At 43.2% G+C, this 72089-nt stretch overlaps 1 protein-coding gene and 1 pseudogene across 1 annotated transcript; one reads left to right on the forward strand and one right to left on the reverse strand.

Moving 5' to 3' along the window:
- Nucleotides 1–9809: 9809 nt before the first annotated feature.
- On the forward strand, nt 9810–10305 carry LOC101520498 (dynein light chain roadblock-type 1-like; annotated as a pseudogene).
- Nucleotides 10306–12054: 1749 nt separating this feature from the next.
- BEST3 (bestrophin 3) lies at nt 12055–50819 on the reverse strand. The gene is made up of 9 exons (XM_004583238.2): nt 50659–50819; nt 47454–47548; nt 46779–47012; nt 34307–34461; nt 32879–32956; nt 32633–32785; nt 29910–29990; nt 27881–28032; nt 12055–12976 (listed from the first exon to the last, which is right to left on the reverse strand). The coding sequence occupies exons 1-9, from the start codon at nt 50808–50810 to the stop codon at nt 12055–12057; spliced, it is 2022 nt and encodes a 673-aa protein (XP_004583295.2). The 5' UTR covers nt 50811–50819.
- Between the last annotated feature and the right edge of the window lie 21270 nt (nt 50820–72089).

Here is a 72089-nt window from a genome sequence, read left to right on the forward strand (position 1 = left end):
ATACAAACCCACCTGTGCCCTACAGAATCTGCCTCCCAGATCTGGTTCTTTGTATTCTGGTGGATGCTGTGGGCCAGTCTGATATGGCCTATCCCCTGCTCTGGCACTTGTGGGCAGGTACTGTGGCCTAGCCCAGACAGGCATGTCCCTCAGCCCCAGCTTTTGTGTGTACCAGAAGGCTGCAGATGATGCTATTTAGCCCAGTCCAGGACTCCCATGTGGGCAGGTACCTTGGCCTGACCCAGACATGTCCTCCAGTTTCCCTCTTCTAAACCACTCCATCTTAGTTCCCTCACCTACCTGTGAGTGCAGTGGCCCAGTCTGTGGAAGACCCCAGAAGTCATTCTTCCCCTCTCACACATACCCACAGCTGCTCCCACTCCAATATGTCCCCACACCCTCTTCCTCATTCATCTGCAGTGAAGATTCCTGCTGACCAGCTCTTGGGAAGGAGCCATGTGGGAAAGTATGAAGTGTGCCTCTCAGAGAGTGCATACTTGGATGCTAAAATGTGGTGGAGAATTTTCAGTTGAGCAGCAGCTGACATGGGCACCATGTTGTTGAGAACTGCTGGTGTTTGTTAGCCTCAGAACTGCTTGTAGCAGCACATGAACCAAGGCTGCCTGGGATCTGTGTCTTTGCTCTCCCGCTCTCCCCAAAGCCTGTGTTCCCAGGGAAGGGGGTGGTGGGTGAGTGTGTGCTCTGGTCTTTGTGCATCTACCCAAGCATCTCCCTCTCCTTTGCCAGGTTCCCAGAGTTAAATCCACATAAATGTCCACATATTCAATGTGATTTTAGTGTTCTGAAGGATGCTTCCAGTGTGAAAAGCCTCACAGGTGTACTAAGAAGAAGGAATTGGTAGCCTCGTAAGAGATCCACTGACTTGCTTCTAGCACCCAAACCATCTCTAGCTAGAGATAAAGAACCATCCTTCCTTATGCCAAAGAGCTTAAATTGTTGCTGATGAAGAAAGGGAGAGTGAGAACAGGTACAACTGCAGTGACACCATTTATAGGGAGATAAAGTATGGAGTTGGCTGTCCTTCAGGGCAATGCCATATTTATATTTTCCTGTTTCTGAATCTCAGCCTTGCTGATAAACAGCCCTGCGGCCTGGAGGCCCTAAGTCACCTCTCTGAATGTTAGTTAATCTGTAAAATGGGCACAGCTCGTTATGACACCTCCCTGTGCTGAAGAGTAGCCAACACTGATTGTAACACCCAGGGCAAAGTGGTTACTCAGTAAATACTTGCTTCCCTAAGTTCTGGGCCAGCTCTCAAAAGGTAAGCAAGTGGAGGTGGGTGAGTGACTATGGCACCTGACCATACTCGGCTGTGTTCTACAGATGTCGTTTCTGTCTTATCCTAGTTAACTGGCTTTTGGATGCAGTGTAGAACAGGAGAATCTGGAGGGAGCCTAAGAGATTTTGAATCATACATTCAGGTTGTAATTTTAGTTGTTTAACCACCTTAGCAAGGTGCTTAACTTCTCTGTTCCCCCACTCCCCTTAGAAAAGAGATAGCTGTACTCGGTTGAGGTTGTGAGCATTAGTTGGTGTGATATATGTATAACACCTGACATATACTCAGTACCCAAAAGGGGTTAATTTTCCCATTCCTGCCCTCACTCCTCTCTTGGTTTCTTTTTTGCCCTTTGGGTACATTTTCTCAACATTAGTTCTAGCTGTGTATCTCTTCTGCTGTAGATAGTATCTATGGGATCTCACTGGAATCAACATTTCAGCAAAGGTCTCGAGTCACCACTGATTTCAGAGATGAGCAAGATGAAATTCAAAGAGTTCAGGTAACTTACCTGAGACCATACAGTTAAGTTTGTGATCACATTTGAATGAGCTGCCCTGGTCTCCCGACTTTAGATTTAGATCTAATTTGATTTTATTTATAGATGTTCTTTCCTTCAAGCATATTTTTGCCTAAGTCAGATGTTTGCCTGTGTTCCAAGATTCATAGTTGTGAAAGTAATCAAGATCCATTTCACAGGGGGGTGGGGGTGCAGGAAGGCTTGATGCTTTATTCAAAAGTGCTTTCTGGTCTTAAAGAGTGCTTCCCATTAGCATTTGTAGGGTCCAGTGACCAGGTGGGTGAATAATGAGTTTATTGATACTACTGCAGAAAGTCTTATTCCTTGGGGAATGAAGTTGAAATGAGATTAGTTCTTTTCTGAAGTGGCTTGCAGTAGCAGCAGCAGTCAACACCTAACATTCACCCATCTTCTAGAAGGGTAGACTAGGGGAAAACCCCAGAGGCTGGGGCCAGAGCTCAGCCAGCAAGACCAAGCTGTGCTGGCTGCCTGGTATAACGCCTCACCGCTGCTGCCGCCCCAGGGACCTAAATGTAGACTGGCCATGGGCCCTGTCTCTTTGGACTCAGTCTGGCCTTGGCCAAGTCGGGGAGGATCCTGGACTTGGCTTGGGACACCGTCTCTGTTTTTTCTTTAGCAACAGCTGCTTAAGTATCAGGCTTCTCTCTTGCCGGGTAGTCTCAGGCTGATAAAAAGCAAGGGCCTGTTTTTAGCCAGCTCTTGTGCAGATGAGAGTTCACGGAATTTTGCACCTCAGGCCTGGCAAGGGGAGAAGTCAGCCATCTGCATCCAGCAGAGAGGGTGCATTTCAGAGGAGGCCTGTATTTCATGCGGAGGGGCTACAGCCCCCTCTTTCTTTTTCTCATTCACACCATCCGATCTTCCACGCCTCTCATGTGCTTCAGGCTAGTGTATCTGATCTGACTGAAATATGTGGAACTTATGAACTTGGTCATTTGGTAGGAGGTGTTGGCTAGGGGAGGGGAGTGAATGGCTTATTCTATGGAGAAGAAGAAAAACAAATCTCATCCTAATGCTGTGATTGTATTAGGGTAAGAAATTGTGGGAGAGTATCAAGACATAGGGATGGGGGACTATTTCTGCTCTTGATCTTAGCTAAAAGGCCAAGAAACGATGGGAGACGATTTCTAATTTATGATCTCAAAGGCAAGAAACCAAAAAAATTTATCAAACTGGATTATATCAAAGTAAGGATCTCTTCTGCACAAGCAACACCATGGGCAGTTTTAACAAACACACAAAGAATTGGACAAGACTGTTGCAATGTCTGAAGCCAACAAGCGTCTAACAGCATTCTAATAAATGGAAGGAGTTCCTGAAAAAATCAACAAGAAAAAATATAGAAACCCCATGATAAGAGTTAAGACTTGGCCAAGACAGTCTTCTTGGAATAGAAATCTGAAAAGAATAAACGAGCATGTGGAGAGAGGCTCAGTGGCATTTGGTAATCAGGTAAATGCCAGTTAAATAGCAAGCGGGTTCTTTAGGAATGGAGGTGATGCCAAGCTTGAGCAAGCAGGAGGGGGTAATAACAATGCAAGAACACCTTTGTGCTTTGAGGGGAGGCCAACCTGCTCTGGCTCTGCATGCCAAGAAAAACTTCCCTGGCTCCACAAAAAGGTTTCATAAGGATGCTTAGTGTGGAAGGAGGTGCAGGCTTCTTGGAAGGCAGATATATGAAATATAAGACATCTCAGAGTTAGTGGCAGTTAAAGTAATGGATTAGATGGACACAAGGGAATTTGGAAGAATCTAAAAAACCAGTACTGTGTGTAAAACAGGCAAACAAAGAAACATATGTAATTTACAATACATTAACATTTACCTAAGTTAAAGACCATTGCTCAGAATATAATGATACATCTTTTGGAAGAATGTTTGACACCAAAAAAACGCTTCATATTAAACTAAGATAGTTGGGAAGGGGAAGAGAGTGAGGAATAAGAGGGAGACGAAGCACAGAAGCAGCAAGGCAGAGCAGGTGTTTCGCCTAGAAGTTAAGATGCCCGCATTCCATGCTGGAGTGCCTGGGTTCGGATCCTGTCTGGTTTTCTGCCAACAGGTTGGATGCAGTGGGAAATGGCTCAAGTGATGATGTTTCTACCACTCTCGTGGTAGACTCAGGTTGAATTCCCTACTCCAAGCTTCAGACCCAGCCCAATTCCAGCCATTGCAAGAATTTGAGAGCATGCACCAGTAGATAGGAACCTTCTTCCAACTTTCTCAAATCAAAATTACAAGAAATAAAGAAAAAAAAAAAGAAAAGAAAGAAAGATAGTTCTGAAAGTGCTGGGGAATCCCTGTGGCAGAGATCAATGAGTTAGCTTGGCCCATGGAGGGAGGCAACCTGCAGCCATTATCTATTGAAAAAAATTATTTCTGTGAAAAAGTGCAAAGTTATATGTCTAGAAGACATAGTGGACTTGGTTGGCCCTGTGTAAGACATACACAAAAGCTGAAGTTTTCTATCTATGGTCTTGCAGTTTATTGGCATGAATTATTAATTATTTGCTATGTTATACTGTTGTCACCTTTTAAATAAGCTATGGTTTTGGAAACTTGATCATGCCAGAGCCCACAGTATTCCCTTTGAACAAATACCAGAGTCTAAATCCAGTGTTCCTGAATTGGGAAGGTCATATCCTTTAGCCTCAAGGGAGAAAAGATGATGATTTCATGGCATGTACATAAAATATGAATTTAGTCAGTTGCTAGTTTTTGTTCCAGTGCTCTAGCTCATCTTCCATTATTGATCTTTTGGATTGCTGTCTTGTGTTTACCTTTACTTTGGCCCAAATCAGGTCTTTCCACCTCAGTATTTTGGGCCAGGAAGCAGTGGCAATGGAGGTTTAGCAGCATTCTTGGCCTCTTGCACTGGATTCCAGGAACACTCCCTAGTGTGACAAACATGTCTCCAGATGTTGACAATGCAGAATCATCTCTGCTAGAGGAAAGATGGTGGAACAAATTGGTCTACTACCCCAGCCAAGCACTGACAACAAATTTCTGGGCAAATGGAGACTCTAAGGTTGACTATGTCAGACAATTGACCTTGAAAGGATTTCCTCATCGTTGGATTGGTGAGATCAACAACATTGTAGAACCAATGAAGCAGAACCCTTGGAGCATGTTCCACATCAGGAATCCTGAGATGACACTGGGTGCCCATTCCCCATCCCTGGGTACTGAGGCCAAGGAGAGGCTGGGTGCAGCTTCTTCCCTTATCCCCTCCATACCCCCAGATAATGGAAGGAGAAAAAGAAAAATTGGAAACAATGATCTCACCACTTTCCCCTAATCTTAGACTTTCCTACCCTAATCAATTACATAAACATCACCAAAAATAAAATCTAAAAAATGTTAGCTCTGCTTGAGAGCTGCTGTCCTGGCCAAAGATCCTGCGACACACCAACATTCCCACACAAGGCCTATTTTAGAAATGCTCTTGTTGTCACCATGAAGATAACATCCCCTTTGTGCCTCTGTGAGGCAAATATCTAAAATTAGATGCTCAGTGAGAGGCTTCCAGGTAACATCTGGCCAAATCTCCCTGAGGTAAAAGCAAGATTTGGTCTTTTTTTTTTTTTTAATTAATTCAGATGTAAACCAAAACACAAGGACTTAATTTCCAGCCTGAGTTAATTGAGTATTTGGACAGATGTAGCTTTAAGTTTCCCTGTTTTACAGGGCAGTTGCTTTATTTTCTGTCTGCCTCAACCAAGGATGAGCTATCTGCTGCTGAACAGGTGCAGAAGGGGAAGCTTGGAGAGAGGTGAATGTTGGTTGGGGTCATGCCTCCCCAAATTTGCCCATGGGTTGGGATTCTTCTCAGCTTTTTAAGACATGAAGCCAGAGAACAATCTTGTCTCAACTTGGTTCCTTCAAGACAATGACCATATCCGTGGAAAAAAACTGTTCTAAAAACTAGAATTCCTAGAATCAAGGAAAACAGTAAATATATAAAAGGGTTGAAGATCTACCAGGGATGGCTTAGTAAGATGCAACAAAGAAATCCTTGGTTATTTCTGTCAGGAGCCCAGTATATGAGCCAACTTTTGCTGTTGTGAGTGTAGCTAACTAGGATGAGGGAAAGGCAGGTGGGAGTGGATCCCACTTTGTTCTTGCTTAGGAGTTTCTGCTGCAGTGGTTATTATTCCTAACTGGTCTGAAGAGATGGGATGACATGGAAGAAGGTTTTCTAAATTTGAATCGAGATTCTAAATCCTGCTCATTTCTGGTGGAAATAACCAAAGCTATTGGTTTTCTCTAGTTCCATTTTGTCACTGAGGGGGTGCAGGACGGGATGGGGAGGAATGTTGGCCATGACCATGAGCCTGGGATGCTGAGGACAGCCTAGAGAGGATGGTGTGTGTGTGTGGGTGGGGGTGGGGGTGGTTGGGCTCTGGGAAGAACAAAGAAGCTGAAAGAGAAATGCTACCAAGGTCAGTGGTTGGAAGCTTAATGAGGCATTAGAAGGAAAGCTTCTTGAGTGAGAGATTAGAATCTCAGGGGGCAGGAGAGCCTGCTACATACATGATGTAAGTGGAAAAGAGATGAAACCGTGGGAGCATCACAGCCCCTGCTCAGAACCCCCAGCTTCCCAATAGTGAAATCATGCAGAGAAAAGCCCATTCCACAGATGAGATCACGAAGCTCAGAAGTACAGGAACTTGATTGATTTATAAAGCTACTTGCGTGCTGAATGTATTGTACTTATTCCTTCTTACCACATGGTCACTGGGTTCCATAGATTCTCAGGGAGTGTGTTTTGTGACCATAAGTTCTCAGAAAAATGGTAATGGTGGAATCCGTTTCTCTAGAGAAGAAGGGGGCAAGAGGGGACAACACTGAAAAAGAAACAAGTGTTGTCTTTTCTATGTGAGTGATATGTTTTATTGCTGGGGTCTGTGCAGTAGGTGTGGATGACATGATGGTATGAAGAGAACAGCTCTTCTGTTTGGCAGGGCCCAGGGGAGCTTTCAGCTGTTTGGCAGGGCCCGGCGGATTTCTCTCTGACCACCTTGATGTGGTTTCACCCCCTGTTTGCATGGACACTCAAGCACCCCACTAAGAATTCTATAATCTATTGAGTCATTGTTGTTTGTCCCAGTGAGATGGTTTTTGCAATCGATGAGAGCTTGAGAGTTAATGTTGCTGATATTGTCTTGGTGAGTGGGCCAGTTTACACACAGGAGCACAATTAAGCCCATGCCATTTCTGGACACTTTATTTGGTACTTAGCCATTGCCTCAGAATCTGGCCCAGACATGTAGCACACGTTCTGGGAAAGAGCTTGATAAATATCCTAAATATTAATGCAGGTGATGGGAGTAAGAGCTGAAACTGTTATGGCAATAAATATAGCTACTGTGATCTCAAAAGCTAGCCTGTCTTTGCAATTTCTTTGGAACATAGAAAATGTAACTATTTTAGGCACTTTTATAATTTTTAGCTAGAGAAATTAAGGATGCTCTTATTAAGCAAATATGCTTTTAATTATTGTTTCATTGTTTATGGAGTTGTAGAGCCTATAGTTATAGGGGGATTTAACATTTGAAACTTTTGTCTTGGATTTTTATGTTTTTTCCTTTGTAACCTATTTTTCCCATTAAATAATGGGTAAATTGTAGAAATAGAAATGTGGTAGGAATATATTACTGATTAGCAGGCAATCGCATGTGCCTTAGACTTGAAGTCCTGGCTGTCACTCCATGGCTACTACTGAAGAATGAATAATGGTTTGCTTTGAAGAATATGAATACAGTATTTTGCAGAATTATATTTAGGGGCACCTGCACCTAAAGCCCCCTTAGTTTTGAAGTAAAAATAGAGCAATTAGTTGTTTGTGTAGAAGCTTGTGATGTGTCTGAGTAAATAAAAAAGGACAGCTGCTTGAGCTGCTGTGAGAGGGCACCAAGTGACAGCTTCCATGTCTTTCTTTATTGCCAACTCCATGCACCCTTCCCGAGCTCCAAACTTGGCTGGAGCTGGCCTCCGGAATTTTATGTTTCTTTATTCCTTTTACAGTTGGTCTTCCTTAGCTTAGTTGTCTTCCTTGGCTTAGTTAAGCAATGTTGGAAGCAGATGTCTGAGTGTGGGGAGGTTGATGAGCTGAGAAGCAGGTGGGGCAAGGAATAGAATGGGAGACTGCAACCTTCTTAATTTTGCAGGAAGATAGACCTAGTTGGTTGCTCAAATTCTTGGACAACAGAGAAAGCTAGTGGGCTTCTACTGAACTGCAGGAGGGCAAGGTGTGATGCAACGATAGGGGTTGGCCACCCTGGCTTGTGAGTTACATTTCATGCAACAGAGGGAAGTTGAGCCTCTTCTTGGGATGGCCAAGCCCCAAAGACCAAGGCACCAACCAGGCTATGGGTCCCTTCCTTCAGGTGTGGCAGTTTCCAGAGCTCCCGAGAAAATGGGCTAGACAGGCAGTGAGAAGAAATCATTTTGTTTCAGTAACTTTGATCTGTGTTGGGTTATAAACTTCTTCCAGAACAAGCAGAGAATTTCTTCTTCTGTTCTGGGTGATTCTGACTTGAATTTCTAGCCGAGTTCAACCACACAGGCTCATTGAACAGGTCATAATTCAATTTTCAGTCCAAGAAGAAAATGCGAGGCCATTTCAGGTTGTGAAGAAATGTTGAGGAAATAAAATAATTCTTGGGGGAGAAAAGATGCACAAGGAATGGGTGGAAGCAGAGGTGAATGAGCTCTTTTCTAGCTCTCTACAGAATGTATTAGTAGGTTTGTATACAATTTATCACTTTATATTAAGGAACAAAAATGGATTATGTTTCAAAGGCAGCTAAGTAGAAACTTGAATTTGAGCACGAAATAGGTCCAGAAGAAACAGAATAAAGGGAGGTTAAGTTGAAACAATCTAGAAAATGGCATTAAGAGGCTGGGCACTGGAAGCAGGTGAGGGCTATTGCATTTTATTTTATTATTTTACATTTTCTTTTTCTCTTTTGTATTTTCTTTTGTTTCTTTTTTTAGGAGGATGGAGTGTGCTACATTTTAAAGTGTTTTACTGGGACTTGACCTTGTGGTCTGTACATAGTGCTTTGAAATCTCAGTATTTTCCCTTCTGCTTCTTTATTAGCCAATAGAGAGAACCTCCGATGAGTCTCATTACTTTTGGTACTATTTCCTTTCAGGGTCTTGAGAAAATTCAGTTTAGGTAAAAGTCCTTGCTCTGGACTCAAGGTCAAGGAGAAAATGAACTGGAGATAACACTGTCAACCAGCAGCAGTTGAAAAAGAGTAGGGAAAGTTCTGTCAGTTTTCTTCCATCAGGAAACATAAAGAGGGACATCATCTACATACACATAAGAGATGCTGGTAGAACTAAGCAAAGAGAACCCAGAGTGAATTTCAGGATGAATTTGTCACTTGGGCGTGGTTCCCTCAGGAGCATCCTGCAGAATCCTGGACCATTCACTGGCAGGTTTGGAACCTTACAGACAGCCCAGCACAGTGGGGAAGCTGCATGGTTGAGAGTGTGGTCTCTTCAGTTAGGTGATCTTGGATTTGAATCTGAATCCTACTTGCTGGCTGTGTGGCTTCCCCAAAGCCGTGGCTTTCTTCATCTTAAAAATAAAGATAGCTGTGCTCATTTCAGAATCAGCAAGATCTATGACCTTCCCATGACGTGCCGCTGCTTGGGACCCTGTGAGCACTCCAGGAATGGCAGCTGAGGGGGCCCTGCTTTATTACATCAGTCATGTGTGGTTCAGTGCATCCTAGGACATATATGAGCACAGCACTCCTAAGTCAAGGCCTGCCAGAGTTGGTCCCACAATAAACAGTCACCTTGGGAGTTCCCTGGAGCATGAATCAGCATCTTACTCTCAGTAGGTACACCCAGTTCCATATCCTACTTCGCTTCAGGCAACCCCGTGGACATAATAGCTGGTCCCATGTTGTGACACAACCGGGCATTGGTAAATATTTTCAATGAGGGACCGGGCTGTGTATCTGCGACACAGAACTCCGGGATCTGTCTGAAATGGCACAAGTGGAGGAGACACTGAAGCGACTTCAGAGCCAGAAGGGGGTGCAAGGGATCATCATGGTGAACACAGAAGGCATTCCCATCAAGTGTACCATGGACAACTCCACCACCACACAGTACACCAACCTCATGCACAACTTCATCTTGAAGGCTCCGTGTGTGAAATTGACCCACAGAACAACCTCACCTTCCTTCGAATTCGCTCCAAGAAAAATGAGATTATGTTTGCACCAGATAAAGACTATTTCCTGATTGTGATTCAGAATCCAACTGAATAAGCCTTCTCTTGGCTCTGCACCATTCCTTGATTTAATGCCCCTGTGAGTAATAGTGTTAATAGTGTCAGCCAGCTGGCCTGTAGAAATTCGCTTGGAACCCACTCACTCAAACCAGTCCATGACCAAAGGTGGGCTGCCAGCTTGGCCCCCCCCAGCCCCCAGCACTGGCCACTCCTGGAGAGGCCCTTGTGACTCACTTCCTGTTGGGAGCGAAAGCTCATGAGAATTCCAGACCCAGCTTCCTCCAGACCTTCAGATCACTCTGTCACCCTTGGAAAAGGCTGTTTTTCTTTAACTAAAAATAACTGAGATGCTTAAAAAAATATTTTCAATGAACTAGATCCAAGCCATGTTATTCTTTGATTCCATAGCAGTTGCTCATGCAAGTTTCTTATCATCTCGGTTCCAGTTTTCTCCAGTGTCACAAGATGAAAAAAACAGAAAAAATGAAAAAGTCAGGTGTCAGTGTTGTGGCACAGTAAGTTAAGACATTGCCTGTGATACTGGCATCCCATATGGGATCCAGTTTGAGTCCTGGCTGCTCTACTTCTGATCCCGCTCCCTATTTATTTATTAGATATATTTTTATTTCTTTGTAAAGCAGAGTCAGAGAGAAAGAGGTATCTTCCATCTGCTGGCTGACTCCCAAATGGCTACAATGGCTGGAGTTGGGCTGGGCTAGTCTGAAGCCAGGACTCAGGAGCTTCTTTCTGGTCTCCATATGGGTGCAGGGTCCCTTGGACCATCCTGTGCTGCTTTCCCAGGCACATTAGCAGGGAGCTAGAAGTGGAGCAGCTGGGACTTGAACTTATGCCCATATGGGAAGGTGGCACTGCAGGTGGTGGCTTTACTTGCTCTGCCATAGCATTCCATCTGCCCCCCAGGTCTCTACTAGTGTGCCTGGAAAAGCAGTGGAAGGTAGGCCATGTACTTGGACCTCTGCCACCCATGTGGGAGACTCAGATTAAGCTCCAGGTTCTTGGCTTCAGCCTGGCCATGCCTGGTTATCGAGTCCATTTGGTGAGTGAATCAGTGCATGGAAGATCTCTATCCCTCTCTCACTCTCTGCCTGTATCTATGTGTTTCAAATAAATATATATGTATTAAATGGCCAAGGCTGCTAAGGGAGAGGAAAGAGACACCAATGTTCCCACCTTCCCACTGCCAGGCTGGAAGGGTTTGCAGTTGGATGTGTTGATTATGTAGAAGGCTTTACCAATACCTCCCGTTCTGAACGTGACAGCAAGAAGTAAGCAGCAGAGTGGGTAAGAAAGAAGGCTGAAGGGAGGGGTGTAGTAGAGTTACTAGCAAAGGAGCAAGATGAGAGAAATGAAGAAAAACAGATGCAAGCACAAAGGAGGATGAGAGGAAGAATGAAGACCTGAATGAAGGTAGAAAGACCATGGAAGAGAAATGAAGTCTTCTGATGCTGATGAGGTTGAAAAACTGAGGCCAGATCATGGTCATAGGTCAGGATGAGATGGTTAGAAATGGTCAGAGAATCATAAGCAAAAAGGAGTCTGGGACGGGGTTGGGGAGGCATCATGTGATCCGTAACCTGTGTTTATAGTTAAAGCAGCAAGAAAAGAAAGGAACAGAGTCTTTTGTGTTTCAGGGATTGGATCTATCATGTGCTTTCCCAAACTACTGATATGTGAATTTGTAAGCCACACACACACACACACACACACACACACACACACGATTCCTTATTTGGCCAAGTCACTCTGGTCAGAATAACCAAGGCCACTTTGTGATGGATGACTTGAATGTGCTTGCTTTTCGCGGTTTTTGAAACATCAGGATTGTAATGCCCTTTAAAGTTCTGAGTAGCTTATATGCATGATTCTTTCTCAATAAACTGACCAGCTCTTGTGGCACGGACTGATGCTGAACTTTTGGTATGGTAGGTATCGAGGCTAGAACCAGGTGCGAGAACTTGGTGGCATTGCTCTGGGAGATCCCTCCATGGACTCCTCATTAAACTCTATGATATCTGTTTCCTGGGTGTCCAGGTTTTCCATTAAATACCGCATATCAGGAGAGACCCGCGAGTCAGCCCCAGTATTAGCTCCACGGATCTCAGAGGATGTCTCCGTATCAACCAACAGTGGGGGCTCCAGGTGTGCGGGATCAGAATTTAGGCTTCCCAGGGAGGGGAGGCTGGACTTCCGCAACTCTGGGAGGCTCCACCTTTTGGGCATCCCATCACCGTTAGGATCTTCCTCAAACTGGAGCTTTATTCTCTCGGCGATCTGGGGACTGAAGCCCCTAGGAGTCCTTCTCTGCTGTGGAGGGGACTGGGTGGGTCCCACTGGATCCTCTTGCTGCCTGGTCCTGCTTGGCTGAACCCCAGTAAACTCCAGGCTCACGATGGAGGTAGTGGAGTCGTGGTGGGGGTCATCTGATGGGGGCGCTGTTGTTTCAGCAGCTGTGACCAGCACCTCGGGGACCTGGGGTGTCCTGGTGGGGGAGGGTCTCTCACTGGACTGGGGGGTCAGGCTGTGTAAGGTGCCTGTCCGGCTGGTCTCCCGGATGGTGGACAGTTCTCCCATGCTGGAGTGCAGCTTGGGGCTGCCCTCTGGGTAATGCGATGGCTTCTGGGGTGCTGAGGTTCTGTGGGGGCTCCTGGAAGGCACATCTAGCAGATCGCGGGCTGGGCTGGGGGGCAAAAACATGGAGCTGTCGCTGGCCTGCCTTCCAAAGCTCCTCCTCCGGGGGCTGGGCGGGTGCTCGTGGGTGCTGAGGAATCGCTTGACCCGTCTGATCACCGATCGCCGATGGCCATGCTTTTCGTGGTCCCATAGCCAGTCCTCTCCGGTAAAGTGGGACCCAGACAGCCTGAAACACACAGACGGACTGAGGCAGGGTGCCCTCAGGGCATGACCTTGGGGGACAGCAGCTCTACAATAGGAATGTTTTGCATTTTCTCGTCTGTGTCAAGTGGGGCAGAAACCCTTAGCCCTGAGACTGTCTAGCACTACTTCTCACACTTTGCAGCCTCAGGAGTTACTGAGTATCCCCAAAGCTACTGGTAATTTCCTGTATTTGAAATTATAGCTAAGGAATGTAAAAAACTCAGGAGTAAAGGAGCATGCACATTTATTAGCAGTGACTCATGCAGCTCGCATCATCTGGAAAACTCATGGGAAAACATGAATGGAAAAGGCTGATCACCTCTGGTATCACGACTGACATGATTTTGACTTCAAGGACGCTCTACAACTGCTTTGCAAGTCACTGATATAGCGATTTGGACATTATGAAATGCATATGTATTCTCAGGACCCATGAAATTGAAACAACAGATTGTGGCGAAATGCATGGGAATGCAGACAGCAGCCAGGATTAATTTCATTATCACAGCATTTGTGAGAGTGCGTACTGTGATTATGAAACACCCTTTGTAGATGAAAAAGCCGAGGTCCAGAGAGGTCTGTCAGGTCTAAGTGACTAGTGAGAACCAAACCTGAGAATTGGTCTCCAGATGCTTTGTGGTTAATCAGTCTGACCTATGCCTGTTGCCTAAGTGTCAAGGCATGAGTTAGAGCCTAGGGGAGAAGGAGTACAAGGAGGTCTTTGCACAGAGGTCATTTGTAAACATTTCTGGTGGTTTCTCCACACCTCCCTCACTTCACTTAGGATGGAGAGATATGAACCTTGTAGGAAGAATATCAGATGGTCCCAGCTGGAAAGCATTGTGCTTAGTGAAGTAAGCCAGTTCCCAAAGGACAAAAATCATGTGTTCTTTCTGATATACCCAATACATAAAGTAATATGTATATACACACATATATATGTAAACAAATACACATTAATTTACATGAGCTGTACAATGGAGACTAACATACCAGAAAGTAAAGGTACTATGTAGCATGTGTCTCTAGTTCCAAATAAAATTAAGACTCCCAGGGAAACCTTTACATATACCTCTAAAACGTGATACTAGGGTCTCTACCTTTGCCTATACCTACATCCCATATTATTCCATTTTAAATAACAAAATGTTAAGCTTATAACTTGTACTAAGGTGTCAGGAGCCGTGTGCTATAGCCACACTGAAGCCATTTTGAATATAGAACTACAGGCCAGTGGAAAACCCCTGGTTGGCTAGATGCTTGGGAAAGAGGTTATGAAACTGATCACAGCCTAGTTGCAATTATTTCTAGCAACTGTTTCAGAATGTGATTTATGCTGTACCTGCCAACATATTGTTGCTTGTTACCTACACTATTGTTGATATGGTGGTTGCTCAAGAACAATCGGTCTTGAGACCATGGCTTGTGTCCCAGTTTCTCCTTCCCTCCCAGAGCCTTAGTTACTGAAGAATATAAGTGACAGCTTGATCAGACATACTGTCTTGCTGTCCTTCTTTGTGTCTCTTGTCCCCCATTCTCGCCTAGGTTGGCTGCGGCCCCCGTTGACTGTCCTGCTGGACGGGACACTAAGGGGCTATGCTACTATGATAATACGGAGAAAAACAGCAGAAGGAGGAAATAGGGAAAGAGGGAGGGTGAGGGTGAAATCCTTGTATTTGCAAAAATGTGTTGTGAAGAACAATAATTTTTTTTAAAGGACTATATTCATCTAGGTGGGGTGGATTCATTATGGTTGGGCTGCCTTGGTGATATATTTTTATGCATTTACTATGGTTAGAAATTTCCTGTGGTGTTTTTAACATTTAAAGTCATGGGTGGGCCCTAGCTGGGTGATCAACATGCCTCTTGGGACGACTGTGTCCCTTAAACTCAGGGAGAGCCCAGGCTCTGGCTTTGGCTCCTGATCCCAGCTTCCCACCCATGAGGATCTTGGGAGGCAGCTGGTGACAATTTATGTCCCTTGACTCCCTGACCCCCAGGTGAGAGACTCCTGTGGAATTCTGGGTTTCTGGCTTTGGCCACATGTACCCTCAGGCATCTGGGGAGTGAAACAACAGACACTCTGCCTCTCTGCTTTTCAAACAAATAAGAGAAATTAAAATTCTAAACAAGAAAATTTAAGGAATAATATAATTACAAATAAAGCAAACACTCCTACTTCAAGTCTTCTCTTTGAAGACTAAAACAAAATGATTAATTAAGATAACGATGAAGCTTGGCAGGTAGTAAGGGCTATGCACACCTCAGATTTCATGGTTATTTGTCTCACATCTCTGTGGACTTGAGGTCTCTATGGGGTTGAAGGATGACGTAAAGCCTTGCCCTTAAACTCTTAAGTGTTCAGCTTTGCCGCTGAAGCCACCCTAATCCAGCCATCACAGTTCAGTGTTGGCATTGACCTCCTTGGTGACAGGATGCGTTAACTATGCCAGGTGCATTTTGTGTGACATAATAGAAGAAACTGGGGGAGTCTGAAGAAAGGGCAGCATGAGCAGCCAGGGAAAGCGTTGTTGCCTATGTTGATGAATAAAGGATGGGTGAGTGAGGTGACTAACCAGCTAAGTGTCCCGCGATGGTGTTCGCTTACAGCCTCGTGCTGTTATTCTCCAGCCCAGCTCTGCCCTTGGCTACCAGATAGCCTTCCAACCTGCCCTCCACTGTGCTTGGCTCAGATTCTGTTACACCGCCTGGGAAATGCAGACTCATGCTTTGATGGCCTGGGTGACCCTGCTTGTGAGATTTCTCTCAGTCAGATCTCCAGCCATACTGCACAGGCACCTGTTGAGTGAGGGATGGCACTGGGGGAACCACAGGCACAGTGGCTCACTGGATCCCCACCTCCTGGCCATTCTCTGGGACTTGATGCCAAGCTGGTGATTGCTTTTTCTGGAGCAGGCATCTGTGCTCTGTTTGGGATCTTGACTATTCGGGATTTGATTTGCTTTATGACTTCTAAGGTACTTAACCTTAAGAGAGTAACATAGGTGTTGGGGGGGGGGGAAGGATGTTTGTATTATTATTATTCTTACTTCAAAATTTTGTAATTCAGGAAGGAAAAACTTTGAAATGATGCACTGAATGGGAGATATGTCCATTCAGCTGCAGTAAGAGGAATTGATTCTTGGGTCATAGGAGAAAAGGAGCACTGCAATAAGGAAGCTGATGAGAGCCTAGTGTCCTTGCTGCTGTTCTGCTGATTCTTGGTGCTGAGTGGACTTGCCAAGGAGAGCCTGTGGCCCTCCAGCACTGTGGTGTGGACGTAGGAGAATGATCTGATTGTCCACAGACTAACTTTATGGAGCCTCTATCAGGAACAATTTATTGTAATAGGCACCCTGAAATTTAAAAAGAGAGAAAATATATATCTACAAGTATCCACCCTGGGGACTAAGTTTGTTTATTTATTTAGTTTTTTTAAACTGGAAAGTCAGATCTACAGAAGGGAGAGACTGAGGGAGAGATCTTCCATCTGCTGGTCTACTCCCCAAGTAGCTGAGCCAGGGACCAGGAGTTTTTTCTAGGTCTCCCTCGTGGGTGCAGGGTCCCAAGGATTTGGGCCATTCTTGACTGCTTTCCCAGGCCACAAGCAGGGAGCTGAATGGGAAGTGGAGCAGCCAGGTGACACCCGCATGGAGCCTGGCGCATGCAAGGCGAGGGCTTTAGCCACCAAGTTTTTGACTTGGTCTCTGTCAATGGGAGTTAGCCAGACAAGAACAAAACATAGCAGACGGAACCAACAAGGTAGCAGGCAAGCTCAGTGTGTCTGAAGAATGGGCAGCACGTGGGTGTGCACCACAGAGGACAGTGTCACAGAGGCTGGGAGGGAAGCCTGGAATGGTGCTGTGAAGGGTCAGGTAGCAGGTGCACGCTGTCCTTGATACAGCAGACAGCTCTGGATTGCTGTGGAGAGTGCAGGGCAGCCTTGGACCTGGGTGGTTTTGAGTAGCTGTGTCCAGGCTGGGACAGTGATGTGGGAAGTCAGACTGATGGATGCTTTGGATAAGAAACAGGACTCAAAAACTCTTCAAATCTTTCACAGGAATTGGCTTTAGGAGGAGCACCTAAGGGTCTGGGCTCTAGGAGGCAATTTCACACCTCTGGTGTTCGAACCAGGGCTTGCTGTTGAGAGAGCAGCTGAGAGGCTCCCCAGCAGCAGGAGCCTATGTCCCTTCCTCTGCACACTCCCAGGAGGGAATTCATTGCCAACCAACAGTGCCCGTCCCCTCCTTCTTTGCTGGCTAGGGTTCCCTGTACAACTGTGGTACCAATGTGCAGAAACTGTGGATAAGAGCAAAATGGCTCTCAGTTTAGTGCAGACTGGAATACTGTGAAAGAGTCTTGATTTGCTAGTTGGGAGGGTTATATGTCCCTTTCAGGTCCCTTTTATGATTTCTGCTCCTCATTTGATTTGTGAGATGTCCTCCTACTATACAGTTAGTATAGTCCTGAGCCCCAAATATAATATCCCCGAAGCCATTACAGCAGAAACCTTATATGATAGAAGCTAAGCACCCTCATTATATTGCTATAAATGAGAGATGGTCAGCTGACAATGCGGGCTTTTATGTTCTGGAACTCACTTGGACTGAGGTAGGCAGGACTGAGATTAGAGTGAGGCGGGCATTCGTGCAAAGTGCCATGCAGACATTGGCTTCCAGAGATGGAATTTGAGAACTGGCTCCGGGAAAGGCCAGGTGACTTATTCTGAGGTCTCACAGGGCCAGCATTGCTGTTGCCTGAGGCTGGCACTAACTAGCTGTGTGACCTTGGAAGACTCATTCAACCTCTCTCTGATTTAGTATCATAATTGGCAAACTGTTGAATTTTTTAGAAGGCAATTCTTTGCCTGCTAACTGGTCTGGGAGTTCAAAATGGTTAACATATGAGGATACTTAAAAATGTTCCTGGAAAAATGGAATTAACAATATGTGTCTATTTTTGACCCCTACAAAGAGTTTTATATACATTTTCTGTGAACTTTTCAAATTTTTATTGTGTGGAAAAACCTTAAACAGTAGACAGTATAGGACCTGACATAATAGCCTAGTGGCTAAATCCTCACATTGCATGTGCCAGGATCCCATGTGGGCACCAGTTCCTGTCCTGGCTGCTCCACTTCCCATCTAGCTTCTTACCTGTAGCCTAGGAAAGCAGTGGAAAGTGACCTAAGGCCTTGGGACCGTGCAAATGTGTTGGAGACCTGGAAGAAGCTCCTGGTTCCTGGCTTTGGATTGCTCAGCTCTGGCCATGGCAACCACTTGGGTAGTGGAACCAGCAGACGGAAGATCTTCCTCTCTGTCTCTGCTTCTTTCTATATATCTGACTTAGCAATAAAAATAAATAAATATTTTTAAAAAGGTACTAGTCCACCAAAAACTGCCAACTAGCAACAAATATCTTGAAGAGAGACTTAGCAGCCATTAAGACTAAGATCTCAGAGACCTGGAGAGAAAGCAGAAGACCTGGAGGAAGATGGTACTGATCCCAGCATGGGAATATGGAAGACAGGACTGCCCTAAAGTTGCCCCATCAAGGTCATCTTTTGTGCCAGACATTGCCCAATCTTATAGTGTGTATTGATTGCTCGATATAAGTCATCAGTACAGAAATGCAGAAAACATGAGGGGAAATATTTTTGGGCTAGTTTTGAACAAGAGAAGAGTAGAGTATAGAGATACAGCTTGATGTTCCAGTAAGTTTTTGTTAAACCAGTTGGGCTAGCTGGTTATAGTGGAATCTGAAAGGAGGTAAAGCATGTTGTACTACTACAGGTCAAATAGGTGCTTGGGTTGGCATTTTTAAAATCTCACATGTTAACAACAACCCAACACTTTTAAATACCCACTAACCACCTACTGAACTGTCAGCCCTATGGTCTCCATTGCTGATGCTAAATATTGAAGAGCTTGAGCAGCAGAGATTTCATTAAGGATGCACTAAAAATGATTGGGTTCACTGGGGTATAGGAGCACGTGCTGCCTCCTGTTACCTTAATAAGGAAGAGACCAGAGCAGACACTGGAGTCAGCTCCCTGCCTTCCTTCCTGGGTGCATCCAGGGAGACCAAAGTAACCCCAATGACTTTGAAGATTTAATGCATTTGGTTTCAAAGTCAAGGGTTTTGCAAAGCAAACACCTTCGTGTTAGAGTGACTGGGTAAATCTAGAGCTTAAAAACAAAAACAAAATGACTGATTAAAACCAAGCAACACTTGCCTTTCCTTCTCTGTTCTGCATTTGAAGTGGTCTTTTGATAATTGAAATCTCAACAATACAACGAGCTCATTGGAACAGAACTTAGATGAGACATTAAGGAGAATGACACTGAACATGACAAGTTCTAGTTTTCTCATCAGATCTGTTTTCAGATTGCTGGTAGACTCCAAGACAGGCAGCTGATTATTTGCCTAAAAAGTTACTGAGTGGAGCTATGAGCACAGGAGCATGGATCCATTTATCCAAACCCATTAGAGGTGAATGCTGTTATTTTTAACTTTCTGCACTGCAGAATCCTCATCACAGCTATAGCTAAGGGTTAGTGCAAACATCAAGGTAACCCTTATATGACGGGGTATGGTGGGGTGCGGGAAGCAGGCATGTGCAGTGCTGAAGGCTAAGAACCGAGTGAATGCCATGATCACCTCCCAGGCTCCACTGGACTTTTTTTTTTTTTGGCAGATCCTTATAGATCATCGTGGAAGGTGGTGTTGGCCCGGGGCAGAGCTGCACTAGGGGCAGGAGGCGCCACCTCACGGCCCTGTTGCCTACTTGCTCTTTTGAGTCAAGGATTATGGGCAATCTGGTTAAGCAGTGGCCTGTGGCTCCATTAGGTAGATCTAGCTATGCCTTAGGAGTCCATGCTGATTGGCACCAAAAGAAATGGCAGGCCAAATTGGAGAGTCCCTTAAAGTCCCCCTACCCCTTTTAATAGTGTTGGATCTGTAGGAGTTTTATTAGAAAAGGAAATTCAGCCTTGTGATTTCTCTGATAGCATTTAAAGGGGAAATTGGATGGCAATACTGACCGCATGTTGGCATAACAAAGAATCACTGAGTAAGTTCTAAAATTATGAACTTAATGTATCTCCTTGGAAGGTTCTGTCTCTCCTTCCTTTCTGGTACATTAAGTCGAAAAAAATCAATGTGCTAAAAATGCACCTTTGTTAGAGTTAGTGATTCAGAATTTGAGATACTTAAGTATTTGAATATGGATGTACAAGAAAGAATTCCAGAATAAAACATCATTCTAGAAGAATAATGAAGTTTTTCCATGTTTAAATATTTATTTTGTTATATTTAAATTAACTTGAACTAATATCACTAAGCATAACCCAAGCATTTTGTGCACATTAAGCTAAACACAGATATGTATAATTTCAAAAAAGCCATTGTATTATTGCTTATAACTTTGGGAATGAAGATATGTAAGTAAAAGCCATTATTTCCAGTAAAGCAGTTATACTTTCACAGTACGAAACAACTCTTAAATGAACTCTTCATTCCTAACTCTAAGAAACTCCTAGAAAGTTTGACTGTGTCTCTGCTTTACAAAGTGGATCTTCCTTTGACTTCATGGACACCTCCCTTCATTTTAAAGGAGAGTTAAGTGCCAATATACTGTGAGAATCATGGCAGGGAAGTCCAGTAAAACAGTCTCCTTTGAGTGGGCGTACAGCCAGCAGACTGGAGTTGCTGGGCTTGTAACATGCGCTTGGATTAGTGGGGCAGGTGGGCTGGGGCTGAGGACACATGGGAGCCATCCATCCTGGCAGCAGTAGGCATGGCTCAGCCCTTGGAATGCTGAACCCTGGGGCTGCCGTGGGAGGGCGTGTTGTTGGGCTTCATCCAATGCACTTAAGGATGATTGCATCTTTACTGGCAGCTGTTTGGATGTTCAAGACAGGATTTGAGGCAGCTAGGAGACTTTGGGTTTTCACTTTGCATGTGTTCCATTCCTTATAGTCTTAAGCATTTCTGTTAATAGTCCTAAGTAATGAAAAAATAGTCAGAATTTTGCAGTGACTCATACTCGTATAATGTAAAGCCAGGCGTGGGCCTTGTTTCATGCATGTCGAAAAAATTATTTTCATCAATGTTTGACTGGAGACTAAGTATTCTGGACGAAGTTGGGATTATCAAGCATAAGTGTTTCGTTCTGCTCCTGCAGGTCCCCTTTTCATTTTAGGGTATGTTTTCTCTTTGTGCATCCTATGTACAATGCTGCCTCTGGCTGCTCAAGGAAATTTTCTTAACCTTAGTGTCTTCATGATTAAGCTAATGAAAAGAGGCTTAATTAAAACAGCATATCAGAAGGCATTCCATTTTATGTAAAAAGAATGAGTTAAACAGATCCAACTGAAATGATCTTAGATAAGATAATTGGCAAAGAGTTCAATTAATTTTTAGGCTGGCTTATTAGGTGAAGATTACTGGCAATATAATAATTACCCGTATTTATTAAATGCTCTAGACTGTGTTAGTGAGGAGAGCATTTCTATTTTGGATGCCCCATTCTGTTTTTTTTAGTTAGCTTTCTTTTTTCATCCATGTTGACTATGAAATTGATTTTAAAATGTTTTTGATTTACTCGTAACAATTGCAATTTTAAGGGGTTCAGTGCATTGTCTCAACATAGGCAAACAGCATGAGCTGATTGGATCAGGCAGTTAGTATTTCTGTTTCCTTGTTTTATGTTCAGAGCCCATGAATGCATCTCTTCTAGTTCCTCCTTTGAGCAGGAAATACACTGTGGTGACCTAGCGTCAGTCTGTGTTCCTGGACGCTGGAATTTGTCCTCTGTCCAGCTGTGTTTAGGTGCCCTTTATCCAGCCTGAAGCTGATCTTTAAGCAGTCCCCATATAGAGACTGGAAAGTAGATCTGCTGTGGAGCGGTGATTTGGCATTACAGCTTAGAACATGCAGCATTAAAGCAGTAGCTTTTTGTTAAACTTTCCTTTGCACTGAGCTATGCTGCCGCCGACTGGATGAAGTGAGGAAGTTGGCTCCTGTCCCACGACCTGCACTGGCATCTTCTCTCCATCTCCTCTCCCTACACCCAGCTTCAGCCTTCTCCCTCCACCTCTGCATGTGAGCCCTCCCTCTTTGGGGCTTCCTGGGGTCCCAGGCCATTTCTGTTCTCCACATCCTGCTTTGTTTTACAAAGGATCTGGGGTGGCTAGCAAAAATACCTATAATGCAGTTTTTATATAAAATTGGACCAATGTAGTGCAGCTAAAATAAAGAACAATAATGACACAGAATCTAGAAAGACACAGTGAAACATCTCAGCCCATAAGGAAAGGGGAGCTACAGAGATGGATTCTGCTCTCCCAGCAGTGAACATGAAAAGGAACCTCTCATCACTGATAAAATCTACTAGAAGATAACAAGTCTGAGATGGGCCCAGAAGAGGTGAGCTTTCATTTCTTCCCATGGATGTCTGAGATAATTTTCTTCCCCTGCAGGTTCTTTGATGGAAAAGGGATTTCAAGTTAGGCAATGGACAGCACTACAGTAAATACCCTCAGATGTGCTAATGGATCTGTGCAAGCAAGACCAGGGACAAGGTCAGGTTCAGATGGCTGAAGTCAGACCAAGGACAGTGGTGGGCCAGAGGGGACAAGGCCCTCTTTCCCTCTAAACTGGCACTAGTCATTCCTATCCTAAAACATTCCAAGGCAACTGAAAACAATGTCACTTTTCTCTCACAACAAAAGGCAAAAGTCTTCCCTTGGCTGCACAAGGAGTTCTTTAAAAAAAATTCATGAAAAATGAATATTATGAAAAAAAACATGCAGAGGTTTCACATTCGTTTTGCACCAATATTTCCACAAACTTTTAGGAGAGCTGTCATGTATTTCTTGGTGGATACTGCCTGGTCTGCTCTTTCCCATCAGTTTAGACTTCCCCAAACAGTGGCCGGTGAACTAGGGAATTACTGTGGCTGTTTTGAGGTTGGTTCTATGTTTTTATAATTTAGGCATGAAAGTGGTACTGAGTTTCTACTTGCTGCACAATGATCCATGGTGAGGAGGAGTGGATATGGCAGGGGGGCTTAGATAAAGCAAGACTGGCCATGGTTGGACCATGGAAGGTAGTTGATGATTCATGAAGGATTTGATGATTTGGTCACAACTTTGAAAATCTTTGAACTTACCATAATAAAATTATTTTTAAAAGTAGACATTGACAGCCTTGGTTGCCTTACTTCCCCACCACGGGGAGCCAGCTTCTGCCGTGGCACCCTCATGTATGTCCAGGGACCTGCCTTTTCAGATTTTGTGCCTCCAGCGTAGAATGCTTTCTGCGTTCTTCTGTCTGCAGTAACCATTCCCACTTTGACCACTTCTAGTCCCCTGGCCATTCTTCAATTGATGGTATTTTGCTCTGTGTGTTCCGCCTCCCTCATGGCCATGCTGCCCACTCTGAGGATCTATGTGCTGGTAGCTGGTCAGGTGAATCTCCTACCTGGCCTTGCTGTATTCCCTGCCTGAGTGCCCTCTACACATGAGCTGCCCACCAAGAAGCCAGAGATTCACTCATGTGAAAAGAAGCCACCTTTCCCTCAGAGCAACTCTCCACCTGATACTCTGTCCGTGGCTGATCACTCAGCTGGTCTTTGCTCCTATCCTTTCTTGACTTTGTCCTTCTGTCATGTCCACTGCCCATGTCCCTCCTGTAGCACCTTAGCCTCTTCTTTGCAGCTGTGCCAGTAGCCTGCTAACTGACTCCCTGGCTTTAGTCTTATCTGCTGTGATCCACCATTCAGCCAGCTGTAAACTGAAAATGCAACCATGCCATTTAACAGTACTGGCCATGAGCCAAGCCCTCTGCCTTGCCTCCTAATCTGCCCTTGCCTCCATTCCAGACTCATTCCTGCACTCTTCTGCTTTGTGTAGCAAATTGCTGCTCTGAACATACTAGTTATCATTCCTCTCTGTCTTTGCTTGTTATAGCCTGGAATGCCCTCTCTGTTTGGTCTCTCTACTCCTATTTTTGTGTTAGGTACTAACTTGTTGTTTTAAAATAATCTTACATTCGTTTATTGGAGGAGTGAGTGAGAGAGCATGGGAGAGAGAAAGGGAGGAAGAACAAGACAAAGAGTCATGCTTTTATCCACTGGTTCATTCTCCGAATGCCCGCACAAGCTAGACCTGGGCCAGCACTGAGGCTGGGACCTGGGGACGCAATCCAGCTCTGTCATGTGGATGTCAGGGACTTGGTTGCTTGAGCCATTTGTTCTGCCTCTCAGGATTTGCATTGGTGGAACGTTAGAGTCAGAAGGCAGAACCATCACTGGAATCCAAGCCCTGGAATATATGGGATGCAGGTGTCTTAGCTGCTGGCTTACACACCACATTCTGTCACTTTTTCTCTTCTGCCTCCCTCTAGCATTTTGCATAGAATATGCCACATATTAGGCCATGAACAAGACTTACCTGAACAAACAAATGAATGAGTGCCTTTCACATATAAAGGTACATGGGAAAGCTTTTTAAATTTGTACTTGGGATTAGTCAAAGAGGAGGAATCAAACTCACTTCAGTGGAGCCAGTTTTGAGCATGTTCCTTAATGTAGAGAACAACTCTTTGAGGTAGAGATGAACAGTGTGCTGGCTCTGGGAGGCACTGGCTGAGGACAAGGCAGTCATTTCTCAGTTTGCCTTTGAGGAGCACTTCTGTTTTTTTTTTTTTTTTTTTAAGGGCATTGTCTTATATTTCGCTGTTCTGAGCCTCAGCAATTGGGAATCACAAACCTTCATCTTTGTTTTGAAAAGACAAGGGGGATTTGATTTCTGAATGAAGAGATACAGTTTTAGCAGAAAAATAAAGAAAAAAAGAGTGCTGCTCCAGGAATGGACCTCATGTTCTCACCGGGCAGTGAGTCACCTGGTGAAGGGCTTGCAGCCACAGGCTCTGTACGTGGTGTCAGCGCTCAGATGTGGGGAGCTACCAGGCTCAGCCGCTGAAGCACCTGCTCATCGGTTACCCTTCCTCTCACCTTTGCTCAGTCAGACAGCCCAGGCCATCTTGGCCTTGGATTTGGAATAGGCGTTTTCTCCATACCTCCTGACTTGGGGAGTTGCCTCCTATGATCTGAGAGGCTATCTCTCACTCTGACCATCATTACCTATTGTTCTGCTGGTTATAGTTGCTGATTTTTCTGGACACTTCACAGATTTCCTGAGGCACGGGCCAGCTTTGACTGATCGATGCTATGTTTCTCTGGGGACAGTCAGTGGTTGACGAATGGATAGATTAGCCCAATGCAGCCAATCCAGTGCTGCAGATGGAAGATTTGAAATGTGATGAACTCATTCCATGGGTGTTTGCTGAGAGGGCAGGTGGTAAGGCTGGAGCCCCTGCTTGCCATCTTGCATTTGAACTTCAGGAGCAGAGTAGAATGGAGAGAGGCAGGGTGACAGTGGGTCCTAGTGACCCCAGGAGTGCCCAAAGCTAGGCTGCTCTCTGTCTGGGAATCCATCAATAACCCATTTTTCATTTACATTAGTTTGTGTCTATCTATTACAGGCAACTGGAAACATTTTGTCTAATGCTATAAACAGAGGAAAAGTGACACTAACAGACCAAAAAGGGCATTCCTGTGGGCTCATTTTCTGCTGCCCACAGTCCTACAGTGACTTTTCCTGGAGGCCGGCTCCCCTGTTTATACAGAAGTTCAGTGCAAGTGAGTTTCTGCCTGCTTCTCTGATTAGTTGGTTCTTGCTGAGTGTCATTCTGCGTCTTATTAAAAACATCTCCCCGTTGACTCGGACCCTACCTCTTAAGATGTTTTAATGCGAAAAGTTCTCTGTCTCTGAAAGCTAATTTTTTCTGCATTCTTAAGTATTGTGTTTCCTGATCTTCTCTTAGTTGTCTGATTTTTCTGATGCAAATTTCCAGGGATTAGTTTAAGATTAAAAAGTAGCTTAGATTTATCTAATCTTTCCATGCTTCAACTTGACATTCACAAACAGATTATCTGGGTAGCTGGTAATTGTCATGCTCCAGGGTGGTTTTATGTTTAAAATCTCATTTATTCTCCCCAATAAACTTTTGGGTTGTACTTCAAGATCTTGTAAATCTCTGCTTCTATTTTTATATTTAGAACTAGGAAAAACGTATTTTAACATTCTTCCAAAAACATGGACATTTATTGGGATATGTAAAATTATCATGATTAAGGATCCTGTGTAGATCAAAATCAAGATCTTGAGATCTGTGGGGGCCAGCATTTGGTCAGTAGTTAGGATGCTGCTCGGGGCGCCCACACTCGGCGAGGGCCTGGGGGTGAGCCCCAGCCCGGCTCTGCCTTTCCACTCCCTGCTGTTGTGCTCCGTGGGAGGCAGCCAGTGATGATTCAAATAGTGGGGTTTCTGCCACACACGTGGGAGCCCCGGCCTGAGCTCTGCTGGCCTGCCCGTGTAGACCTGGTCTACCCCTACTCTGTGGGCATTTGGGAAGTAAATCAGAGGATGCAAGATCTCTAGCTGCCTCTCAAAAGTATAATGCGAGCCTGCACCCAAACCACCATACACAACTAGGTACATAGCACGTAGGGTGCTTGCAGTCTGAGTGGATCCTCACAGATTTTCTGACCCTGCCAGTAGTGTTAGTCTGTGACCTTCAAGCACTTTGCACTGCCAGTGATGGGAATAGGAGACAGAATAAATCATATTTAATGCTCTAAAAAGGAACTTACAGGAACAAATCTCATCAATTTTCAGAGCTGAGGAAGTCAGCCAAGTTCAGCCTCTGCAGAGGGTGCTGCCAAGGCTGAGGAGCGCAAACAAGTGGGGCATTGATTTCATGGACCCTTGGGAGGGTGCTGGGTGGGACTGGGCTCTTGGGCCTTTAAGAAGCCAGGCTAAAGTCCTCGCCTTGAACGCCCCGGGGTCCCATGTGGGTGCCGGTCCTAGTACCAGCAGCTCCACTTCCCATCCAGCTCCCTGCTTGTGGCCTGGGAAAGCAGTAGAGGACGGCCCAATGCATTGGGACCTTGCACCCATGTGGGAGACCTGGAAGAGGTTCCAGGTTCCTGGCATCGGATCGGCGCGCACCGGCCCGTTGCGGCTCACTTGGGGAGTGAATCATCGGATGGAAGATCTTCCTCTCTGTCTCTCCTCCTCTCTGTATATCTGACTTTGTAATAATAGTAAATCTTTAAAAAAAAAAAAAAAAAGAAGAAGAAGCAGCCAGGGCTGGAGCACGCAGCCTCAGCAAGCTATGGGGAGCAGTGTTGAGTTAGCCTACTGTGGCAGCCTTCCCCGAGATATGTGTTGAGGGCAACAGGCATATCTCCTGCTCCTAAACCTTTCTCATCATTTGCTGTGATTCTGCTTTTAGTCTTCCGTTGGGTCTTCAAAGGGTCCCTCATGATTCCACTGAGAGCTGGCCTCAGTGAACCGTGAGCTACAGCCCTGCCAATGGTTGTAAGCAACATTGCACCAGTGTTTCCCTTTTCTACAGCTTAGCTTTTGGAGGTGGGGGGCATGGATTTCCTTGTGAAATGGCCATGCTCTCATCTCTAAGTCCCTTGGAAAGCATAACTTGCCTTCTGCAAGATGGGTGGACTAATGGTGGGAGCAGAGGCCGGGCACCCTACACATGCATGATCAGATTTAATAAAATTATTCTAGAACAGTCCTTGATTTTCTTGAGCCTTGACCCAGTTATCTCAAGCTCATGGTGCATGGGCTCAGACTGCAATGTGAAATCCCCTGAACACAGACTGACTGACATAAAAAGTATAGTTTGAAAAAGAACCAGAAAAAGGCAAAAGACCAGAACAGGGATTTGCGTATTTTCTTCATAGAAATTTAAAGACAAACAAACAAGCAAACAAACAAACAACAAAACCTGCACTTACTCCATTTGGATTGTGGACCCTAGAAACGAGGGTATGCAGTAGTCAGCGGCTGCCAGTGTGTAGGGTGGGCGAGCAGCAGAATCGTCCCAGTAAATGTCCTTCTTCATCTTGGGTAAGCTCATGTGCATTTCATCCACGGCTAGCAGAGAGACCTAAAACCATTGTTCCAGTGTTACAGTGATTCATTGGGAAAGGCGTGGACAGGTAGGCTTTGGACAGGGATAGGAAGCTGTGTGGATGAGAGAATGTACCACATACCTCTAGCTCCTGCTTGCTGCTGCCAGGGACAGCTATACTTGTGCACTGCTTGAGTGCATTTGGCAATGGTGGGAGGTGGAGCCACTAACTTTCCCACATGTGGGTCACCAATAACCTGCCTGCTCTTCAGGGGAACTGTGTCTCGCTTGAGGGACGAGAGATGCCCTTTTCTGCTTTGTTCTAAGCATACCCTGTTGGTAGCTCCCCTGAAACCGTCACTTAGCCCCACATGGCATAGGAATGTGAAGGCTCTCATTGTTTCATCCTGTTGACCCCAGCAGCTCAGGTTCTTCTCAGATGTGCTGATTCCTTGTTTCACTGTGGATTCACAGAAGGCAATTGACAAACTTACACTGCTTCAAGCTGTAATCATCTCTCCTCGTGATAGAATGATGCATGAATAAATTAACCTTGTTGTCTGGGATCCAATTAAAATTTTAAAAACTGTCTTTACTCATTCATTTAGTTTATTTTGAAGGTAGAGAATGAGTGTGTGTTCTCATCTGCTGGTTCACTCTTCTGTTGCCTGCAGTGGCCAGGGCTGGGCCAAGGAAAAGCAGGCAGCTGGGGACTCAAGCTGGATCTCCCAATGGGCAAGCAGAAACCTAAATGCTGAGGTTCCACCTGCTGCTTCCCAGTGAGTGCCTTAGCAAGAAGCAGGACTCAGGAGCAGAGCCAGGACTTAAACTCAGGCATTCTGATATGGGCTGTACACATTCCAAGTGGTAACCGAACCAGTCCACTAAATACCCACCCTTGAAGAATCCAATTTTGGCCCCAGCACCAAGGCTGCATTGGCTAATCCTCCCCTTACAAGCACCAGGATCCTGTATGGGCACTGGGTTTTGTCTCAGCTACTCCACTTCCCATCCAGTTTGCTGCTTGTGGCCTGAAAAAGCAATGGAGGATGGCCCAAGTCCTTAGGCTCCTACACCCACTAGGTGATCAGGAAGAAATTCCTGGATCCTGGCTTCTTTGGATTGGCTCAACTCCTGCCATTGTGGTCATCTGGGGAGTGAACCAGCGGACAGAAGATCTTTCTGTGTTTCCTTCTCTCTGGGAATCTCCCTTTCCAATAAAAATAATCTTTAAAACAAAATAATCCAATTTTAACTAAGGGCAAATGACCTAGGACTTGACAGACTAGCAACATGATCCACTGTAGAATAGTCTAGTCCCTTTAAGAGCTGAGTAAGGATTGGAGACAAATGAACAAGGTGAATGCCTTCACTCGGCATGGCCTGTGGTTCTCTTTGCTGGAGTTTTGCCCTCAAGGAAGAATTCCTCATGCTGGTTCTTCAGGAAAAGCTCACCATTCAGAGTGGTTCTTCTGGCTTAAGGCCATTTTAGGAAGGGTAGCAGACTAGGTCAATGTGACCCAGACTCTCAGTGTCTGCCCTTGAGGATCTGTGTACTCTCACCTTGGGGAATTCCCTGCAGAGTGTGGATGCCTTTGTGGATGTCCCTGATAACCTCAGACTAAGTACTGAGTCAAGGTAGTGCTCTGTGTCTGAAGCAAGAGCCTGGGGAAAGCTAATAGAGAAACTTACAAAGCAAATTGGCTTGGAATTTTGTTTAAATTTCACTGAGGCTAGGACCCAGGGCATTGGAGGCTGCAGAAGGACCTGTGACAGCACACCCAATAGACAATTCTCTGACTTGTGTCTAAGATGGGCAAATCCAGGGCCCTGCATCCAGAGTCTAATAGGAGGGGAACGTCACAGGCAATTTACCCTTTGATGTTTATAAGGGAAAGAAAGCTTGCTCTCACCTGCAGATTTCTGTCAATGCACCAGTTAGTTTCAAAATCATCATCATCTTCTCCGAAAGGGTTGATGAGCTGCTCTGCCACCTGCAGTTGAGAACATAGAATGAGTCATCATGAAGCTTGTCAGGACCCAGGGCAGAGGCTGAACAGGATTCTTGCTTTTCTCTTCCTGTGGGCACTTGGCTAACATGAAACTTAGAGGGATGGTGGTTGTTCTACAGGTGTCGATATTCATTAGCAACCGAGACTCACTTCTTAGCCCATGAAAGATGCAATTTCATGGGCAATCACTCCACATGGACCCATCTGTTCAACTGGGGTTCTATCCTGGGGAAGAGCTGCATGGTTTAGGAGCCCAGTTAAACCCTTGAATTTGGAAGAAGCACCAACTGTGTGTAAGTTACTGTGAGGAGGAGACAGTGCATGCTTTCAAGGACTTTACAAAGGCTCAGAAGATAAGACATACATGTAAGCATGGTGAAGGTTCAACGGCAAAGACTTCGATTACAGTTGAAGAAAGTACAAGGAGATTCACAACGATTGGTCACAATCGCAATGTGATGGAGTCAGAGCTGCTGTCATAAAGTAAGGACTTGACGCTCACATACTTTTATAGTAAATGGCTCACCCACATCCAGTAAGTTTTCCTTTGGGGAAAAGTTTAGCTTGCTTCTTATCACACATCTTCCATCTAAAATTCCTTGACATTAAATATTCTTACCATGCTCCTGAATTAAATAGTCCTTTTGATGAGAGTGTTCTGTGTCAAGTATGACTCACCTGTCATTCTCCTTTTTGAATAATTTCCTTTGATTTTTATTATCTGTGTGTATGTGTGTGTGAGAGAGAAAAAGGGAGGAGAGAGGGGATTTACATTTGGGTTAACATGGGGAAAAACAAGTGTGTAAGATAAAGACATTTAATTTGTAAGTTTCTAAATTCTGCGATTCCTTGGTAGAAAATCTAGCTACTTATATTTTAGGATTTATGTTAAACCACTCAGAGCACTTGGTTTTGAACTTGACAGGACATTGCTTTCATCTGGGGATTTCTTTAAAAGAAAAAAATACTGCTACCCGGGTCCCTTCCTTAGAGATTCTGACTTAACTCGTAGAAGGGTGAGTTACCAGGAGACATTAATGCATGATCAGGTTTGAACATTTCCCTTGTTCTAAGTGACCGTGATGGCCATGCCAAAGCCTTTTTTTTTTTTTTTACTTTGAATGCCAAGGGAATGATCTACCTTTTTTGCTTAAATTAAATGGATCGCTGACTGGCTCCTGAAAATACTTGTGCTGTATTCATATTTTCACTTAGATTTCATTGATATTATCCTACATATCATATATAGGCTACATGTATTATAGGTTACTACCTGCATGTTTCTAAATTGACAGTTCACAAAGATAGCCTTTTCTCTCTTGTCATCTCCATTTCTGACAATTAACTGAACAATGTACTGTTCCGAATGTGAACATGGGTTTCTTACACTTTGAAAAGATTTACAAAGCCTGAGTTGCCAAGTTAGAGCTGCTGTTTAAAAGCTGAGATAAAACTTGTTGATAGTGAAAAACTCACTTTTATTAGGCTTGTCTATCTTTACAGAGCTAAGATTATGACATTTTCTGTTTTTACCTTTAAATATGTTTTGTAAAGGAAAAAAAGGTTAACATCTAGGAGGGACCATTCAGAAGGAAAAAAAAAAAAAAGAAAAACCACCCTCTGCCCCGTGAAGGCTGGCCGTGTACCTTCCACAGATACAGAACAGAATATAAAGTTCGGGCTGACTTAACTGAGAGTACGGGGCGGGCAGAGTGAGTGTGGGCATGACTGTGATGGTTTCTGTTTATACAGGTGAAGCTGATTTTTTCCTCTCATGTGAAGTGAGCACTGTGTCTCTCTTGCTATCTCCTATTCAATGATGGGTAAAGATGATTAAGACCACTGCCATGTGGGTAAAGTGCTCTGGCCATTTGTAAAGAATGTGCCCTTACTCTGGGAAATGGAATTTGAAATGCCAACATACTTGTTTTTCTTGGTTAAGAATCAAACAAGTGAAAGCTAAGGCTTCTGCAGAGAAAATTCCTGAAGTTGAGGGCCTGGACTGTTACATGATAACATGTAGCCTTTGGGGAAGCCATGGTTTTGGCATTTTTCTTTTGTTAAGGTCATTGTTAAAGTGTCATTACCAGTTCAGCATTTCTGCTTTTGGTTTTGATGCAGTCTTTTCTGCACCTTGGTTCTGGTTTGGCAAATGGGCTGCATTTAATATAGGAATTCAGGGAATTGCACAAACTAGAGTTGAGCGGCAGCAACATTTTGCCACACTACTCATGTGTAAAGAGGACCAGCGTTCTCTTCTGATTCCATTTTGCTCGGCCTCGTTGATTATTGGGGCATAGATACCAATGCAGGGACAATGATTGCTTTAATTACGTTCCTGTAATCTTAATGGGAGAGCACAGAGCCTGAAATCAATAGCTGTACAAGAGGGGTCTGCTAATCTGTTTGTGTAACCAAGCTGCTTCAGCAACACAGCACTGGCTGCCTCCGCATCACTTTAATCCCTTTGATGGAAAAGTAAAAGCCTTGCTGATCTATTACATGTCAAATCCACCTCTGACTCACTCATGACGGATTTGCTAAGCACTTGCTAAGGGATCATCTGGGAGTTTGGAGCAGGACAGATTACAGAGTAAGCCTCAGGCTCTGAGGCTGTTTGTTACCTTGAGCCATCCTGCATAGAAGAAGAATTGTAGGAGAGTAAAAATTGGAATGTAAAGATCTAAGTCGTGGCCCGCATAGCCCTTGGTGGGATCCAAAAATTGGCGTCCAATCAGGCATGCGAAGAAGAAGGTGTAGACAGCAAGAGTGACGACCTGCAAGAGAGAGAAGCCAGGGTGAAAGGTGAGTACAGGCTGCCCATTGTGAGCTAGAGCCCCCCACCAGAGCACGTGGCAAGCAGCTGGTACCTGTGTGTAGACCAGTGGAATTCCAACCCAGTCATAACCGAAGAGGAGGCTGCACCAGGAGCGATACCGATTCATCTCCTAAGCCAAAGATGGAGAAAACAGTTGACTAAGTGATAGGTGGCATCCAGATCCTGTCTGAGGTGCAGCAAGCAAGCACATCTTTGGTGAATATGTCGAATGATGGGCCTCTTAGTTAGTTTTTAAGGCTACTCCAGAAGGGAAGTTCTGAAGATGACCAATGAGCATCACCGGACAGGATGCCAAAGGGGTGGGTCCATTTGGATGTATATTTTAAACAATTTGAAAATTCAAGCCAGGACTTTATAGAACTGTCTCCTATTGTACTAAATCCACTCTTTCCAACATGTATTGTAAAGCATGCATTAATATCTTAAACAGGTGATTTCTAGCTATTTTGATAAACAGTGCTGAGAACAAATTGTATTTTTTGTCTCTTTTTAAAAACAGACTCCAAACCTTTACTCCCACACTGGAAACTTCAGAATTCTCATATCAAATTCCTCCCCCTCCACGCCCTACCATTGTGTACCTAAGTATCTGTACTGGGAATTGGAGTTCACATTAATGTGAGAGCTATTTAAAAATCATTCATATCTTTTAGCCTGATGAAGGCTGGAGACTGTCATGGAACGAACAGTTCCAACCATTACATTAATTTTGTTCTGATGAATTCAGGATTATTTTGTCTAGTGGAGATACTGTTTTGTTTGTTGGAGCACCAGAAAAACTGTTTGCACTTTGAATCATTCCATTTTGGAAGGGAGGTTTAGGGAAGTTTACCTCAATCCAGGTTTCTGAATTGAAGTCTTGCAAATTTTCCACCTGTCCCCTTCAGAGCCCGTGGCTAAATCATGGAGGCACCTTTCTTATAGATCTGACTATAGAGCATAATTTGACATGAAACATAGCTTCCAAACCACCACTCCCAAGGCAGGAGTTAATTTTTTTAAAGGTTTATTTTACTTGAGTTACAGAGAGATCAATCCTCCATTTGCTGGCCCACTTCCCAAATGACCACAACAGCTGGAGCTGGGCTGGTTCAAAGCCAGGAGCCAAGAGCCCCCTCCAGTTCTCCCACGTGGGTGCAGGGGCCCAAGGCTTTGGACCATCCTTAATTGCTTTCCTAGACCACAAGCAGGGAACTGGATGGGAAGTGGAATAGCTGGGACACGAACCAGTGCTCCTAAGGGATGTTGGCACCATAAGTGGAGGATCAGCCTGCTATCCACCATGCTGGCCCCAAGAATTTAGACTTTTGTACTCTCTCCATCTTGCCTGTGATGGTTGATGAACCTGCACTTCCTAGGTCCTCTGTGACAAAGCAGACTCAGTCTGGCGTGACCTAGGATACCCAGGTCCCTCCCACTCTACTGGGACTCTTGTACCAGTGGGTGGTGAAGTACTCACAGTCATCAGTGACTGAAGATCGACACTGTCCCTGATTCTGCCTTCGTTCCGGGCTTTGGCAGCAAGATTTCCAAACCACATGAATGGAACCCAGTATTTTAGATGAGGAGATTTGAGGTGGTCAAATACTTTCCTTTCATCCGTTGTCATGAAACCTTTATATAAAATAAAAAAAATCTGGGTTACGCAGGCTCAGTTTAGCACTAATACATCAGCACCATATGTTAGTGTCTGCTATGTAAGCATATGACGGGGGTGGGAGACGTTAATGAAATATAAAGTGAAGGTTCCCAGTCAAATTGCTTAGACTTGTATGATAAGGAGTAGCTGTGTGCATGTGTGCACACACAGGCTATATTTCAACATATGACAGATTGCCCAGCAGCATGCCAGAATCCTTGCTGTTTATCCTTGATGGAGATAGGCTTTCCCCTAGTTTGGAAGACAGCAGCAGTATTCATAGATGTGGCCCTGCTGAGACTTTTTTGGAAGGGCAAAGTGCGTATTTGTCTTCACAGTCCCCCTAGCATCCTGCACTACATTTCCAAAGTGCTGCTTAAATTTTTTTTTGGTGTGTTTGAACAGAATGCCTAGCACATACTCAGCACTCAGGAAGTGCTTCGGTATGAAACATATCCTATGATGCTTCACTCACCCTCTGCTTCTACCTCCTGCATCCCTGCACACCACGGACAGAAGAGATTTGAGTAATAGGAATAAGAGAGCATGTTTATTTAATAAACAAGCGTATATTAAATGTTTATCATCTACCAGGGTTTGTTCACACAAAGGTATACCATGAATACTTATGGTTTCAGGTGTATTTTTTTTCTTTCAACTTTTAAAAAAATGTTAACTGAGTAATTCAAATGGTACAATTACCCTAAAAGGCCTAAGGGATATTAATGCAGGAAAGTCAGTCTCACTTTCCCAGTCACGTGTCAGCTCTTCCCAGAAGACACCATCACAGTCAGAGAAGCGCCATCCATTTTCATACAGGCTTATTATTTTTTCATCATGATTTGTTGGTTTATTTATTTGAGAGACAGAGTTCTCTCACTAATAGCTTAATTCCCAGTTGCCTGCAATGGCCAGGATTGGATAGGCCCAAAGTTTGGGGCTAGGTCTGACACATAGGTGGCAAGCCACCAGTCACTTGAATTGTCTTCACTGCCTTCCAGGGTCTGTAATCGTGGGAAGCTGAAACTGGGAGTCTGAGCAGGACATTAAACCTGGGCTCTCTAGTGTGGGTCATGAACATCTTAAGTAGTTTTTTTTTTAACCAGCAGCTCGAACACCCAGCCCTATAACTGTTACTATAGTGTGCATATATAGAACATATGCTTTTGTTTTTCAGATGTATCTTGAAGATTTTTTTTTCTTATTACAGAGACAACAGCGTCATGGTACTGTAACTGCTAATTGACATGTAGCATATTAATAGTTGTAGATAGTATTTAACTAGTTTTCCTTTGAATAGATGTCTGAGATGTTTTTGATGTTTTACTATAAAAATGATGATGCAATGTCTCTCATGATTCTTCCCTTGACTTTTTCAGTGGCTTCTAAGTATTAATTATGATGTGATAAATGGTGTTTTCTAAATCAAAGCTTATTTCCAAAACAATTTTTCTTAGTTAATTACTTTTGAATTAATTTTGTCTCAAAATTTTTTTTGCTTATGAATCACTTGCTTATGAAATTCTGATAAAGGGCTCCAGCACAGTAGCCTAGTGGCCAAAGTCCTCGCCTTGTGTGCACTGGGATCCCATATGGGTGCCAGTTCATATCCTGGCTGCTCCACTTCCCTTCCAGCTCCCTGTTTGTGAGCTGGGAAAGCAGTCGAGGACAGTCCAAATCCTGGGGACCCTGCACCCTTGAAGGAGATCTGGAAGAAGCTCCTAGCTCCTGACTTTGGATTGGCTCAGCTCCGGCCATTGCGGCCACTTGGAGAGTGAATAAGCAGATGGAAGATTTTCTCTCTGTAGATCTGACTTGCCAATAAAAATAAATAACAAATAAATATTTTTCTTTAAAAGAAATTTTGATAAAACATTCGGATGGAAAAACTACTTTTGCCCCAATGTAACACATTTTGTATCTAACCATCTATAATCAGTTCACAAATCTATACATACTGCTTAAAGTAATCCTTAGCACATAGATCCAAGTTTGACACTTGATCTTAGCCAAAAGGCTGAGAAACAATAGTGATCAAGTTGTATTTAAGAGCTATTATAAAAGATATGAGATGCATTCATTTTGAAAGTTACTGATTCATTGAGTGGATGAGTTATCTTGATCTTGGATCCAATCTAGGGCCACTGACCACGAGGTTCTGAATTGTTTGTCACACTGTTTATTACATGGGGAAGAATGGGTCCTATCCTGCCTCACTAAATCAGACTCAAGAAGGCAGGCATCCTCAACCCAGCTCTGTGCTAAGGGGTGTACTAACTCATGAGTTGTATTACAGAGATTTCTGGTTCAGTTGGTCAAAGGATGAGGTCAGGTACCAACATTCTTTTAAATCTTCTTAGATGACTTAATGAAATAACATTCAGGCAATTGAATGTTCACCAAGTAGTGTGGGAAATTCTTACATACAATAATGTTTGACAATCATTGTCCTGCTGAATGAAGGTTTTGTGTATTCAGTATTTGAGTTGAGCAGAATAGCAACTACAAAGTCAATATTTGCCACTGGGAAGACTACTTTTAGACAGTACTTAAGTTATTTATGCCATATAGAAGGGTTCTGGCCGTGCTGGGAGAGTGCTTTAATCTCACTAAAAATGAGCCTGAAGATTCTATTTTTCTTTCTCAGTGAATCTCAAAGTTGTTGGATGATCCAGATAGTCTTTTCTGTTTGTTTTTCTCTTAATACTTGGAGAGCAGTATTACATGTTTTCATAGACAAATTTGACCTGTCTTGGCTTTGTACTTTTGTTCTTTTTAACTGGGAGCTAATTCTCAGATCTTCCATATTAACTACCCAGCAGTTATATTCTTGGGATTTATAGAGCAATTTTCAAAATTGACCAACTCCATCTATATTGTGGCTGCTATCTTTGTCATTTGAACAAAGAATAATTTTGTCTCTGAGTATTTTTTATTCAGGTGCATAGATCAAATTGTGCTAGCAAGTCCTTTCTTGGCTTCTAAGCAGAAAGTAAATATGTAGAGTGAGGGTTTATTTAATGCAAACACTAAAATGAGAGTTAGATCTCTCCCTCCATGTAGGACACTTGGAAGGGAATAGGTAGAATGAGAAAGGGGTGATTTTAAAATTCTCACTGCACATTTATTGAATATGCTATTAAATGCTGTGGAAGGTGAATAACAAATCAGGCATTAATGTATCCTCTAAGAATGCACAGGGCAGGGCCCAGCACAATAGTTCAATGACTAGCTCCTAACTTTACAAGTGCCTAGATCCCGGTTTGTGTCCTGGCTGCTCCACTTTCTATCCAGCTCTCTGCTTGTGGCCTGGGAAAGCAGTAGAGGATGGCCCAAGGTCTTGGGACCCTGCACCCATGTGGAAGACCCAGAAGAATCTCCTGGCTCCTGGCTTTGGATCAGCTCAGCTTTGGCCATTGCAACCATTTGGGGAATGAACCAGGAAATGGAAGATTTCTCTGACTCTCCTTATTTCTGTAAATCTGATCTGCCTTTCCAAAATAAATAAACAAATCTTAAAAAGAAAAAGAATGCATGGGGCAGAATAATCTTTATTTCCTGTACAATCGCTCGTCTTATCCAAAGTAAGCTCATCTTGGGATATTAAGTTGTTGGTCAGTTGAAAGAGAATCTTTGGATTGTTGGCAAGGCCATTCAGAAAGCATTTGTTGTGAAATGAATGCCATCCTCATCCAATTTTGACCAGAAACTGGTGATCTTTTTCAGAGCAGCGTTTTCATCCTCACTTCCAAGGCTATCTTCATTATAGTTACTGATTGTCTGCATGTTGGCCACACTGTCATTTGGCTGGCCCTCCCGAGTGCTGTCTCTGTGCCATGCTCCCTTAAGCTTTATCCATTCCCCCGGCTGACATGACCATGTTGACCTGCTACTGTCTATGCCTAGATCCTCTCTTGCTCTTTTCCTTCTGGCTGGTTCAGTTCTGCTCAGCATTTTTTCATACTGTTTATTTCAAGGAATTCTTTATATTTCTAATCAGAGTAATGTGTCCAGATCTATTGATATACATTGGCATTTACTTGTAACTTGAGTTGTGTTTTAATGGAATCGGATCTGCTCCTTGAAAGGCAAAATTGTATTGCCCTTAAGTCAAAGGGCTAAATCAATCCAGTGAGCAATAAAATGCCAGTCATCTTAGATTCCATTTGTTTTCCTTGGCGGAAGCTGAGGGAGATGTCATTTGCCTTTAGAATAAATATTCAAGTGCGACTCTATCAGCAGAACTAAAAGTTTCACATCTCAGAACCTAAAAGCACAATGGGTTGAATGCCAGTTCTTGCTACAAGAGGAATTTGTGTGTTCAGCATCCAAACCCTTTTCAGAAGTGTTTTTTTTTTTTCTAGAAAGACTGCAAGGTGCCTGCCACATTTTTGTCTCTGTTTTCCAATGAGTGGAATGAAGACACTAACTTCAGCTCTAGCTGTCTGTCCTGTTTAATGGGGAAGATTTAGAAATCCCTGTCACGGGTCTGACGCTGTGGCCTAGTGGCTAAAGTCCTCACTTTGCACATGCCAGGATCCCATATGGGCACTGGTTCATGTCCTGGTGGCCCTGCTTCCCATCCATTTCCCTGTTCGTGACCTGGGAAGGCAGCTGAGGATGGCTCAAAGCCTTTGTGACTCTGCACCCATGTGGAAGATCTGGAAAAAGCTCTGAGCTCCTGGCTTCGGATTGGCTCAGCTCTGGCCATTGCAGTCACTTGGGGAGTGAATCAGCAAGTAGAAGATCTTCCTCTCTGTCTGTCCTCTTCTCTGTATATCTGCTTTCCAACAAAAAAATAAATCTTTAAAAAATACCATCCTAAAAAAAGAAAAAAGAAATCCCTGTCACCTGGGAAAACTCCCCTCTTGAGAAGGGAGGCAAAATGAGCTTGAGAGAAGGATGGGATCACGTCGTGCAGCATTATGTCAGGCAATATGACAACAAACTTCTACGTGGCATGACAGATGTGGTTCACGAAGCCCTTATTGGTCCTTCTATGTAATGTGCTCTGATATTTTCTGTTCTGCTCCATTCTCCACTCCATCCTAGTCAATTCAAAGTGTTGCTGGCGGGGCCAGCACAATAGCTCAATTGGTTGATCTCTGCTCTGTGGCACTGGCATCATATTTCTTGTCCCTGTTGCTCCACTTCCCTTCCAGCTTCCTGCTTATGGCCTGGGAAAGCAGTAGAGGGTGGTCCAAAGCCTTGGGCTCTGTATTCGCATGGGAGATCCAGAAGATGCGCCTGGGTTCTGATCAGGTTAGCCCCAGCCATGCTGGGCATTTGGGGAGTGGTGAATGGAAGATCTTTCTGTCTCTCCTAATCTGTAAATCTGCCTTTAAAATAAAAATGAATCAATATTTATAAAACCCCATACCTTCAAAAGTGGTATTGGCATGCAAGCTGATAAAATCGTTTAAGAAACCATAATGAGATACAATCCACAGATGGCCAAGTCTGCAGTGGCCTATGAAGAAGGACTGAGTGGAAATAGAGACAGTCCTCAACTTTCCTGATATAAACAAAGCACCTGTAAGTAGCCACATTCCTGTCCCTAATTAGTATCCCATTGGTAGTTCATTGCCTTCTACAAAGTGACACACAAACATCACACAAAAATCAGTGCTGATGACCCCCCACCTGTGCAATTGGCCCAGAGTTTATTTTTGCCTGGGTGAATTGATACAAGGCAATTTTCTATTTGCTGATAAAACCAGAGAGATGAATCGATGTGCAGTGATCCCTAAACTTTGCTGTACTTAGAATGGTCTGGGAAACTTCTTCTTCTTCTTCTTAAGATTTATTTATTTGAAACACAGGGTTAGAAAGAGCACTTCCCTCCACTGGTTCACTCCCTAAGTGGCCATCACGGTGAGGGCTGGACCAGGCTGAAGCCAGAAGCTTCTTCCGGTTTCTCACATGAATGCAGGAGTCCAAGTATTTGGTCATTTTCTGCTGCTTTCCCAGATGCATTAGCAGGGAGTTGCATCACAAGTGGAGCAGCCGGGCCTTGAACTGGTGTGCGTATGGGATGCTGGCATTGCAGGCAGTGGTTTAACTGGCTGTGCTATAGTATTGGCCTCCAAGGAGCCTTAAAATACCCTGATTCCCAGGCTGCATCATACACTTGCTGAATCATAGTGTGGAAGCCAGATGGTAATATTTGAATAAGATCCCAGGTGATTTCAACATGTAACAAAATTTGGGAACAACTGCTCTCCTGCTGCTCGCGTTAGCGTTTTCAGTGCAGGTGGAACATCCTGCAGCGTTTGTAGGGAGCTTGACTTTAATGAGGGTTCCTAGGTCACAAGTCCCAGCTTTGCAGATTGCTGAGGCTCTGTAGGATATGCAGTTTAGATAAGCTTCCTTGACAGTTCAGTGAACAGGGTCCACTTGTGCACTGAGCACACAGCCTTTCTTTCTTTCCCCAGACAGAACTGTGGGGGAAGCTTCAGACACCGCCTGAGGCGTTCCCTCCCTGGCATTTATTCAAGGAATGCAAGTTCTGCCACGCACCTTCTCCCTTGTGTAAGGGCAAGACACATAGGTGAGTCAGGTTTCACTCACAAGATGACATTCTGTCTGTTCCGGGCTCATCATGTGAGACTATAGGAGTAACTGACTCAGCCTCTGAAAGTTCAGCCAACAGAGGGAAAGCTGGCACAGTCACAAATACCATCGTCCCCTTGGCCATCTCGCCTTAAACAAACAGCCCTCAGAGGGTTCTGAGACCAAGCAGCCCCAGAGCCCCAGATGTGGGGGGGGGGAAAACCACAATGGAGCACAGGGCAGCACCGTTAAACACAGCTAGATTGATTTTACTTGGGGAGAGAAGGAAAGATCGCAAATGCAGTGAGCTAATTGTTGTTAGACTCTCACATGGCACTGGGCTTCCCGTCAGTGAATCTAAAGTTAGAACTTTTATCTCAACAGCCACTTGACAACTGGGGGGCTTGCTTGCTTGTGTTCACGTCTGTCTTTAAAAATTCTAGTGGTGTCTCACCAGACTTCTTCTGAACTTCAAGGTACAATTCTAGGCCCTTAGAAAAAGTGAAGAAGCTTTTCTTCAAAGTTTACTCTCTTTCATCCACTCTTCTGAATTACCCAGCATAGGGAAAAATAAGATATTTTAGTGAGAGAAAAAATGCAATGTAGAGATGTGAAATTTAGCCATAAGTGTTTTTATGCTTGACCCTGAAAATGACTGATATGCAAACATTATTTACAGTAATTATTACTGACCTTGAGGGCAGAGGCAGTACTCTTTCTCTTTTCTTAAAAAAATTAATTCATTTATTTATTTTATGATACAATTCTAAAGGCTCTGGGATTTCCTTTCCCCCTCCCTCTAGTGATTTGTCCTATTTTATTAAAATAATATAGTCCTTCATAATATAATATTGTCCTTCATTATAATGTAGTCCTTCATAAACATGAGTCCATCATTCTCATCATTCTGCTATTTAAGTATATCCTGACATTGTAGGTATGGAGAATGGAGAGCCTAGCATCCTATTGTCAAGATATATTTGACAGTTTCCTTGGGAGTCCATCTTTGATTTGGAAATAGAGGTGCATACTGCATTGTATCTTCACATCAAGGAACTGTATAATAGAGACTATCATATCAAGTTGTAAAGATACGATGCAATACGCATCTCTACTTAGAAATTAAAGATGGCCGTACCCTTTCTTGCTTAGAGCTCTGTGGCCAGCACCAACACAGTGCTTGACATATAGTGTGCACTCAATGCATCTTTCTTGATAGATTTAGCCTCAGAGTTGGGACTGTTTCTATATATAATTTCCTGTTGCCCATTTTAGTGTTTCTGGTGAGTAATTTTTAATAGGGTTATTTTCTTTTCCTGATTGCTATTAGGTACAATGTTTTGATTTGGTCTGATACCATAATGTAAACATTCAACAAATATCATTACCTGATTCAGCAAAGATCTGGAATTGTGCACTTGACTCAACTTGGAATAAGTGATATTTTCCAAGGCAGATGATTGGAATTACTAGGATTTTCCAGGGTATATTTTTAAGCAAGATGCAAAATAACAAAGACAGTATTGCAGCCCTTCTGGTGAATCAGTGATAACACACCAGTTCAGAGGCTTTCCAGTACAATAGACACTACTGAATTCAGTGGTTATCTTTCCATCTTAATATGAGTAGAAAGAATGATAGCTTTATCTTAAATTTGAGAAATTTAACCAATAACATCAAATCATATATATTTCCCTAGCAGCATATCTTTAGGTGTTAAATTTTATTTATTTAAAGGGCAGAGTGACAGAGATCTTTCATCCACAGGGTTACTCCCCAGATGCACACATGAGGCAAGCCTTGGCTGTACTAAACCAGGAGCCAGAAATTCCATCCTGGTCTCCCACATGGATAGCAGGAACCCACATATTTGAGCCTTTATCTGTTGCATCCCAAGTTGAAATCAACAGTATAGTGGATCAGAAGCAGAGGGTGGGCTTCCTCCTGGTTGCTTCAGTATGGGAGGTGGGCTTCCCGAGAGGCAGCTTAACTAGGTGCTAGATCTTCTTCCCTTTGCCCCCATTTAGGTCTCTTCATTTCCCAGAAAAAAAAGTACCTTGATTGTGCAACTTTGGAAACAAGGAGACCATGGTGGGCATTTGGTATAACAGTTAAGACTTCTAGCTGGATGTCTGCGTCTCAAACCTGAGTGCCTGGGCTTCAGTCTTGGCTCTGCTCGTGCTGATGTACGCCTTAGGGGGCAGCAAGTAATGGTTTAAGTCCTTGGATCTATGCTGCCTACAGGGGAGACCCTGCTGGAATTCCAGGCTGCTGACTTTGACCTGATCCAACTAGCCTGTTGTGAACTCACCTCTCAAAGAGGCAAGAAATGCATGAATTCTAGGAACTAACAGGTGACAGAGCTGGTCCAGTTGTAGTCCAGGCAGAAGCTGCTAAAACGTGTTCTCCCAGCAGCCTTCAGTCTCCTAGTTAATTCTAATTACGAATGCTAGAAACCTCCCTGTAGCAGCAGGCAGAAGAGGTTAGAAGGGAACTCCAATGAGCTTAAAGCCCCTTTCTCCTTCTTCTTTTTTAAAAGATTTATTTATTTATTTTTGGAAAGGAATATTTACAGGGAAGATCAGCTGTCCACTGATTCATTCCTTAATTGGCCACAATGGCTGGAGCTGAGCCAATTCAAAGCCAACAGCCTGGAGCATCTTCTAAGTCTCCCATTCAGGTGCAGGGTCCCAAGGCTTTGCGCCATCCTTAACTGCTTTCCCAGGCCACAAGCAGGGAGCTGGATGGGAAGCAGGACGGTCAGGATTAGATTCGGCACCTATATGGGATCCCAGCATGTGCAAAGTAAGGACTTTAGCCACTAGGCTACCACGTCCTTAAAGGCCCTTTCTTAGCGTGTGCCTAGAAACCCCCTGGTTCAGTCTCCAGGAGCTTGCTAAATATACCGATTCAGAGACCCAGCTCTAATCCTACTAAATTAGAATCTCTGGGGCTGGTGTCTTGCAGTCCACATTTTTAGAAATTTTGATTTTAACAATGCCTCATGTGCACTGCACTTTCCTTGCCAGTGATTTTATGTAGGAGTCAACTGATGGTTTCTTACCCCTGCTTCTCCAGTGCTCTTGTGCTTTATTTACCATCATTTCTGCCCCCAGACAAGAGCAGGTACCCTGGCTGGGCACCCAGGGGATTTGCCAAATATTGCTCATCATCTGTGAACTTCCTATTCTTCCCTGAACTGGCAAAGGCCAAGAAAGTCTGGGAGCGGTAGAGGCTAGTGCCCAGTTGGGAACTTGTGCAGACTGAGTCAGCACTTTCTGCTGTGGAAAGGACAGGAAGTTCAGTGAGTCAGTATTACCACTGGCAGAGGGTGCTGGCTGCAGGGCAGTCAGGAAGGACTTGGCCTCTGAACTCTTTCCCAGCTTAACAGGTAGTAGCTTAGGATATTTGCCTGCTGCCTAACACACAAACCTTATATTCACCTGGCACAAACCATGCCCACCTCCCTTTTCCTGCTTTTCAGGAAAAACCTTAGTAATTTCAGAGCTTCCAGGAGGACTGAAATCCTGAATTTTTACCCCTTCATAGTCATAGCTACCTTGTTACCAGTGATGAATTGGTAATTGCCAAAACCTTTTGCTGCAGGGATAAGCAGAAGAGTTAAAAATAAAGAGTAAACATGTATATGTTTCATCTCAAGCAGCTTGAAAATCAAGAACAAACCCAAAAATGGGGTGGAGAAAAGAAATAACAAAGATAAAAGAATTAGAGACTAAAAAAAAAAATCACAAGAGGCCAACAGAAGGAAAAATGAACAAAGCTGAGAACCTTTAGTCTACTCAAGAAGACACAAAGTTCTCAGGTAGTATTTTTCAACATGGTCAGTTTTCTGTTTCTAAATTTGGAGTAGAGAGACTGAGTTATGGCATAGTAGGTTGAACTGTCACTTCTGTTACCTATATCCTTATAAGCACTGATTGGAGTCCCAGCCCCTTCACAACTGACCCGGTTCTCTGGATGACTCAAGTACCTAGATCCCTGATGAAGCTCCTGCCGCCCTGTGCATCTGGGGAGTGAATCTGCAAGACAGAAGATCTCTCTGTGTCTCTCATTCTCTCTAACTCTACCTTTCAAATATCTTTTTTAAAAAGTTGGAGAAGTGACCATTTTTTAAAGTTTCTACTGGTTTTATATCATAATGCAAATGGGATTTGTCAAGCCGTTTTTATTTTTTCTATTTTTTTATTTTTTATTTTTTCATTGCAAAGTCAGATCTACAGAGAAAAGGAAAGACAGAGAGGAAATATCTTCTGTCTGCTGATGCACTCCCCAAGTGGCCGCAATGACTGAGGCTGAGCCAATCCAAAGTCAGGAGCCAGGAGCTTTTTTTCAGGTCTCCCATGTGGGTGCAGGGTCCCAGGGCTTTGGACCGTCCTCAGATGCTTTCCCAGGCCACTAACAGGGAGCTGGATGGGAAGCGGAGCAGTTGGGATATGAACTGGCATCCATATGGGATCCCAGCGGTTGCAAGGTGAGGACTTTAGCCACTAGGCCACCATGCCAGGCCCTTGCCAAGCCACCTGTAACTGACGCGTGAATCCTGAGCATCTCCTTGAAGCCTGTCCCTTTTTTCCTTGCTTTTAAACTATTTATTTGAAAGGCAGTCCTAGAGATGGAGGAAGTCTTTGATTTGCTGGTTCACTTTCCAAATGACTGCAATAGCCTAGGCTGGGCCTGGTTGAAGCCATAAGCCTGGAACTTCATCCAGGTGATCCCAGGTCACCCACATGGGTGTTAGGGGCCAAGATTACCTAGACCATCTTCCACTGCTTTTCCAGGCACATTAGTTGGGATGTGGTTTGGAAGCAGAGTGGCTGAAACTTGAACCAGTGTTCAGATGGGATGCCCACATCACAGGCCGTAACTCCACGGCATTGCCACCCGTTCTTTCTCATATCTCACTCTGTGCTCTCTAGTAACGTCATTTGCTCTCAGCCTTCCCTGTTCTCACCTTGACTGTCACAACCTCCTTAGCAGAATAGAATCAAGACAGCCTGGGTTTTCATATTCACCATGGGTCTTCCAAAGTGAGCAACTACTGTATAATGCTGTTGTTCTAGAACAGTAGCTCTTAGTATGTGCTAATCATCTCATAATACTTAATGGATCTGGACACTGCAGTGTTGTGCTCAGTACATGTGCAGAATCATCTCAAGATTCCTAGAATGTCTATGTTTATCAAGGATTGCCTCATGTAACCCTCACCTGTGCATGTGTTTGTATCCAGGATCCCAGGTAGAGTAACTGTTGTGGCTGTAAGTTCCCACCAGTATCTACTTATATTTTGGGAAGAGTATGGGGAGAAAATTCTGAGTCTGAATTTGAATCTGTGCAGTCAACTGTGTGGTTTAGGGCAGGCTACCACCCTCTCTGAATTGGGTTCCTATTGTTTTTATGTCCCCTTGGACATTTATTTTTTAAGCTACAGGAAAAAAAAAAAAAAAGAAGGTGCTGGAAAACTGCCAAGTAGCATTACAGACAGCTTTAATCAACTACTAAGTTACTGTTTGCCTCATGGTCATGTGACTGGTAGTGCTTCACCCACCTCCCCAGGGAATCATCTTGATGACAGAGATCATGTCCTACTTGTCTCAGCCTCGATGATTTCTGGTGCCTGGCAGGTAAGCAGCAAAGGCTTTTTGAATGAATGAATCACCAGAGGGAAGTTTGGAAGCAATTCAGTTAGGCCCACTGCCTTAGGAAAATCCATTCACAGTACCTGCTTCCACTACGTGGTCCATTGTGGGAAATCTTTTGTAAACAGCTGTGCTCACTGAGCGGAAGATGAGCAGGGACGTAAGGTTGACATAGCGCATCAGTGTCCTTCTGAGTAGGCGCCCATGCTGGTCGCTGCCGTGGACACTGCTGGAGATGAGGAACATCAGCCTGTCTGGCCAGGGCAGATTCACAAACTGGTTCCACCAGCGGTTCACTACCAAAGTCACATAAAACCCTGTAGAACAGTGGGACATTGGACAGCAATTTCTCACAGTAGAAATGAGGGTGACGGCAATGCGTTCAGCAGCATTTTAGCCTTTGTCAAAAGGGCTGGGCAGAGCAGGGAGAATCTAAAAGGAGGATATGATACAAACCTCATGGCTTTGCCAAGGGCACCCAGTAAGTGGGTGTTATTATTCAAAGATTGACATAAAAATGGAGAGTTAGTCAAGAGAAAGCTGGGTTGTCTAGTAGCAGATTATTCCCTCCGACTTGTTGGGTGTTAATTTAGCAGAAGCGTCCCTGAAGGGGAACCTTACAGAGGATTCTGGGTCTATGGCAAGCAGTGGTGTTACAGGCATGCCTCTCAGCTTGGACACACTCCCATGCACAGTCATCGGTGTCCTCCTAACGGAGACAGCTGTGTGGCTGCATTCTGCGTGTCACCTATACTTACCAAGCACAAAGGTTACTGGAATTTGTTCAGCATATCTGTCACAGTAAATTGATAATTTTTCAAAGTAACGTTTTTGGGCTCCTGTAAGTAACAATCTGGAGCAAAAATAAAATGCACAGCCCTTTATGATATTATACTCCTGCACCTGCTTTGCAGGTGACATCAAGTGCAAACAATACAGCACAAATATTCTGTTGTGTTTCTTCCCCCTAAGGAGCAGTAACTTTTTCCTTTTTACTTAAGCTGATGTGTCTCAGAAACTTTGTCTTTGTTTAATGCTTCATATCCTAAAATTTTAGCATGTAAATATTGTTGGCCATTCAAGAGAGATTATTGGCCACTTTATTTTTAAAAACTTCATTGTTTTTAAAGTTTTATGTGATAGACTGGATCTGGAACAAGATATCTCATAAAACAGTATTTTTTAAGCATTCATTAGGAATATTTGAAAAGCATTACTGATTAAGGAGATGTGTTAAGTAGTTGCTAAGAGATCAAGCTGACATCTTGATCTCACTTCTCCCTGAATATGCCCTTAGCGCATTCTGGATTGTATGTATCTGTGCTTCAAGGGGGCATTATAACTGATTATGTTAAAACTCACAATTATTTAAAATGTCAAGCACTCAATGATTAGATATAAAAATAGAAATGATTAAATAGAGTCACTGTCTCCAATTTTTTATCGTGGTCTGAACCAACCTGCCCAAACCCACTTGTTTTGTTAAACCTTAGTACACTGAAGGAGACCATTACTGATGCTTAAATTGTAGGGAGAGGATTCAGTCAGAAGAAATATCTCAAGGCAGGTGCATAATAACTATAAAAAAAAATCAGCAGAAGCCACACATGATGAGGCACAAATCCCTAAGGGCAGCTGTTTGAAAGGCGGAAGTAAGCCTGGGAAAGGTCCATTGTTCTGAGTGCCAACCGCATTTCTTAGGGGAGCACGGGATAAGGTGACAAAAGGGAGGAACCAACAGGATGGCAGGAGGGGAACGGATGGGAGTTGGCACTAACCAGGTAGGCATTCAGGGTGCAGGGTGGGTTTGGAGTTCCTGCTGAGCTTAGGAGAAGGTTTTGGGATGACTGAGGTCAAGCAAAGCTGGTGAGGGGTACCCAGTGGTCACACAGGCTCCTGAGGGCTGTGCTGCTGACATACAGGCAGGGATAGGCAAATTGGCTTTCAGTGAGGAAAGCAAGGACCTGAGGGTCAGACCAAGCCAGACGGCAGTCCCAGGTCAGCCACTTACAGAGTGAACTTTGAACGTGTTTTAAATCTAGCTCTGCCTCAGTTTTCTCATTTGTAAATGGAGATTATAAAATCTACATTTCAGGGATGTTGCAAGGATTAAATCTTATATACAAATAAATATGTGGTATATTAAAATATATGTAAAACCACTTAACATATAGCCTATAATGTATTAGTAATAAAATAATTGGTATTGGTAACTAGCTAATACGAGTATGTAGCTAATAGACACATGGAAGTAGCTACAAAATACTGTAGAGATCATTTTATCATATCCCTCCAAATATGAAGAGATATAATAAAACTAATGACTCTGGGTTTTGCGTTGTATTTGTTAAACATAATTATTTCCTTCTTATAGGATTAATTTAAAGAACAGCATCATTAGTAGACTTGAAAATGAAATGATGTGTGTGTGTGTTTGGGTTTCTTGAAAATTTCATCTACAATTCTTAGTATATCTTTTAAGATGTAAGCTTATATTTATTCATCTTCCCCCTTCCAACTCCCTTCCAAGAATTTATTTTAATAAGCTTTTATAGTTGGACTTTGACAGATTAAAGTGGATTTGGAAGAGCAATTGTTGTTACAAATGTTAACATTCTTTAGTTTATAGGAAAATATATGAGTAATAATTTTGGAGGGTCTTAGACTTATGATATTTGAGTCAAAGTTGTGGTCCCACAGAGGGTATCTGGCTACATTGCAACTGTTCCAAGGGCTATTCTAGTCTAAGTATCAGGAGCAACAATAAACTCACATTAATAAAAATAAACTAAGGAGCCAATGATCCTGAAACATCACTGTCTTTCACCATTTCATGGTCTGAAAGCCTAGGTGGCATATAAGTAAACTGTCAAAGGAATCTATAAACCATATCTGAAAAATCATTAGAAGTTTTAAATAAGACTTCCCTTCTAAAGGCATTTTGACAAAATTTCTACCAGATAGTTCCTCCTTTCTTTAGTTTTGCTAATCCTTGGCTGGCTGAGTTACTCCCCCCCTCCCGGCGGGGGCCTGTTGCTGCAAGGAGACTGTAGGTGAGACCAGTGGTACACAGATTTGTTCATCTGAATACCAAGGAGACACAACAAACTGATGTGCATAGGAAAGGTGGAAATACAGCCTCAAAAACCTTTAGCTTTCATATTTTAAATTTTAGGTTATTTCAGAGAAATGCACTCTATTCTAATAGTAAGAAAAACTCTCAAGGCTTCCCTCTTCTCATAGTGGTAACATTTTGTTAAGGCTGTAATTTTAGCCACAGGCATAATTCCTGGACATGATTTTGCTCAAATTCTCTATCTGCCCCATGTTGGTTGTGGTGTTATAAAGAGGAAGAGCTTCCTTTTGTGAATGTATCATGTCCTGAACTCTTTAGATACAAAGATAAATCAATCTGTCTTCAAGCCTTGCCCTTGATTGAGATACTGGCAAGGTGGGTAGGCACTGATTAGATCTTGTCCATCCAGGCAAGAGGAAGGAAAGTTGTTGATTGGTATCATTCATATAAGCACGTGAATGACATAGTTGTAATAAGCTATCGGATCACAAATTAGAGTGCCATAATTGGGAGGGCATGAATGATTATTCTTCAGGGACTCTGCCCATTCAAAATTATCACATAGAATTGAAGTGTAAATCTTCTCATCTGTGCCTATAGCAGCATTATTAATTACAGCTGCTACCTCATCAGGATCAATTCAATGTGAGGCTGCAATGAGAGCCCTCTGAATGTGATAGTTAAGAGGCTGGCTTATATCCTACCAATGGTTAGATGGGGATTACAAGACTCTTGTCCTAAGGAGAAGACAACAGAGGGGTTCATGCAAAGGAAGAGGTTACATACATACTGGAAAAGTCAGAGGCACCCCGGGAGTCCGGATTTTTGAGACTGTATTTTTACATGATATTTGATAGCGTTTTAAAGAGACATGCAAAGGAAGATACCTGTATACCAAGCTTATTGCTGTGTAAAGAACTGCAAAAACAATGAACTCTCTGTACAGCAGTTTATAGATGCTGCCTCTCCATTTGAGGAGTAATCTATGAAATCCAAAAAAGGTAGCATTTGCTACTTTACTGGAGTAGGTGACAGTCATCTTGGAGATTTTTTTCTAGAAGAGCAAGAAGACAAAACAGAAGTAAGTCACATTTATGGTGGGACAAAAGCTGTGTGTCAAAGGCAGTGCATGTCTGCAGTCAGTCAGCCATCTTCCCCTCTGCCTTTCTTGAGATAACCACTACCTTTGTGCTACAGTTTTTTTTTTTAAACAGGGAATAGAAGTTTCTGGAAAGAGTGGCATCAGGAATTTTAAACTTTCCTTATTTGCTAAATGTTATTTTCTGTTATGTAGTCATTCAATAAATATCCAATGAATACATACAGCACATAGAGATAACATTTCTTGTTATATGGTTTGTTTACTCATGGGAGGATTTAGCATGTGGATGTGCCACATCTTCCAAAACGGTAGCCAAACTTACTGTTGGGGTCTCCATTAGCTGGAGTATGAAAAGTGGCATTAATTCAACCTTTAAATTTTCTAAGGGGCATGATGGCTCTCTTAGAAATTGGGAGATATTGTTAGAAAGAAGCAAGACCCTCATGGGATTATGGTTGATGGTCACCTATAGTGGTTTTAGATGGATAGTGCTATCTGAGGGCACAGTTAGCATCCTGTGTGCTCAGGAAGGTGGCCAAAAAATTGGGTCACAGTCGGGGAGAGGAAGATGCATTTTCCTAATGAAAAAGTCTCCCATGAAATACTCAGAGTTGTATGGTTCATTTTCTGCTTGAAGCTGAACCACAAGAGGCTGTTATTGTAGAGCTCTCTTTAGATCCAAACCTTGGATGTAAGGAGATGAGAATGGGGTTTGCAAAGCCCTGTTTTCCAGAAAATTGTTTATGAAGAGAGTCTTACAGTTGCTTTGACTCAAACCCTGGAGCTTGTAGGTAGGACTGAACTACACAGAAGCAATACACTCAATAGCAGGTTCTTTTCAAATGTATAGTATTTTACGCCACATAATTTATCATAAATGAGAGAATTTTCTGTCTCTAGGAAAACAACCTAATTCTAATGCACCCATTTGCTGCAGGGAAAAGCAACCCTGAAGCCACAATCACCACATTTTTTTCTTTATTATAACAAACTTAGCCTTCAACATATTAATACAGAAACCAGGGCTTTTGGGCACCAGTGAGCAGCATTCCAGAAGCCTGGGACTCATGCCACAAAGCCGGTTTTATTTTTCCACCTTTATCTAGTCTATTTGTCTAATGTGACCCCAGACAAGGCTGGGAGAGGAACATCACAAGTTCAGTTCATTTCACAGTTTGTTCTCATGAGCGTGGTAGTTTTAAATACCAATCCTTAAATAACTTTCCTTTCTTTCATTTACTAGTTCACCCTGCTATTTAAATTCTGTCTGTAGACCCAAGCTGGCATGGAGTAGAGATCAGAAGGAAAAGGCATAGGTTTACTGTGCGCACTAACCTATTTCTGTGGTTTGGAGTCTCCGACAGGAAAGAAAATCTTGCAGATTCAGGCTCCCCCTGAAGAGGTGCCTTCAGGTCGATGGTGGCCTCTTGGTTTCACCCCTCACTCGTGCACAGTCAGAGTTTCTCTTCTCTGGCTGCTGGGAGAACCCAGAGTGAAACTAGTGCAGGGGTTAAATGTTTTTCCACTTGTGGAGGCCTGTTTATGCCAATTTGCCCACTGATGACAGTTATAGCCAGGGACAGACAGAAGCAACAGCTGCTGATGTTGCTTTTTCTCTCGTCTATAATTATAACTCCACCTGCCGCCCACAGCACCTCTTTGAATGCGGAGCCGGCAGTGACGTGAAGGATGTCGGGCCACTTAAGTCTATTAGGTTATTTTGACTTCATCCTGTGATCAAGGAAGCCAGATTCCCTCTGAAGGGGCTTTACCGTCCCCAACGGGAAATAGGACAGACAGACGTTTTGGCTTGAAATGAAGAAGAAGAAATCTGAAGAAAGCCGTAAACTGGTGCAGACAGGAATAGAAACAGGATTTCTGCTCATCTATTACCAGTAGCACATATGTTTGGGAGTATGTGCATTCCTATGCAACTGTGTGCATTGCTACACACATGTGTATATGTGTATGTGCACACACACGTATATATGTATGTGAGCACAAGTGTACACATGTATAAGTGCATGTGTGTTTCAGAAGAACATGGAAAACAATGAGGTGTGATGGCTAATTATGCTGGAAAACAGTAATGTACTCTGATTCATTACATTTCTTACACTGCCATAAGCTCAGAAAATTCTGTATTACCTAGTTTGTCTTCTCTTAGGTGGACTGTGTCCATGTATCTCCCTTTGTAAAAGGGAGGATTCTGCATTCTCCAAATAATGGAATAATTAATTTCAGGGACCTCTTTAACCTTCCAAAGAGCCCTAAGTATATAAATTGTTACACCTTAAAGTAAATGATTCAAAAGTTAAACAGTTCTGTGGAGAAAGGTGTAAGAAAAGTGTTTATTTGAAAGTTGGAATACATATGATTAAACCTTTTTCTGAAGTGTTTTTAAGTTTGTTACACATTTGACTGGTTTATCATAAACTGTAAGAGGTAAAAGCAGAGCTGTAGAGTTCCAGTTCTTGCCCTATTCCTGTTCATACTCAGCATGGCGTGCTGTACATATGGCTATTCATTACCTTGTTGCTGTTCAGACATTCGGGGGAATCTACCAACATTTAAAAAGGAGTATACAATGTCCTCCATTTGGTACTCGATTTGCCACGCAAAGTGGTCAAATAGACTGGATGTTGCACTTAATAAAATTTGCAAAGTTGGTTGATGCTATTGAATTTGAGTAAAGTCCAACAGGCGTGTTTATAAAGTAGGGAAACATTGAAGACGTCTTGTGAACTGCTTCTTGCATTTCCTACGGGATGAATCTGAACCCAGTCGTGATTTCTAGCGTAGTGACTGAAGTCTCCTCTTGGGGGCGCGGTAAGCGCTGTTGTTAGGTGTCAATGTTCATGTCTCCCGTCACGTTGTTCTCAGAAACAACTAATTAAAGGCTGGAGAGTCACTCTAAATGTAAGTTAGCCAATAATTAGAATGGTGAAACTCCTGTAGTTGTGCTGGTATGTGTCTGGAGGTAATTTATTTACTCCTTATTTCTTTTTTTTTTAATTAAAGGTTTTATTTATTTTTATTGCAAAGTCAGATATACAGAGAGGAGGAGAGACAGAGAAGAAGATCTTCCGTCTGCTGATTCACCCTCTAAGCGGCTGCAACGGCCAGAGCTGAGCCAATCTGAAGCCAGGAGCCAGGCACTTGCCCCAGGTCTCCCATGTGGGTGCAGGATCCCAAAGTCTTGGGCCGTCCTCGTCTGCTTCCCCAGGCCACAAGCGGAGAGCTGGATCAGAAATGGAGCAGCTGGGACACGAACCAGCTCCCAGGGTCCCAGAGCATACAAGATGAACAAAACGCTACTGAGCCATCGTGCCAGGCCCTGGAGGTGATTTCTAACAGTACTGAAAAGTGCTGTTTAGAAATTTACTCTGTAGAGGAGACAAATTACTCTAGATTAACTTATTTCAAAATCTCTTAGCAGATACCAAATTACAAAACTTACTTTGTGTATGATGTTTTTGAAGAAAACAGTAATATTTCTTGGTTAAAACAGACCTATTATTCCAGAAACCGAAAAGATATGTAAAGTAAAAACAGCGCATGAAGGACAACGTACCATTCTACCACACACATTCTACCATACGTTCCACACTAAGAGTGTATTATCATACATTAGCTTCATTTTTCTGGACTTTTGTGGAGAGTACTTTAGCTCCTGTAACTAATTACAAACAATGTGATAGACTCTCAGGCAAATTTAGGGCTGTATGAAGTGACCATACTGGCTGTATTTTGGCAGATAGCATCAGGTTACATGATTCTGGCTGCTCTAACTTCCAGTAGTCCTGTTAAGCACATTGCCTGATTCCAGTTAACTGCCAGTGACAGGACAATTCATAAAAAAGGGCACGTGATGGGAACAGTGATATTCAACTACAAATGTCAAGACAAATCACCATTTATTACTTCAAGAAACAAAAAAACAGTAACAGCAGTAACATCAGCTGTGGGTTTACTATTAAAAATACATAAATGCTTTCTTTATAGAACTTATTTATTTGAAAGGCAGAGAGGCGTAGACATCCACTGGTTCGCTTCCAAAATGCTTGCAGCAGGCTGTTACAGAACTCCATCCAGGTTTCTCCTGTGGGCCGCAGGAACCCAGCATTTGAGCCACTACCTGCTGTCTGCCTGGGTGCACATTACCAGTAACCTGGAGCCAGGAGCAGAGCTGGGACTCAACGAAGTGCCCTGATTTCAGATGAGGGCACCTTACCAATTGTGCCAAATGTCCATCCTAAGAACTAGCTATTTTTAAAAATCCCACATTCGGGGAGGGGTGGGGAGAATCCCAGTACCTATGAAACTGTGTCACATAATACAATGTAATTAATGAATTTAAAATAAAATTAAAAAAAAAAAATCCCACATTCACTTTAAGCTGATTTAATTACTTCATTGTTGAAGAAATCTCTTGGCAAAATTCTTCTGAGAGTTTCATTGGACATAGTCATGTGTAGGCAAAACTTTGTGTTCAAATATTAACTAAAGATCAGAAACTTTTTTATTTTGGAAGATTTGATCCTGGACCTGATATTTTTGGGAGGAATTTAAACATTTTTGAAGAAAAAAAATTTTTTCTTGCAAACATCTATATTGCAGAAAAATGAGGCTGTTAATTGGAGTGGGCTGGAATGGCAGGGAGAGAATCAGTTTGAAGGTTACTGTGGTTGGTTAGATATGAACTGGGTTGATGGTGGTTGGAAAGCAGAGTGAGGACATCAGAGGCAATGTAGAGGCAAACGACCAGTGGAGGGGCAGGGAGCGGGTGGGAGGACGGAGTCGGAAGGCCTGTTCCTTTGTCCTTGGAACCTGTTTGCTCATAAAGAACAAATAGCAAGAACCTGATTCTCAGATTTGTTCAAGTGACACAGCTCTTCATGGGGCTCCATGACATTTTGATATCCTTAATTTAACCGGGAAAACAGGAGCACTTGGCCAGCAAAAATGGAAGCAAGGCAAAGTCACAGATAAGAGCACATGTGCTCCTAAAACATCAAGTAATTGAATTAAACTCCCCTTCCTTTCCCCTCTCCTCCCCCTCTCCTCTTCATCCCCGCTCCCCTCCCCTTCCCTTCCATTCCTTTCTCTTTCCCCCTCTCCTCCCCCCTTCCCTTCCCCCTCCCCTCTCCTTCCTGCCCTCCCCTCTCTTCTCCTCTCCCTCCCTCCCTTCCCTCCCCTGCCCTCCCTTCCCTCCCCTCCCCTTTTGCCTCTGCATCTCCTCTCTTTCCCCCTACCCTCCCTCGCCATGTTTTCTTTTCCATTCCCTTCCCTGTCTTTGTTGCTCTCTCTCTCTTGCAAAAGACAAATATGTAAAAATTTGAAAAAATTCATAGAGTAAAGCACAGAGATCAGTCACTGATTAGTTCTTCCACAGCATAATACCTGGTTGAGTTGGTTTGAGAACTGTTTAGAGCAACTTTTTTTTTTTTTTTTTTAGGTAAATGTTTACTGGCCCAGTAGCTTCTCTAGAAGCCATATGACATTTTATTGTGTTTTCTTACTGACTGGAAACAACAGTGGCATAAAAAGCAACTGGGATTGTTTTAGTTTGGGATTAGGATAGTTTTCTGATATTTGTTCTTAGCCTTGGAACTTTGCCAAAAATCAAACCTATGAAAGTGGGAAAACTTCAATTAATTTTTTTCTCTCTAGTTTGAAAGATAATGCTTTCTCTTTGATTTCAGGGGAGGGCTCTCTGTAACTCCTAGGACCTGAATGTCAATGGAGTTTTATTACAGCTGAGACTGCACACTCATGAAAGATTGGATGTTTGAAGAGTTAGCCTGACTTTCTTGTGAAGTAATTGCCAACTCAACAAAAACAGAAATGCATCAGTTCAAATTCTGAAGGTTATCTTTTTCAAATAGAGGGTACGGAAGCTTTGTTCTATTTTCAAGACAGAAATACGGTTGAGAGAATTACTGTCAGGCTGCTAGAACTGTGTCCTGTACTTTATAATTAATAACAGTTGGTCTTGCTCTGCTCAAAAAATTCCAGATTGTGAAAGGAAAAACTGTTGCAACATAGAATCAATTTAAAATCAGTTCAATCTCACAAAAACATACAAATCTAAGAATATTGTTTCTTCCACAGAGCTGTGAAATTCTGTTACTTTACTGTTGTAAAGTGGGAAGTTTTATAACTGGAGGAATAAAGAGAATTTCAAAATTTTTTTGTGGATGCTTATTAGGAATAAGCTATGCATGGATTTCAAATTTTCTCACCAAAGTAAGCTGATCTTTTAATTCCATTTTTCTACGAGCTTTCTGACGTATAACATTGTTTTGGTAGATAGAAAAATGTTACACATAACCATTCAAAAGTATTTTTATGCGACAAAATGCAGGTGGAAATGACAAACAACTTTTGATTTTAGCTATCTGATATGGTAGATGGAGTATTCCTCACATATCAGTATGATTTTTTTAAAAGATTTATTTATTTTTATTGCAAAGTCAGATATACAGAGAGGAGGAGAGACAGAGAAGAAGATCGTCCGTCCGATGATTCACTTCCCAAGTGAACGCAATGGCCAGTGCTGTGCTGATCTGAAGCCGGGAACCAGGAACCTCTTCTGGGTCTCCCACGCGGGTGCAGGAACTCAAAGCTTTGGACAGTCCTCAACTGCTTTCCCAGGCCCCAGGCAGGGAGCTGGATGGGAAGTGGAGCTTTCTGGATTAGAACTGGCACCCATATGGGATCCTGGCATGTTCAAGGCGAGGACTTTAGCTGCTAGGCCACGCCGCCAGGCCCAGTATGATTTTTAAAAATACATATTTATTTATTGTTATTTTTCTTGGAAAGGCAGAGTTGTAAAGAAAGAGATCTTCCATTCACTGATGGATTCACTTCTCAAATGGTCTCAACAGCCAGAGTTGAACCCATCCAAAGCCAGGAGCCAGGAGCTTCCTCCTGGTCTCCCTCATGGGTGCAGGGGCCGAAGGACTTGGGCTATCCTACACTGCTTTCCCGGGTCATACACAGGCAGCTGGATTGGAAGTGGAACAGCCAGGATTTGAACTGGTGCCCATATGGGATGCCAGCACAGCAGGTAGAGGTTTATCCATCTATGCCACTGTACCAGTCCCTTGATATGATTTCTTATTGGCTCCTTAGTAGCAGTTACCACTGGAGGAATACTGGATTTGGAGTAAGGAGGTGAAGGGGAAATGTAAGTTTCTGCCCCATCTATATGTATTTTTAAGATTTATTTATTTATTTGAGAGATTGTCAGAGAGAGAGAAAGAGAGAGAGAGAGAAAACTCTTTTATCTATTAGTTCACTCTCCAAAGGGCTGCAACATCCAGGGCTGGGACAGACCAAAGGGAGAATCCTGGAATTCCATCCAGGTCTCTCATGTGGATGACAGGGTCTCATGCACTCAGGCCATTATCTGCTGCTTTCCCATGCATATTAGCAGGAAACTGGATTGGAAGTGCAGCAGCTGGAACTTGAACTGATGCTCATATGGAACTCAGGTGTTGCAAGTAGGAGCTTAACTCACTTCATCTCAACATCAGCCCCAGCATTCTTACTTTTATACATAATCACATGCAATAAAAATCTGATTTAATACCACCTTAACTCCAAGTTTAAACACCTAGACCAGAACTTTTACCCAACTCCAAGCCTATACTTGCTTTTTCCATGAACATCTCAAATCCTGCACATTCCTAAAATGAACCCCTGATCTTTTCTTCTAAACATGCTGTCCCGCAAATTCTCTCCATTTCAACCTCTGAGTGCTCCTTCCTTCCAGAAGACCAGAAACCTTGCAGTCCTCCCAGTTCTTGCTCTCACAACATGATGTAATCTTGGAGCACCTTGCTGGGCCCATCTTCAGAATGTCCTCAGGAATCATCATCGCACTTTCCTAACTCTCCTTCTCCCCCCCCCCTTCAGAACTTCACCATCCTCCCAGCAGATTCCCAGGAGCTCTCTCTGCAGAGGGATTTTAATAAATGCTGTCTGGCAAGTCCTGTCATTCCCCTACTCAGAATTCCTCAATGGTTCCCTGTGGCTCATAGACAGGCAGCCCAGATGCTTCAGCGGTCTGCAGTGTCTAGGTGACTTGCTCCTTTTCCTGTTACTCTTTTGGACTCATCTGCAACCTTATGTGTCTTTTCCTTCTTGGAACTCACCAGGCATATCTCCAGCTCGAAGCCTTAGTAGGGTGTGTCTTCCTGCCTGGAAAGCTCTTTGTCTAGGTGAGTTTTCTCCCTCACTTCTTTCAAGTTGGCTCAGATAGATACCTTATCAGCGAGCTGTTTACTCAATACTTAGGTCTGCATCCTGCCCTACATTACTCCTGAGCCACTTATCCTACTCAGCTTTCTCCTCCTACTCCAATGGAGTTTCATGAAGACAGGAAACTGTCTATGTTGTTCCACATAGTGCCTGGGTCCAGGAACATGTATTAAATGTACACATTAAAAAAGAGCTCAGGAAAAAGGAGGTGGGGAAGGAGCCTATAGCCCATATCAGAGTACCTCTGTTCATTAAGTATCCAGCTTTCCACTGCAGCTTCTTGCTAATTCCCATGTTGGAGGCCACCACAGGCTTTTGGGAAGTAAATCAGTTAATGGGTATTTTCTCAAATGAACAACAACAACAAAGAGCCCAGACAAGTTTCCACTGTTTCTCGTGAATATGTGAATTACATGAAGCTGGGTTCCATGACTATTTTGTTAGTTGATTTAGATCCAATGCCCAAAGAATTATCTAGCATCTAATATGCATTCAATAAATATTTGTAGATTGAATAAGTGAGCATGTATTTTCAGATGTTTTAGCACATTGTTTTCAATCAAATGGTTTTTGTTGAAGAATTTTTAAAAAGACTCAACATTTTTCTTGTGGAGATAAGAGTCTCACAGCACTTCAGAAGTGAAAGGCAGTTCTTACTCAGGGGCCTGGGACATAGTGACTTTGCAGTCAACAGTACCGTGGAGTGCTTGGTCTGCATTCTGTTTGGTCACCTCTCTCCTTCACCACTTAGATCAGGAACTTGGAAGAAGGATGTGGGAGGCCTTGCCTAAGTCTACCCACCTGAAACAGCTTTTGAATTTATTCTTTTTTTCTTCTCTTTTTTTTCCTTTTTGCTGATTTTAAGTTGTTTTTACAGGAGCCTACTGTACATTAAATGAATTACTTAAAAATTATATAAAGGGGTCATGTATTTCATATGTGTAATTTTAAGATCTTCATGCCACTTCCCATCCTACCCTTCCTGACTCCCGTCCTCTTTCCTTCTTCTTCTTCATATTTTATTTCATTTTGTTATTTTTGTTTTTACAATGACATGCTTGAAATTTTCCAAGGAGTGGCTGGATCATATGGTTGATCTATTTTCATATCCCTTGGGAGTCTCCATACTCTCTTCCCAATGGTTGTACATTCCCACCAACAGTGCATGAGGGTAGCAGTGCTCCACATCCTCACTGGCATTTATTATTTTGTTATTTTCTGGTGATAGCCATCCTAACTGGGATGAGGTGAAACCTCATTGTGGTTTTTTTTTTTTTTTTTTTTTTTAAGATTTTATTATTATTGGAAAGCCAGATATACAGAGAGGAGGAGAGACAGAGAGGAAGATCTTCCATCTGATTCACTCCCCAAGTGAGCCGCAACGGGCCGGTGCGCGCCGATCCGAAGCCGGGAACCTGGAACCTCTTCCGGGTCTCCCACGCGGGTGCAGGGTCCCAAAGCCTTGGGCCATCCTCGACTGCTTTCCCAGGCCACAAGCAGGGAGCTGGATGGGAAGTGGAGCTGCCGGGATTAGAACCGGCGCCCATATGGGATCCCGGGGCTTTCAAGGCAAAGACTTTAGCCACTAGGCAATGGTGCCGGGCCCTCATTGTGGTTTTTATTTGCATTTCCCTTATGGTGATCCTGAGCTACTTTCATGTATGTTAGCCACTAATATTTAACCCTTTGAAAAATACCCATTCATATTCTTGGCTCATTTCTTAACTGGATTGCTTGTTTTGTTGTTATTGAGTTTCTTGATCTCATAAAATATATTCTGGATATTAATCCTTTGTGAATTTTACAGTTTGCAAATTTTTTTCCCATTCTGTTTGCTACCTCTTTGTTGAGTGTTTCCTTGGCTGTGCAGAAGCATCTTAGCTTGATGTAATCCCATTATCTATTTTTGCCTTAATTGCTTGTTCTTCTGGGGTATTAACCAAATATTTTTCCTGTACCAATGTCTTGCAATGTTTCCCCTATGCTTTCCTCTAGAAATCTGATGGTTTCAGATCTTAGATTTAGATCCCTGACCCATTGTGAATTGATTTTCCTATGGGGTGTAAAATAGGTGTCTTACTTCATGCTTTTGTGTGCAGAGATCCAATTTTCCCAATATATATTTTTTGGAGACTGTCCTTTTTCCGTGGAGCAATTTTAGCTAGTTTGTCAAAGATTAGTTGGCTATGGATGTATGAATTAATTTTTAGGGGTCTCTAATATGTTCCATTGGTCCACCTATCCTTGTGCCAGTACTAGGCTGTTTTGATTATAACTGCCCTATAATAAGTATTGAAATCTGATATTATGAAGCTTCCAGCTGTATTTTTATTCTTTAGCATTGCTTTAGTTATTCTGGATCTCTTGTGTTTCCATATGCATTTTAGGGTCTTTTTCATAGATCTGAGAACAACTCAATTGAGCCTTTCCAATTCCTATTGACTACCTCATACCATCATGGGACCAGGCTCTTATGTGGTGAGTGACAAACACACTAAAATCCTTGAGATAGCAGTAAATAATAATAATGAAACCACAAGCGCTGCATGTGCTCTTTGATGATAGTCTGGGTGATGGCATTATCATTCTTGTGGCTCAGAAGGTGCCTCAGGGTTCTAGACCTCAAATGCCCTTGCGGGGTCAGAAGCAAGAGTCCTGGTGAAGATTAAATCCTGAAGATCCTTTAGAGCAATTTTAATGGCCAAAGCTCAGCAGCTGGAGGTGCTGTTAAGATGACACCTCAGAGCACCTTGTGAACTATTTTAATATTTCTGTGAGAGAAAAATACAGGCAAATTGAGCAGTATTCTTCCTTGCTTCACTCTTTACCACCCCCTACACACCCTGTTAATTTGGCGATGACTCATGTTATTCCTCATCTTGTCTCACAGATACAAAATGAAATTAAAAACACAATAATAAATTGCAGAATGTCTACTCACAGGACTTGGTTTCTTTCAGAATCTCACTGCCTTCTGTGACCCATCAAATCCTGGCCAGTGAGTTCGAGCTATCCCAGGGCTGCTTTCCCTTAGCTCAGCATTATCTGTGTATCTATCGAACAGTAAAGGGAAGAGGTATACGTCATACACAACCTGGTGGTTGCTCCTTCCCCTTGGGAAGGTGGGCTTCTCTTCCAAAAACCCTTGCAGGTAAAGCTGATGCTTTTATTTTGTTATATTGATCAAGAGAACCAGGGTTGTTCTTGCTAAATTCATCAGTGCAGAGTGAGGAAGGATCTAGAGAAATTAAGGGAAGCTCTTAAACTGGAAGTTCATCTAATCTCTCTTATTTTGCAGGTAAGAAAAATAAGCTCTGAAGAGCTTAATAGATTTGCACATGCTTAGAAAAAAATGGCATTGGGTAGAACTGAAAGCTCCTTGGTTTGCAATTTGGAAGATCTAGGTCTTGGCTATAGCACTACCCTGTGCTTCAGTTTCCGTATCTGTGAGTCCCTGGTGGCTGACTAAAGCAGTGGTCTTCACATGGAGAGATGCACACACCTGGTATGCAGAGTTTCTACGCGGGAGATAGGCATGGATAATTTTAAGTGAATTTGAATTTTGACTGATAGCTTCCTTACGTACACTCTTTCTCAGTTTTAATCTGCTTTTCCTCTCTTGATTGTTCTTTCCTATGTGACAAGAGAAAGGTATGCTTCCTATGCATCGTAAGTACCCTAGGGTATGAAAATTTTTGGGACACCAAACAGAGGGACATTTTGGCTTTTGATGTGGATTCCTGTGGCAGCACACCAGAGTTTCAACAGAGAAGTACTGAGGCAGTCACCTGACTCACGGCATGTATGCATCCGGGTACAGCCCTGCTGAGAGGCGTTTGCATTGCTTTTCTGTTGCAAACCTGAGGTTGAATGTGGCTCTTTGTCCATCTAGGAGGAAAGGAGATGCTGATCTGATTCAGAGGACCAGGAGCTTGAGCTCTGCCAAGAACTGGTTGGGCCACATACCAGGCTGACAGGTGCAACCAAGAGTGATAATTTACAATCATTTCTACTTCTTATGCATGTGACTTTATTCTTGTATGAAGTTATGTGTCCGCACAGAAAAACCAGTCCACAATAAGCTAGATGGGGCCACAGTCTTCCAAGACCCTTTGAGAATGTGTGAACTGGGACATAGGAGTTGTCACATGGAAGCCGCCTTTTTTATGATTTCCCCCACCCTTCTGGCCTCTTGAAAAGCCATTCTTCCCTTGAGGTTAACCTGCAGGTTCATCATTTTCAAGTCTCTACTAGTTACCAATATGACTCTGCCTTCCATATGCATCTATAAATAAACCCTGTAATTCTTGAAAATAGTTAGATATCCAAATCCCACACTGGAGGTTCTGAGTTTGAATCATGAGCTGTTTTAAGAATCTGGTGAGAGCATACATACTCATTTGCTAATTTTTCTGTGATTTCTTTTATGTGTGGCTCATAAATACTCCTCCTGAATGTCATCCTTGGACTTGCTAATGAATCCATGAACTCTAGATTAAGAACCTCTGCTTTAGGGTTAATTTTAAGATGTGAGAATTTTGAATAACCTTTAATTGATGTTCACATCACTTGTGCCTGTGCCCTACTCTCCCGTGTGTATCTCGCTCTGGAGTTTGGGGCCATAATAAATAATCATGGGACAGGCATGTGTATAGCGGTTCAAATGCTGCATGGGAAACCTGCATTCCACACTGAGTGTTTGAGTTCCAGCTACTCTGCTTTTGATCCAACTTCCTGCTAATGTGCACTCTGACAGACAGCAGATAATGGTTCAAGTGCTTAGGCCCTTGCCACTCCAGGGAAGACACAGATGGAATTCTGGGCTGCTAGCTCTGGCATACCCCTGCCCAATGCAGGCATTTGGATAGTGAACCAGTGCTGTCTTTAAGACTTTCAAATAAAATGAAGATAGATTAAAATTTTAAAAATCAGAGGACACAAATTTTTATTGTTTGCCATAGGAGCTGAAGGGATTTTGAGAACAAATCAATGCGTTCTACTTTACTTTGTAGTCTACAAGTCAGAAAGTTTCTGCAGGTAAAAAGTTTCCTAGGGTTAAAGAAAGGAAGAAAATGTGTTTGAGTATTTGGTTCCTGTGTTCAGTGAAAATGTAGCATGGCACAGCTGTTTGTCAGGCAGGTGCTAGTAAGTGGGGATATACAGCTGAATAAGGCTCCATCCCTGCCTTTGGGGGCTCTCTGTCCAGACAGAGGGAGCAACACCTAAGCACATGTTGAGAGGCAGGGAGAGGTCTGCTTTAGTGCTGAGGTGTGACACAGCACAGCAGAGTCCATGTCACTGAGGTCAGGAGGAAGGAGTCCCTCTCTAAGTGGAATAAGCAAACCTGCTCCTTTCCCATGAATCATCTACCATCTTACCCGTGTGACTTGTTTTCCCTTCTCCCATGCAATCTTTATTCTCCTTCTTGGAAGGACTCTGTGCTTAACCTTTGAAGCTCCATGAACCAAGATCCATGATTAGGATGGCTCGAACCAGTCTAGGGAGACAGAGAGTCTGCCCTCTAGGTGGCTGTGAGGAGGTTTTGCAGTCTTCCCAAAATGCAATCCAATAGGTGCCCGGCAGGAAGTGCTCCATTAGGTTCAGGCAACTTCAGCAAGCAGTGGTCCACACATGCTACTAGAAGTACAACATTGTTGGAAGCATCCAAACACATTCCTAGCTTCTGATAGCAGCAGCTCCTTCTCCCCAGCAGGTGGGAGATGAAACCGTGATGTTGTCTGACACTAGGAGAAATGCTTGCAGCAGTTCTACACTCCAGCCCGCGTCTGGATCTGCTGGTTGCCTTGGTGTTACCAGCAACACCCACATCTGGCTGTGCTTGCCTTCAGAGTCACTGGGCCTTTGGGGCCTCCCTGAGCTGGGAAGTCGCATCTCCTGTCTCTGGCTGCCCAGTCTTCTCCACGGGCAGCACTCTGACCACCTGGGAGATGTGCCAGATGAAATCTCACTTTTCTTGGGCATACTATTTTTTTCAGGATGGGAAGCGTCTATGCTTGGGGAGAAGTGGGTGTGACCATTGTTTCCAAGCTTTTTATTTCTTCTTCCCATTTCTGGCGGGGAGAGAGGAGATAGGGGATAGGCCATACCCAGTCTCCCAACCATCCCAGTACCTGAGGATGGGGAAAGACCACCTAATATCAGCCTGGGCATGCTAACTTTTTTTTTAAATTAAGGATGAGAATAGCAGGATCTCACCGAAACCATTATTTTGCTGGTTTAGTTCTCTCTCTAGAAAATTTTATGTTGTTCACATTCCATTTCCATGTAATAAATCTTTTATTTCTATGAGTCTGAACATAAAGAACTCTTTAAGGTATGGTATAGAGATCGGTAATTTGCACTTTCAGTAACAATTGACAGTGTACACATGATGTGAACCAGGAGTTTGTGGAACAGAAAATATAATTACTTGGCTAGTATGGGAGAGACAGCTAAGTATCTTTAGAAATCAAAGGAATGCCCAAAAAAACCTCTCACAGGAAAATATCCAGTGTTGATGAAGGTCATGTTCACTTTAGGTGGGTGTCTAAACTGTATGGAAACCTACTGAACAACAGTTTTTAATGTGTAACAAGAACCTTAAATCTGTCCATCACCAGGTTCCAATGAAAGTTAAATATCCTACTATGTCTAACAGTGGCCAGTATATATTGCTCTATGTCAATAAATTATTATCGAAAATTAAAATTTCATAGTATTACTTAGGAGATGGAAAAGTGTTTTGTGAAAGACAACTATGTTTTTCTTTTTTTCGTTTCTAAAGAGTTCACAACTAACTAGCTTTCCTCTGTCTTTGAAATTACACTTCTATGACTTCTTCTGTGTGACTTAAAATGCGTTTGTGTGTGCTGGAACCTTGAGCACACCAAGAAACTGTAGTTGCTTGGTTTCTGAGAGATAGAGGGAGCAAACTTCCATTTACTGGGTACTTGTGGATTGAACCAGAGGATGTTGATCTCTTTTTCTGTCTCTCTCTGCCTTGCAAGTACAATGAAAATAATTACATATAAATTTTAAAAGACTTTGAAATTCATTTGATCAGACATAGAGGACAGGTAAGCCTTTGGTGGAGGTGGGTAGAAGAACTCCACCAGAAGCAGCTAAAAAGAAAAGGCTGGAGACAAAGACAGAACTCTGTAGCTTTGCCAAGTTTATTCCTGGTTGGCCTTGCTGGGTGGCTCAGGGTTTAAGTGAATTTCTGATGTTTTTGATGACTATTCTTCCAAGCTGTTCCCTCTTCCTCCCCCTTTCAGTGTTAGAAAATAAATTCCATATAGAGGAGGGGTTTTGTCCCTTTTACTTTTCAGTGCACTTGAATGCCTAGCACTTAGAACACTTCCTGGCACATAGTACCAGGAAAATAAATATTGCATAAATGAATTCCATTTGTCTGTGTCAACTCCTCCCCATTCACGCCTGCAGTTTCAGGTTGGCTGAGCTTTGTCGTTGCAGTTCTGGAGCTACTTCAGTGAAGTGTTAGACCAAGGGCAGGATGCGAGGGCCTGGGTCTAAGTCACAAGATGCTGGCTCCACCACCAACCCCAGTTTGCTGTTGGCAACTTGTTAATGTCTGCCTGCAAGTCTTTAGTATCTCATGGTCACAATTCTTCTTCTTGTTTTAAACACTAGGATTACCCTTTGGACACAGTTATTATTTTTTTAAGCTGTGGTTAATTAGATACATCCAGAAAGGAAAGAAGTTAGCAAGAAAGAAGTATGTGTGTTTGTGCATGCAGCTTATGTATATGAATGGGATCTTTGAGCAACTGTTAGACTCAGGTGAAAGAAGGCTAGTTATATTGTAGACTGATTTTGCTCCCAAAATGCAATAATTCAGAGATATACCAAAGCCTGCAAAGGAATACATTAAATATAGTAGGCTTATTAATGTGACATCATTTGATAGTATTAAGTATTAATATTAAGTTGTCATTTAGTTAAATAGACAAAAGTAAAACATACTCACTAAAGCGTAAATGGGAGTAGCAGAGTTGGGCATATGATGCAGGGTTAGAGTCACCACTTGGGACACCACGTGCTGTACCTGGGTGCCTGGGTTCAAGTTTCTGCTCTGCTTCCAGTACCAGTTTCCTGCTAGTGCACACCCTGCAAGTCAATGGGCGATGGATTTGATTCAGTAGTTCCAGACACCTGTGTGGGAAACCCAGATTAAGTTCCTGGAGCTTGCATTTGGTTTGGTTCAGCCCCAGCATTAGAGGAAGTGAACCAACAGGTGGAAAATCTTTGTCTCTCTGCCTTTCAATTGAACAACAAATGTTAATTACAAAAATGTAAACAACAAAAACAGACTACTGTTTGGTCACATTTCCATGTACTAACAAACAGCATAGGTGTCTATGTGTGTGTGTGTGTGTGTGTGTGTGTGTGTGTATACACCTGTTCACATTTTATACATAGCCTCAATATCTCAGTTGTTGTGACTTTCATGGGTGGGAGAATCAGGGATGAGGATTACTGTGTGACTATTTTATATGGGAAATGCAAACAAGGATGATGAAGGGGAGGAGAAAAAGGAAAAAGGTCGGAAAAATTCAAAGCAGTGTTCTGGGATGTACAGCCTCTATGGTTTCAGCTTCACAATGGGCCTAGGCCACACTTGGTAGATGCTAGGCAGGCGTGTCTACTAGATATGCAGGATCCCCTGGAGAGGCTGCAAGACACCGAATAGTTGACTCCAGGTGAAAGAGGAGTGAATTTTTTCCCTCAAATCCCTTCTGCTTCTCATTTCCCATCAGCCAAGTTTCATTGCCTTATTTTCAGCCATTGGGTGCCATCTGGGAAGCCAGTTGCCTTGCTCCATCATGTGGCATTTCATCCACATCTAGAAGCGGAGTGACAGCTTGAGGCTCTAAGTATGTGAGGAGTGAGAGACTTGCAGGCTCTGGGGTCCAACCAGACCTGCAGCCAGCCAGCCAGCTCAGGGAACTCAACAAAGATAGCAATTGTGGAAGGGGGCTATGTGGATTGTCTTCAGATAAAAAAAGGCAAGAGAGGAAATAGAAGATACACAAAGACTGATTCTAATACAATGGAATAAAATGGAAAATTTGCAATAATAGAATACAAGGTATATACATTGTTGTATTGCTTTTAAAAATTATTTTATGTAAAAGATAAGGGGTGAGAGAGACACACACACAGAGAGACAGGGAGAGAGATTTTTCATCTGCTGGCATGCTCACTAAGTGCTCTTTATAGCCAAGGTTGGGTCAGGCTGAATGCAGGTGATCAGATGCAGGTCTCTTACTTCAGATGCGGGGGCCCAAGTCACTGGTTGCCTGCCAGGGTATGTAATATTAGCAGGAAGTTGATATTGGGAGAAGAGTTGGAACCAAGACACTCCAATATGACACATGGCATCCCAAAGTGATGTCTTACCCTGCCCCAAATACCTGTGCCCATTTGTGTGTTTTTTTAAAATAAATTTTAAAAATCACTTTTCTATGTCAGTGTTTTAAGATCAAACTTATCCTTTAAACAAATGTCTAAGGTTACTGAGAATAATATTCCATATTTTATCTTGCCATTTCCTTTCTGATGGACATTCAAGCAGTCACTCTGGAGAGGACACATTTGAAAAGCTAAGAATAATTGGAAAAGAAAGATCTTTTTTAAAAGGCTTATTTATTTGTATTGGGAAGTCAGATTTACAAAAAGGGGAAACAAAGATCTTCCATTTGCTGGTTTATTCTTCAAGTGGCCACAATAGCTAGAGCTGAGCCAGTCTGAAGCTAGGAGCCAGGAGCTTCCTCTGAGTTTCCCATGTGGGTGTAGAGGTCCAAGACTTTGGACTGTCCTCGATTGCTTTCCCAGGCCAGAAGCAGGGATTTGGATGGGAAGTGGAGCAGCTGGGATATGAAGCAGTGCCTAAACAGGATCCCTGCACATGCAAGGTGAGGACCCTAGCCACTAGGCTACTGCGCTGGGCCCAAAGAGAAAAATCTCATTTAGAATTGGTCACCTCACCTTTCTGCAACTTTGCTGATCTGGTCCTTGTGGCTGCAGTGTTGCTCCTCCACCACACCCCAACACATGCACACGTACACACATGCATACACTCACACACACATGCACACAACTCTGCCCCAGGCTCTGGGGCTTAATGAATTTTGTGATGCCAAAGAGATCTGTTAGCTTTTCAGAAGGAAGTGTGTGACCTGAGCCAGGTATTCTACTATCTCCAACTCTAACATTTTTTTCATTTTTGCATTTGCCCAAAGTCTTTGCAGATGAGTGATTTTTGTCACTGAATAAGTATATTGAATACATCCAGAACTGAAATTCTGCCGATTGCAACTGTGCCTTGTAGGATTTCTGAGCTCTGCCTGTAAGCGGATGGAATTAGGTGATGGTTGTGTGGGGTTGCTTTGCACTCTCCGTATAAGGTTTGAAACACTCATTGCTATACAGCAGTATTCCACCCACCCATGTGAAGTTTAACATGTCTTCTACATTAAGAACCAGCTCCGGCTTCAGGGGTATTTTGGGGAAAAAGCCTTTTATCTTGCTGATGCCTGGTATCTTGGCAGCTTTGAGTTTTTTGACCCAAACTAGAGCCACAGGAACTCTGTCTGCCTTCCCTGTTTTTTGAGCTGCCCTTGTCTCCAGAACATGCCAGACCCGTGAAGACCACAATGGTACCTTTCCTCTGCCTACTGCCAAATGCTTAACAATGACATTTCAGATAACTATGACATGATTTTTTTTTCATTCTTAATAAGTCCTCTTGCTTTAAAAGTTGTCATCATGGAGGAAATCAATATGGGGGGAGGGCTTGGGGGAATCCCAGCACCTATGGAACTGTGTCATAAAATGAAATAAAAAAAATATTAGAACAAAAGTTGTCCCCATGTACACTGCCTGCTCATGGTGACTGTTTCATTCCAGCATCTTCTCAGTGGCCCCAAAGGGGACTTTACTAATTATTATTCAGTTCCAAGTCACTGGTAGGAAGCAGTGGAAGGTTTTGGAGACAAGTTGGTTATTTGCATGGCTCCGCCCTCGCTGAGTCACCTCGTTCTGACTTCATCCCCCCCCCCCCCGCCCCCGGAGGTGGCAGCTCCTTGGGCAGCCCTCCTCACACACCTGTTCATTGATCTCAAAAGCTTCCCTTTTCCTGATGTAGTTTTTTTAAAAATAAATTTTAAAAAGATTTATTTTATTTTTACCTGAAAGGCAGAGTCACTGGGCCCAGCGTAATGGCTCAATTGGCTAATCCGCAGCCTGTGTGCACAGGGATCCCACATGGGCTTTGGTTTGTATCCCAGCTACTACACTTCCCATCCAGCTCTCTGCTTAAGGCGGGGAAAGCAGTGAAAGGTGGCTCAAGGTTTTGGGCCCCTGCATCCATGCGGGAGACCTGGAAGAGCCTCCTGGCCTCAGATCAGCTCAACCCTGGCTGTTGTCTAATCATCATCATCATTTGAAAAAGTTAGAGATCTTTCATCTGCTGGTTTATTTCACAAAGGACCACAATAGCCAGAGCTAGGCCAGGTTGAAGTCAGGATCCAGGAGCTTTGTCAGAATCTCACACCTGGGTGGTAGGGACAAAACACTTGGTCCATCCTCTGTTGTTTTCCTAGGTCATTTGCAAGGAGCTGAATTGGAAGTGGAGCAGTTGGGACTTGAATGAGTATCCATGTGGGTCGCTGGCCTTGCAGACAATGGCTTTACCTATTATGGCCCCTCTAATTCTTTAGAATGGCATAATTCACGTTTTAGGAGTAATCAGAAATGTATATGCATGTGGTCTAGAATTCTCTCCTAATGACATTCAAAGTTAGATATTTTTATATTAAAAACTCTTAATTGTTTTATCAGCTCTGTTGATAGAAATCCACATTCGTATTAGAGTTAGGGATTATGCATATCTTGGTTAAGTCTGTCCTTTTTTAAAAAAAAAACTTGTTTATTTCTAATTTTGAGAGGCAGAGAGAGAAGAAAAGAGGGAGAGAAGGAGGGAGGGAGGATGGGAGAGTGAGAATAAGTGACAGAGAGAGAGAGAGAGAGGGAGAGAGAGAGAGAGACACTTCCCTTCCTGCTGGTTCACTCCTCAAATGGCCATCAATAGCTACGACAGGGCCGGGCTGAAGCCTGGAGCTGGAGCTGCGTCTGAGTCTCACATGGCTGGGCCTGAGTACTTGGAATCTCAATATTGCAACATGGAGGAAATTCCAGGACCCTAAAAGACAGATTACTTAAGAAATTTGTTCTGTTCATTGATGCTAAATACAATGTCAGGCTAAGCCCTATTCAGGTGTCTCCCACACTGCTTCAAGTTTCATTATGCCTCAAGGTCAGATCCTACATTTCCCTGTACCATCAAGCACTGAACTGGGGACAGATGCCTGTTCATTACAGCCAAAAGTGGCTGGTTTGGCAAGAATCATTTCACACAGGGGTAATGTCAGAATATTTTTGATTTTGAAAGACATTTACTTGAAGTAGAAGATTGTTGATTCATCTTGATTATGTGTATGGCAATGCAGTTACAGATTCATTTAACAGTCTTGAGCTGTCTGAACTGTTACAAAGCAGAGAATAGCTGAATTTCTATTCCACAATCTTGTTGGGGTGGTTTAGTTGCTTTCAGCATAGATTTCAAAACTTTCAGGAAAAAGCTACACAGATGTAAATTTAGAATAATTTTGTGCTACTTCTCAAATTCCAATTAAAGACCGTCTTTTTTTTTTTTTTTTTTTTAAAGCAAAGATCCCTTTCAGGGCTGTCAAATCAAATTCCAGAGGCAAGCTTCTTAGTAATTCATGCACATCTGGAGATTTGCCCACCAAAAGCAGCTGTAGAAACATAGAAAACGATTCATGTTCGTGAAAATCTGTGTCTTTTGAAGCTTGGACTTTATTTCTACTGAGTTAGTACAGCAGCAACTTAAAATTTGTAATCCCA

Source organism: Ochotona princeps, chromosome 15 (genome assembly GCF_030435755.1).
Source record: "Ochotona princeps isolate mOchPri1 chromosome 15, mOchPri1.hap1, whole genome shotgun sequence".
Taxonomy (NCBI): domain Eukaryota; kingdom Metazoa; phylum Chordata; class Mammalia; order Lagomorpha; family Ochotonidae; genus Ochotona; species Ochotona princeps.

Coding starts and splice junctions, on each gene's coding strand:
- BEST3 (XM_004583238.2), bottom strand. CDS start 50,810: ATGACTGTCACCTACTCCAGTAAAGTAGCAAATGCTACCTTTTTTGGA. Junction 47,549..50,658: donor GCAATAAGCTTGGTATACAG/GTATCTTCCTTT, acceptor TTTTTGCTCCAG/ATTGTTACTTACAGGAGCCC. Junction 47,013..47,453: donor TCCAGTAACCTTTGTGCTTG/GTAAGTATAGGT, acceptor ACTGTTCTACAG/GGTTTTATGTGACTTTGGTA.